At 42.6% G+C, this 64,184-nt stretch overlaps 2 protein-coding genes across 4 annotated transcripts; one reads left to right on the top strand and one right to left on the bottom strand.

The window, feature by feature from the left end:
* The first annotated feature begins 16,384 nt into the window (after positions 1 to 16,384).
* On the top strand, positions 16,385 to 24,149 carry commd9 (COMM domain containing 9). 2 transcript variants are annotated; one of them, XM_071326862.1, is made up of 6 exons: positions 16,385 to 16,620; positions 22,191 to 22,316; positions 22,682 to 22,821; positions 22,956 to 22,990; positions 23,117 to 23,220; positions 23,575 to 24,149. In XM_071326862.1, exons 1-6 carry the CDS (start codon positions 16,570 to 16,572, stop codon positions 23,710 to 23,712), a joined length of 594 nt encoding a protein of 197 aa, XP_071182963.1. In that variant the 5' UTR covers positions 16,385 to 16,569; the 3' UTR covers positions 23,713 to 24,149. The 2 variants fall into 2 exon arrangements, with proteins under 2 accessions (XP_071182963.1, XP_071182962.1); XM_071326861.1 differs by lacking the exon at positions 16,385 to 16,620 and having other exon boundaries at positions 22,146 to 22,316.
* A 1,577-nt stretch (positions 24,150 to 25,726) lies between these two features.
* On the bottom strand, positions 25,727 to 61,696 carry LOC139530440 (L-fucose kinase). 2 transcript variants are annotated; one of them, XM_071326858.1, is made up of 23 exons: positions 61,296 to 61,696; positions 50,500 to 50,654; positions 50,165 to 50,215; positions 49,881 to 50,006; positions 46,955 to 47,027; positions 46,749 to 46,846; positions 42,742 to 42,822; positions 42,306 to 42,425; positions 41,889 to 42,060; positions 41,693 to 41,799; positions 39,222 to 39,323; positions 38,946 to 39,119; positions 38,739 to 38,812; positions 38,280 to 38,635; positions 37,748 to 37,964; positions 37,384 to 37,550; positions 36,274 to 36,501; positions 34,609 to 34,752; positions 34,076 to 34,195; positions 30,255 to 30,442; positions 29,542 to 29,641; positions 27,137 to 27,360; positions 25,727 to 26,945 (listed from the first exon to the last, which is right to left on the bottom strand). In XM_071326858.1, exons 1-23 carry the CDS (start codon positions 61,375 to 61,377, stop codon positions 26,874 to 26,876), a joined length of 3,231 nt encoding a protein of 1,076 aa, XP_071182959.1. In that variant the 5' UTR covers positions 61,378 to 61,696; the 3' UTR covers positions 25,727 to 26,873. The 2 variants fall into 2 exon arrangements, with proteins under 2 accessions (XP_071182959.1, XP_071182960.1); XM_071326859.1 differs by lacking the exons at positions 46,955 to 47,027; positions 49,881 to 50,006; positions 50,165 to 50,215; positions 50,500 to 50,654; positions 61,296 to 61,696 and having other exon boundaries at positions 42,306 to 42,399; positions 46,749 to 46,757.
* Positions 61,697 to 64,184: the final 2,488 nt, after the last annotated feature.

Below are 64,184 nucleotides of genomic sequence, written 5' to 3'. Positions count from 1 at the left end.
GAAACTATTGCACACTGCACAGGATACTATTTTGTACCTAACTACTAGCATTGTAATTTGTATAATATGTTATATCAAATTATACTATTCATTACACAAGCCAACTGCAGGCGTCGTCTAGGATTAATGAAGTGAAGTACTGACTTGTCACACATTTAGTGTGAAGAAATGCAATTTCACCTACCAATATAATTTCAATTTGTAGGCCTACAAAAACCACATTTCTAAACCCTCCACTATCACCATACATGTTGATGCAACTAGGCCTGCACATATCGTATTTTTTTCAATCCATTATTATTGTGCAATCCTAAAAGGTAAACATTTCAACTTCAAAGTGTTGTGATTTTGATAAGAGTAAAATGAAACAGGGCGATAGAAGTCCAATCCATTTTTCCACCCTGACCAAACAATAAATCCTTTGATTCTCTCAAAATAACTTTCTACCTGACATCTACTTGACAGTCTACCATGTCAACGTGAAGTTCGAGACTCTTGAACGTGCTCAAGAAAGTCAAAACCCCCACTGAGGGAATCATCATGTTGATTGTCAGTCAAGAAAAAGGATCAGGCTAAAATGAATTGGACAGTGCTGATCCTTTATAATCACTTAAGCAAGAGCCTTATTTGGTCTACAGAGGGTCAAACCAGTGCCACCTTTGAATAGTTAAGCTACAGCACATAAATGGTGAACACAACATCAAATCAAATTTGATTTGTCACATGCGCGGAATATAAACAGGTGTAGACCTTACAGTGAAAAGTAACCAATATTTAAAGAGCAGCAGAAAAATACCTATAGCGAGGCTATATACAGGGGATACGGGTACAGGGTCAATGTGCGGGGGCACTGGTTAGTTGAGGTAGTATGCACATGTACAGTCATAGCCAAAAGTTTTGAGAATGACACAAATTTTAATTTCCACAAAGTTTGCTGCTTCAGTGTCTTTAGATATTTTTGTCAGATGTTACTATAGAATACTGAAGTATAATTATAAGCATTTCATAAGTGTCAAAGGCTTTTATTGACAATTACATGAAGTTGATGCAAAGAGTCCATATTTGCAGTGTTGACCCTTCTTTTTCAAGACCTCTGCAATCCGCCCTGGCATGCTGTCAATTAACTTCTGGGCCACATGCTGACTGATGGCAGCCCATTCTTGCATAATCAATGCTTGGAGTTGTCAGAATTTGTGGGTTTTTGTTTGTCCACCCACCTCTTGAGGATTGACCACAAGTTCTCAATGGGATTAAGGTCTGGGGAGTTTCCTGGCCATGGACCCAAAATATCGATGTTTTGTTCCCCGAGCCACTTAGTTATCACTTTTGCCTTATGGCAAGGTGCTCCATCATGCTGGAAAAGGTATTGTTTGTCACCAAACTGTTCCTTGATGGTTGGGAGAAGTTGCTCTCAGAGGATGTGTTGGTACCATTCTTTATTCATGGCTGTGTTCTTAGGAAAAATTGTGAGTGAGCCCACTCCCTTGGCTGAGAAGCAACCCCACACATGAATGGTCTCAGGATGCTTTACTGTTGGCATGACACAGGACCAATGGTAGTGCTCACCTTTTTTCCGGATGCCCCAAACAATCGGAAAGGGGATTCATCAGAGAAAATGACTTTACCCCAGTCCTCAGCAGTCCAGTCCCTGTACCTTTTGCAGAATATCAGTCTGTCCCTGATGTTTTTCCTGGAGAGAAGTGGCTTCTTTGCTGCCGTTTTTGACACCAGGCCATCCTCCAAAAGTCTTCACCTCACTGTGCGTGCAAATGCACTCACACCTGCCTGCTGCCATTCCTGAGCAAGCTCTGTACTGGTGGTGCCCCGATCCCGCAGCTGAATCAACTTTAGGAGACGGTCCTGGCGCTTGCTGGACTTTCTTGGACGCCCTGAAGCCTTCTACACAACAATTGAACCGCTCTCCTTGAAGTTCTTGATGATCCGATAAATGGTTGATTTAGGTGCAATCTTACTGGCAGCAATATCCTTGCCTGTGAAGCCCTTTTTGTGCAAAGCAATGATGACGGCACGTGTTTCCTTGCAGTTAACCATGATTGACAGAGGAAGAACAATGATTCCAAGAACCACGCTCCTTTTGAAGCTTCCAGTCTGTTATTCGAACTCAATCAGCATGACAGAGTGATCTCCAGCCTTGTCATCGTCAACACTCACACCTGTGTTAACGAGAGAATCACTGACATGATGTCAGCTGGTCCTTTTGTGGCAGGGCTGAAATGCTTTGTTTTTTTGGAATGTTTTTGGGGATTCAGTTCATTTGCATGGCAAAGAGGGACTTTGCAATTAATTGCAATTCATCTGATCACTCTTCATAACATTCTGGAGTATATGCAAATTGCATCTCATACAAACTGAGGCAGCAGACTTTGTGAAAATTAATATTTGTGTCATTCTCAAAACTTTTGGCCATGACTGTAGGTAGAGTTATTAAAGTGACTATGCATAGATAATAGAGTTGTGGCAGCGTAAGGGGGGGGAGCAGTGCAAGTAGTCCGGGTAGCCATTTGATTAGATATTCAGGAGTCTTATGGCTTGGGGCTAGAAGCTGTTTAGAAGCCTCTTGGACCTAGACATGGCGCTCCAGTACCACTTGCCGTGCGGTAGCCAAGAGAACAGTCTATGACTAGGGTGGCTGGAGTCTTTGACAATTTTTAGGGCCTTCCTCTGACACCGCCTGGTATAGAGGTCCTGGATGGAAGGAAGTTTGGCCCCAGTGATGTACTGGGCCGTACGCACTACCCTCTGTAGTGCCTTGCGGTCGGCGGCCGAGCAGTTGCCATACCAGGCAGTGATGCAACCCGCCAGGATGCTCTCAATGGTGCAGCTGTAGAACCTTTTGAGGATCTGAGGTTGGTATTCATTTAGGCAGGTTACCTTAGTGGTGTTCTTGGACACAGGGACTATGGTGGTCTCCTTGAAACATGTTGTTATTACAGACTCAGACAGGGAGATGTTGAAAATGTCAGTGAAGACACTTGCCAATAGGTCAGCGCATGCTCGGAGTACACGCCCTGGTAATCCGTCTGGCCTTCTGAATGTTGACCTGTTTAAAGGTCTTACTCACATCGGCTGCGGAGAGCGTGATCATACAGTCGTCCGGAACAGCTGAAGCTCTCATGCATGTTTCAGTGTTACTTGCCTCGAAGAGGGCATAGAAGTAATTTAGCTCGTCTGGTAGGCTCGTGTCACTGGGCAGCTCTCGGTTGTGCTTCCCTTTGTAGTCTGTAATAGTTTGCAAGTCCGGTCACATCCGACGAGCGTTGGAGCGGTGTAGTACGATTCAATCTTAGTCCTGTATTGACGCTTTGCCTGTTTGATGGTTCATTGGAGGGCATAGCGGGATTTCTTATAAGCTTCTGGGTTAGAGTCCCGCTCCTTGAAAGCGGGGCAGCTCTACCCTTTTGCTCAGTGCGGATATAGCCTGTAATCCATTGCTTCTGGTTGGGATATGTACGTACAGTCACTGCGCATTAGCGCACAATGACACTCACCAGGACTCCATCAACTCCTTGATTACCTGCCCAATATGTCACTCCCCTTGGTTCCTTCCCCAGGCGTCATTGTTTCTGTTCTTGTGTATCGGCGTACTGCCTTGTGCTAGTGTCGTGTTCTTGGTTTTGTTATTTTATTCAAACGTTTCACCTGCACCTGCTTCCGACTCACCGCCCAGTCATCGCAGTATCTAAGCCTTTATACACTTTTCCCAAATGTATCATAACTGTAGTCATTTTCTAAATATTTATCTGTATAAGAAACAAAACATAATTTCAATAGATATCCTTACATGGTATGTTATATACATCCTCCTATGTCTGATCGAAAATGGGCTAAATCTGACTCTTGAAAGGTCCAGCTGCCAAATTATTTGACCTGTTCAGATGACGAAAATCATTGTGCTTCTTCACATGAAGGTGACATATCTGAGCATACATTTGCACCATATTCAGTAGTAGGCTATACAAGGCACAGAAATCTAAACATTGTCATATTTAATCCAAGTTGCTATTTCCAAAGCACATCTCTGCAATTTCTGTTTTAAAAATTCAGAATAGCAAATCCAGAGCTCCAATCACAATACGTTTTCTGTAAAGATGCAAACGTAGGCCAATCCTGGTAATTTTTTAAATTTTATTTCATTAACAGAACATAAAAGTTGCACACCCTCAATATCCCTGCCTGTCCTGTTTGTTAAGGTGGATGGGTGTCGATTGGCTCTTTAGCGGCGGTCCCTCGCAGTCCAGACCCAACGTGGTCTGTGAGCCCCTCCAAACTGTCAATGCATGAATTAAGAATCAAAAATTGTGTAGATATTGCAAGAAAATATTGTAATTTCACCTAACCATACCACAAGGTAGCTACTCTAACTGCTTCAGTCATGATGAGAAAACTAACTGGAACAAGCTAGCTAGATAGCTAGCTAACTTGCAACTTAGCTATCTTATATCAACCAGTAATTCAAAACACACCTAAACTTTTTAAAACTGTATTTCATACTTGGCAAATTATTGAGCATGTGCTGAAAACATATCAAGATCTGGATTTGGACCTCAGCCAAGAGAAGCATTTCTGGAATCAATATAGCTTATCTTGAATGTACTGAGAAAACACATATATGCAATGAATACAGTCAGTATTTATCAACGTGAAGAGAGAAAATAGGATGTCGCATATCTCAAGTCCATATCCAGCCATAGGAAATGTCTATGTGTGATATTCGGACTAATCCCAATTGAAATCAAATAATGGCAGGGGAAAAATGCCCACGTTAGCTACCCCCTGCAAAACTGTGATACAGCTGCCCAGTGGGAAGCACCCATAGAGAATGATAGAGGCCTCTAGTTGCCAAAAGTCAGTTTTAGCATGGGCAGCTCTATTGAGGGTGTCACGTTCTGACCTTTATTTCCTTTGTTTTTGTCTTTATTTAGTATGGTCAGGGCGTGAGTTGGGGTGGGCAGTCTATGTTTGTTTATCTATGTTTTTCTATTTCTGTGTTTGGCCTGATATGGTTCTCAATCAGAGGCAGGTGTTAGTCATTGTCTCTGATTGGGAACCATATTTAGGAAGCCTGTTTTGTGTTGGGTTTTGTGGGTGATTGTTCCTGTTTGTGTGTTCCTGGTTTGTCTGTGTTCACTAGTTCGGGACTGTAGCTTCGTTGGTTTTCGTCTGTTTATTGTTTTGTTCAATATTGAAAAGTATTCAAATAAATATGGATACGTACCACGCTGCGCATTGGTCCTCCACTCCTTCCACCGATGAAAGCCATTACAGAGGGCTTCCACCACGCTTCCATGCTGTCACAGACGCTATAATGGCACAGACACACCTACAGCACCCGATGTCACAGGAATGCCAAAAAGGACAACAACCACCCGAGCCACTGACTGTTTACCCCGCTATCATCCAGAAGGCGAGATCAGTACAGGTGCATCAAAGCTGGGACAGAGATACTGAAAAAACAGCCATCACTAGCACCTTACAGGCTGCTGCCCTATATACATAGACTTGAAATCACTGGCCACTTTAATAAATGGAACACTAGTCACTTTAATAACGTCCATATTTTGCATTACTCATGTCATATGTAAATACTGTATTCTATTCTACTGTATTTTAGTCTATGTGGCACCGGCATTGCTCGTCCAAATATTTATACATTCTTAATTCCATTCCTTTACTTTAGATGTGTGTATTGTTGTGAAATTGTTAGATATTACTTGTTAGGCACTGTTGGAGCTAGAAACAAGCACTTCGTTACACTCGCAATAACATCTGCTAAACATGTTGATGTGACCAATACAATTTTATTTTATATAAAGTTGAGCTTTCTATCTATCTCTCCAGTCGGCACCCAGCTCCATACAACACCAGTAGTCATTCGCACTCATTGAGCAGCCCAATCAGCCACGCAAAACGGTCCTGAGTGGCAGCAAATCTGCCCAATTAGCGGATTTTCTTTCCGTACACCCACTCCTTTCAACACACCGACTCGCCAAAACTCTGATCGCCATATTGGGCAGTTACCCATACCAAAGATGGTGAATAAATGAAGATAGTTCACTCATGCGTTTTACCATTTAAAAAAATGGTCACTTCCAGTCTACATATACAGCAATGCAATAGCAGCTGTGTCTGGTCTTCTTCGACTTTCATTGAACCAGAAAAAAACTGAGTAGGGTGTCTCGTTTCCTTTTCCATCTCTGATAGCAGGTATCACTGAATATGTAATTTCCCTGAATAATGTAGGTTATGTTCCATTGCTCAGGCAGTGGATCGCATAGTCGCAATTGCTCCTGTTTTTCTTCAGTCAAAAGACTACAATAGCCACAAGTCTGTTGACAACCAAAGCAGCCATGACTGCAGTTATTTAACATAGAAGTCAACCCATTTCCTGTAGTTTCAAAATAATTAAACGTTTTGTTTCATACAATAAAGTTTATTTTCATAAACGCAACCAGTCATAATCTTCCCTTTCAGTCAGTCAACTTCAGTACAACATACTATGGGGAGACGCACTGTTGTGCCTTCGGTTGAAGGATGTACAATCAGGCCAATGAAATCTGTGCCTCGCTCGAAGTCCAGCCTTCCATGGGTGATAAGGGTGAGGCTCTGATTCAACCCTTCAATTATTCCACTCTTCACCATGGCGTGAACAGGAACGATTCACGCTTCTAAAACAAACTGTTGTAAAACAGGACTGCCAGCTAAACTGCTCACCCCCTGGACGGTGTGCTGAAGTTTGTACTTTTTCTCATACGTTTTCACATTTTTTATTCATTTAATTTTTTATTTCACCTTTATTTAACCGGGTAGGCCAGTTGAGAACAAGTTCTCATTTACAACTGCGACCTGTCCAAGATAAAGCAAAGCAGTGTGACACAAACAACAACACAGAGTTACACATGGAATAAACAAGCGTACAGTCAATAACACAATAGAAAAAATATATATAAGTCTATATACCGTACAGTGTGTGCAAATGGCGTGAGGAGGTAAGACAATAAATAGGCCATAGTAGCGAAGTAATTACAGATAGCTCAGATAGCTGATGTTTAAAGTTAGAGGGAATTATAAGTCTCCAACTTCAGCGATTTTTGCAATTCGTTCCAGTCATTGGCAGCAGAGAACTGGAAGGCGGCCAAAGGAGGTGTTGGTATTGAAGATGACCAGTGAGATATACCTGCTGGAGCACGTACTATGGGTGGGTGTTGTTATCGTGACCAGTGAGCTGAGATAAGGCGGAGCTTTACCTAGCAAAGACTTATAGATGACCTGGAGCCAGTGGGTCTGGTGACGAATATGAAGCGAGGGCCAGCCGGCGAGAGCATACAGGTAGCAGTGGTGTGTGGTATATGTTTCTGCCTGGCCTGTTCCCCTCTCTCCACTGAGATTCTCTGCCTCCAACCCTGTTGCAGGGGCTGAGTCACTGGCTTACTGGTGCTCTTCCATGCTGTTCCTGGGAAGGAGTGCGTCACTTGAGTGGAATGAGTCATTGACGTGACATTCCTGTCTGGGTTGGCGCCCCCCCTTGGGTTGTGCCGTGGCGGAGATCTTTGTGGGCTATACTCGGCCTTGTCTCAGGATGGTAAGTTGGTGGTTGAAGATATCCCTTTAGTGGTGTGGGGGCTGTGCTTTGGCAAAGTGGGTGGGGTTATATCCTGCCTGTTTGGCCCTGTCCGGGGGTATCGTTGGATGGGGCCACAGTGTCTCCCGACCACTCCTGTCTCAGCCTCCAGTATTTATGCTGCAGTAGTTTGTGTCGGGGGGCAAGGGCCAGTCTGTTATATCTGGAGTATTTCTCCTGTCTTATCCGGTGTCCTGTGTGAATTTAAGTATGCTCTCTCTAATTCTCTCTTTCTCTCTTTCGGAGGACCTGAGCCCTAGGACCATGCCTCAGGACTACCTGGCATGAAAACTCCTTGCTGTCCCCAGTCCACCTGGCCATGCTGCTGCTCCAGTTTCAACTGTTCTGCCTGCGGCTATGGAACCCTGACCTGTTCACCAGACGTGCTACCTGTCCCAGACCTGCTGTTTTCAACTCTCTAGAGATAGCAGGAGCGGTAGAGATACTCTTAATGATCGGCTATGAAAAGCCAACTGACATTTACTCCTGAGGTGCTGACTTGTTGCACCCTCGACAACTACTGTGATTATTATTATTTGACCATGCTGGTCATTTATGAACATTTGGACATCTTGGCCATGTTCTGTCGTAATCTCCACCCGGCACAGCCAGAAAAGGACTGGCCACCCCTCATAGCCTGGTTCCTCTCTAGGTTTCTTCCTAGGTTCTGGCCTTTCTAGGGAGTTTTTCCTAGCCACCGTGCTTCTACACCTGCATTGCTTGCTGTTTGGGGTTTTAGGCTGGGTTTCTGTACAGCACTTTGAGATATCAGCTGATGGGTGGGTTCATTGAAGGGCTTTATAAATAAATTTGATTTTGGTATATGGGGCTTTGGTGACAAAACAATTAATTTGTTTGCTGGTGCAATGAGTCAGCTGGCTTAGAAAACGACCGAGACGATGATGGCTAAGCCGAGTTCAGGGTCAAGTTCATGCCCCCAGTCATGCGGTTATAGCAGTTCTCTGAAAGATACTCACGAGTTATGTGTAGTTTGTCTCGGATTGGAACAGAAGTTACCTAAGGCAACTTCCTTTTCTCGGATGCCGGTACCTCGGTTGGGACCGAGGGGGAGGAAGCGGAGAGAGACTTGGGGCTGTGGTCGGAACAGGTGGAACTAGCATCCCAACAGGGGGAGACTTCTGGTTACATATATGGCCCAAGTTCGGATGACGACTAGGGCTGCATTTCAAACTCAAAGTAGATAGCCTTCGGCCCTAAACCCTCAGCCCTTGAATGACATTTCACATCGTCACATTCAATTGTACCTTAAAATGTCCCTTGCCCAAGCGAGGGAGAGTGATGATCGGAGAGGCAACATCCTTAGTGGAAATCTTGAAGTTGAGCTTAAAAACAACCAACCTAAAGCTATTAATGTACCTAGTAAGCTAATGTATCTATGCAGCACTCCTCTCAGGTAGCTAGCTACAGTTACCCATAGCTGGCTAGCTAGTTTTATAGTTTGGTCATTTTTTCCAATAAACTTCAGAATCCCCCAAAATATGTTTATGAATCTAGCTACGTTTTATAGTCTCCTCATTACAAGACTAAGGCAATTTGCCAACACTTAAACCAATGTTTAAATCTATTTTTTAGCAAGCTAGCTCCATACTTTTTTTCTGACGAAAATGCCGAAAATGCAGCATTGTTGTTGATTAAATTTGGCACTTCGCGGCCAGCAGAGTTTGACATATGACTGCAGTTTGCATTGAATTGTGGGTCATATCAACCCCGCAAGTCAAAGTTGTTCACTCACTCCCTCAAGCTAATTCGAGGGGGCAACGTTAGTGTATTGGACCTCCACTTAAGATGGCAATCAAACTGCATCCGGTTTCGACAGGGATTCCGCAGAGAGAAAGTGGCTAGCGCAAGGGGGTAAAAATAACGTGTTTGGACTGCAGCCTTGGTGTCTCTGGATGGTTTCAGGGGTTTCTCGGGTGACGAAGAGGACTTAGTTCCGGGTCAGCCCTTTCCTCACGCTACGGGAGTAGCAGGGGAAAACCTAGTATCAAATGCATCGTTCATTGAACTGTGCCACAGTTTGGAGTTGAAGTGGCAGTGTTCACCCCCGCGGCATAAGTCATCAAGGTTCGGTGAGAAGTACCTGGCACCTGTGGCTGCCACAGTCAAGCACCACTTAACCCTGTTTCCAGACTAGAGGAATTGACAACCTGGTCCAACCCACATTCTGCTAAGCTGATGCTGCATGTGTGTTCCCCCCTTCATGGATCTGGAAGGGATGGAGTGGATGAAAAGTTAGGTCAGGTCAGGGTTCCATAGCCACAGGCAGAGCAATTGAAACTAGAGCAGCAGCACAATCAGGTGGAAATGGGGGCAGCAAGGAGTCATCAGGCCAGATAGTTCTAGGGCTCAGGTCCTCCGGGAGGGAGAGAGGGAGAATTAGAGGGAAATTGTGTCTTCTGCTTTTCCCAACACCCTGCAGTGCAGCACCCATGGTCAATTGCAGGAGATGGTACATAGGAGCCTTCCAGCTACCAGTTTAGCTGCATAGGTTGATACGTTGATCATTTGAATCAGCTGTGTAGTGTTAGGAAAAAATAAGGCTTGATTGAGAAACAGGATTAAGAAACAGAGGTTGGAGAGGCAGACCAGCAGCTGGAGCAACATAAAAATGGGAACTGAACTTAACTGGCAGCTGGAACACTGCTGGTCATTGATCCCATGGACCATCTCCAGCCATTGAGCAAGGCACCTAACCCCCCACAACTGCTCTCAATCCAGGGGCTCTGCACTGCTGCTGATCCTGTGTCAACTTGTGTGTATTTATTGGTGTTGGGAAAGGGAGAAGACACATTTTCAATTCTAACCAATGGATTATAATGTTGTATTAAATTCCTATTTGGAGTCACCCACGTCTTTATGTAGCCAGGTGGTAAAAGGGACGTTTTTTTTTGTTGCTGAGTTTATATGGACGGGCAATGTCAAAGCGGCATAGACTGAGATACAGTATATAGTATAGAACACAGTAAACTTCCCTTTTAGGACCCTGTCTTTGAAAGATAATTAGAAAAAATCTAAATAGCTTCAGAGATCTTCATTGTAAAGGGTTTAAACACATTTCCAATGCTTGTTCAATGAACCATAAACAATGAATGAACATGCACCTGTGGAGCGGTCATTAAGACACTAACAACTTACAGACGGTAGGCAATTAAGGTCACACTTATGAAAACTTAGGACACTAAAGAGGCCTTTCTACTGACTCTGAAAAACACCAAAAGAAAGATGCCCAGGGTCCCTGCTCATCTGCATGAACGTGCCTTAGGCATGCTGCAAGGAGGCATGAGGACTGCAGATGTGGTCAGGGCAGTAAATTGCAATGTCCGTACTGTGAGACGCCTAAGACAGCGCTACAGGGAGACAGGACGGACAGCTGATCATCCTCGCAGTGGCAGACCACGTGTAACACCTGCACAGGATCGCTACATCTGAACATCACACCTGCGGGACAGGTACAGGATGGCAACAACAACTGCCTGAGTTACACCAGGAACGCAAAATCCCTCCATCAGTGCTCAGACTGTCCGCAATAGGCTGAGAGAGGCTGGACTGAGTGCTTGTAGGCCTGTTGTAAGGCAGGTCCTCACCAGACATCACCGGCAACAACGTCGCCTATGGGCACAAGCCCACCGTTGCTGGACCAGACAGGACTGGCAAAAAGTGCTCTTCTCTGACGAGTCGCGGTTTTGTCTCACCAGGGGTGATGGTTGGATTCACATTTATCGTCGATGCAATGAGCGTTACACCGAGGCCTGTACTCTGGAGCGGGATCGATTTGGAGGTGGAGGGTCCGTCATGGTCTGGGGCGGTGTCACAGCATTACATGAAGACATCCTCCTCCCTCATGTGGTACCCTTCCTGCAGGCTCATCCTGACATGAACCTCCAGCATGACAATGCCACCAACCATTCTGCTCGTTCTGTGTGTGATTTCCTGCAAGACAGGAATGTCAGTGTTCTGCCATGGCCAGCGAAGAGCCCGGATCTCAATCCCATTGAACACGTCTGGGACCTGTTGGATCGAAGGGTGAGTGCTAGGGCCAATCTACCAGAAATGTCCGGGAACTTGCAGGTGCCTTGGTGGAAGAGTGGGGTAACATCTCACAGCAAGAACTGGCAAATCTGGTACAGTCCATGAGGAGATGATGCACTGCAGTACTTAATGCAGCTGGTGGCTACACCAGATACTGACTGTTTCTTTTGATTTTTACCCCCCCCCCCCCCCCCTTCAGGGACACATTATTAAATTTCTGTTAGGCACATGTCTGTGGAACTTGTTCAGTTTATGTCTCAGTTGTTGAATATTTACACATGTTAAGTTTGCTGAAAATAAACGCAGTTGACAGTGAGGACATTTCTTTTTTTGCTGAGTTTATATACATACAAGTGACATTATTTAAAGTGACTAGTGTTCCATTTATTAAAGTGGCCTGCAGATGCCTTCAACCACCCTACATACAGTTGAAGTCAGAAGTTTACATGCACCTTAGCCAAATACATTTAAACTCAGTTTTTCACAATTCCTGACATTTAATCCAATAAAAAAATTCCTGTCTTAGAATGTGAAATGTCAGAATAATAGTAGAGAGAATTATTTATTTCAGCGTTTATTTCTTTCATCACATTCCCAGTGGGTCAGAAGTTTGCATACACTCAATTCGTATTTGGTAGCATTGCCTTTAAATTGTTTAACTTGGGTCAAACGTTTTGGGTAGCCTTCCACAAGCTTCCCACAATAAGTTGGGTGAATTTTGGCCCATTCCTCCTGACAGAGCTGGTGTAACTGAGTCAGGTTTGTAGGCCTCCTTGCTCGTACATGCTTTTTCAGTTCTGATGACAGATTTTCTATAGGATTGAGGTCCTATTGAGGTCCAGGGCTTTGTGATGGCCACTCCAATACCTTGACTTTGTTGTCCTTAAGCCATTTTGCCACAACTTTGGAAGTATGCTTGGGGTCATTGTCCATTTGGAAGACCCATTTGCGACCAAGCTTTAACTTCCTGACTGATGTCTTGAGATGTTGCTTCAATATATCCACAAAAATTTTCCTCCCTCATAATGCCATCTATTTTGTGAAGTGCACCAGTCCCTCCTGCAGCAAAGCACCCCCACAACATTATGCTGCCACCCCCGTGCTTCACGGTTAGGATGTTGTTCTTCGGCTTGCAAGCCTCCGCCTTTTTCCTCCAAACATAACGATGGTCATTATGGCCAAACAGTTATATTTTTGTTTCATCAGACCAGAGGACATTTCTCCAAAAAGTACGAGCTTTGTCCCCATGTGCAGTTGCAAACCGTAGTCTGGCTTTTTTAATGGCGGTTTTGGAGCAGTGGCTTCTTCCTTGCTGAGCGGCCTTTCAGGTTATGTCGATATTGGACTTGTTTTAATGTGGATATAGACACTTCTGCAGGTGTTCTGGGATTGATTTGCACTTTTCGCACTAAAGTACGTTCATCTCTAGGAGATAGAAGGCGTCTCCTTCCTGAGCGATATGATGGCTGCGTGGTCCCATGGTGTTTATACTTGCGACCTATTGTTTGTACAGATGAACGTGATACCTTCAGGCGTTTGGAAATTGCTCCCAAGGATGAACCAGACTTATGGAGGTCTACAATTTTTTTTCTGAGGTCTTGGCTGATTTATTTTGATTTTCCCATGATGTCAAGCAGAGGCACTGAGTTTGAAGGTAGGCCTTGAAATACATCCACAGGTACACCTCCAATTGACTCAAATGACGTCAATTAGCCTATCAGAAGCTTATAAAGCCATGACATAATTTTCTGGAATTTTCCAAGCTGTTTAAAGGCACAGCCAAATTAGTGTATGTAAACTTCTGACCCACTGGAATTGTGATACAGTGAATTATAAGTGAAATAATCTGTCTGTAAACAATTGTTGGAAAGATTACTTGTGTCATGCACAAAGTAGATGTCCTAAGTGACTTGCCAAAACTATAGTTTGGTAACAAGAAATGTGTGGAGGGGTTGAAAAACGAGTTTTAATGACTCCAACCTAAGTGTATGTAAACTTCCCGACTTCAACTGTACATCTGAGTGAGTGAACTGTGAGGATGAGAGATCAATGTTGGCCATTCCATTTAAAAACAGTGTAATACTGTTCAGGAGTCAGATTGTCTCAGCACGGTAGTGTACAGGAGGGTTAGAGAGATATGCCAACTTACAGTCATGGGTACAGGCGTTTCATCAAGGTGTTGTAGGAGGAAGTAGTGTAGGACCTTGAGAGCTTCTGGATAGGGCTGAGTGGCTGGACTGTGTGAATGGTACTTTGAATGAGAGAGTGTAGGGGGAATCAGTAGTCAAGTCATATCAGACTGCCTCTGTATCAATGATCATCAGCCCCCCTGACAGGTGTTAGGTATACATTCAGAAAATTGTCATAGTATTTCATTTAGTAGCCGCACACATTTTTACACTTTGTCAATTAGCAGACGCTCTTATCCAGAACAACTTACACTAGTGAGTGCATACATATGTGCTGGTCCCCCGTGGGAATTGAACCCACAACTCTGGCATTGCAAGCGCCATGCTCTACCAACTGAGCCACATAGAAAAGGCATATGTGTGCAGTCCTAAGCATCTGCCTTTCAATAAGCAGTAAAATAAGGTTTGTGAAATATACCCACATTAATAGAAGGCTGATTTTAACTTAATGCACTGGATCAAGTGCATGTTGCGGGCACATTCCGACCCCCCCCCCACACACAAAGTTGAATGTGTTAGAAATTGCTATGCAAAGGGACAGTTAGCTATTTTATTTAACTAGGCAAGACAGTTAAGAGCAAATTCTTATTTACAATGACTGCCTACCCCGGCCAAACCCGGACGACGCTGGGCCAATTGTGCGACGCCCTATGGGGCTCCCAATCACGGCCGGATGTGAAGCAGCTTGGATAGTTAACCATTTATAGTAACTGCAGTTCATTATTACTCAGTTAATAAGCATCAGCATCAGCCAGGCAGAAGATCTAGCTAAGATAGCTACAGAAAGTAATGGAGAAATTAAAAAATGTATGCAGCAGGTACTTCCGGCCGGGCAGCTTCATCTTGTAGCAGTTTGAGGGACTAACTTACTTCCACTAGCAGCTAGCATGTGTATAGCCAGTAGACAGTTTGGTCTAGCTAGCCAGCCTGCTAGCTAGTCAGTTAGCCAGCAGTAATGTTAGACAGCTAACCAGGCAGTGCAAGCCAACTTCGTTTAGTTGTTGTTGAGTTTGTTCTATTGGCATGCTAACGGCATGATAAGTTAAGCATCTCAGCTAACATGACAATTTTTATCTTCCTGACACACAAATATCTAATCCTTTCTCTGTGCTGCAGACACTGCAGCTCAACCCAGACTGTAACAAACACCCGCTATGCACAGTGAATATTATATTAGGGGGCGTGTACTTCCAGGTATGAAGAAAATGAAAAAATGGGATATAAATGTTATCATTTATTTTCTATTACTCAATGCCATTAACGAGAAAAACTAGTTGACATCTGATTTTCGTTCATAAAATGATGAAACCAAATCCAATAAAATTAGTCATTTCAGGTTTTTCCACAATTTGATTTGAATGAAAATCAAACTGCCAAAACATACACGGACCGATGAGTTATCCTGTTAGAGCTTTTTGTGAATCCACTTCTGTCTTTCTGATGCCATGATGTAAAGTCATGTAACAGGAGGGAGATTCCAAGATGTGGGAAGTGTGCAGGAGGGCATGGGACAGAGGATTGTGTAGTTTTGGTGGAAAAACATAGGGATTCCCATGTGCCTGGGTTCGGAAGTGTCTGGTGCGAGAGAGACATGTTGAGGTGGCCAGAGTAATGCAGAAGATGTCATATACTGAGGCAGTGAAGATAGTAGGAGGAGGATGGGTCAAGGGTGAGGGATCCTGAGAGGATCCCTGTCAGTAGTAGATCTGTGCCAGCAAAGAGGGATAGGCCAATGAGTGATATATGCTTCAGTAAGGTTGGCTTCTTAGCAATGGTTATGAACTGTACCGCAGAAATGGAACAAAAATCACAGAAAATCGATATTGTTGTGGCAGCTGCAGAGAAGTACTTGGGTGTACAAGATTTGACTTCAGAAGAGTTACATGGTGTGTTGAGTGGTGATCTTCTGTCCTCCCAGGTCGTTGGCATGGTGTAGGAGCAGGTAGAGTCAAAGAAGTGGAATGGGGTAGTGGGTTTTTAATGAGTGTAGGGTGAAAACACAGATGGAAGGGTGTTTTTTTATGTACTTTGTAAAAATAAAAAGTGTAATGATTTACACTCCAGTCCAGTTGGTGGGTGTAAAGCACCTTGGGATTGCCAACCGCCATTTAAAAACCAAAGAAGAAAAATAAGAACCTGTACCTCCTGGTCGTTGTTGAGCACATGACTCCATGTTTTCAGATATTTCCACAAAGATTTTTTATAACTAACCCAAGATAGACCAGAGCCTGTCGTTTCCAATGGTAGCGCATTAATCCTAATGGGCAGAACAAGCAAGGAGGTGGGCATGGCCAATGACGAGCTAGTGAGATCCTATTTACGCGTTCTAGCATTTATTTGTATATTTCCGTAAGGAATGCCTACTCAGTGAAATTCGCAATAACTTAAACGCAAAAAAAAAAAAGGTTAAAGTCTACAAAATGCAGTCCACTCTTACATATTTTATGTTTGAAAACATAAAACTATACGAGATCAAATGTTTAATCGATGAGAACATTTGCAAAATGTCGGCCAAAATCCATCTCGCTCCATCTTCTCCCTCTGCTGGCCACTTGGCTTCCTCTCCTCAACATATTTGGTAGTAAGTGGAATCGCCAACCGGATAGTTCACATTTATACATCCGGTAAAATATCTTGTACATTTTTCTAGCTGCGATTGCCATCTGTGTTTTCATTGCATCACGTTTCAAGATGGCTGCCATTTCAGATGAACATTTTTCTTCCTTGCAAATTCTTTTAAAGGTAAGCTATCTACTGTTTGTCGGCTTTGCTGTATTTATTAGTGTGATAATCTTTGTGTTATCGGTTTGTTATATCAGTCGATGTATCGGTCGCTTTTGTTCATTTCGTAACGTTAGCTAGTTACGTTAACTAGTTTGATTATTATGGCTGGCTTGCTGTATGGAATAGGCTCTGATAAGTTTACAGTACTATAGCGGTGCGTAAAATCACTCGGGAAGAGTGGCGTGTATTCATGGGTGCCAAGGGAAGACAGGCTAACCCCAAAAACTGGACCAAGAAAAAAACGTTTTTCCTTCAATTCCCAATAAGCTGAATGCATATCACCGGGAAAGCATCCGAGCGAGCGAGACGGTGCCCCTCTGAAAGATTAGTGGAATCTGTGTGGGTAGCTTGACAGGTAGGATGACTGACAGTGGAGGTGAACAGGTAGTCACGGGTCAGGTGACAGGAATGGATGAGACTGAGGCAGGAATTCCTTTAACCATAAAGTGGTATATTTACTGGGTAGTCTGTGCTGCATAACAAAGGAAACAGAATAACATGTATCCAATCAAATTCATAATCACAAAGATCAAATCATTCTCATTAACATAATTAGGTAATTCAGTTCAATAAGAAGTCAATAGGTATCCTCATTGAGTCATTTAGGCTCGGAACTATTCATCATAATCATGAAGAATAATACAAATAATTCAATCAGTTATTCAGTCTATAATCTCCATCAATTTCATATCAGAATTGATCAGTTCAGCAAACAATGACGTTTCATATTTCATCCTTTCAGGTTTGTCTTCATATGTACTTGTCATTTCATTACATATTAACCATATCAATGGCATAATTGGCCTGTGATGATCTGTAGGGCTGTGATCATTGCCCATTTACATTACACAATAGGTCTGAGTAGGCACTTCAAGGTAATAACTATAAACAATAACTGATGGCCCGCTCCCCCGATCGCAACAGAATGTTACCTTTCATCTGAACTGATTCGGTGGATTCGTGGACGCACAGAACGTCTGGATTAGACGGAGTTAAGGAAGAGAAAGCAGCGAGCTTGGGCGATGGCGATTTCCTCGTTTTAATGAGTTGATCTTTCAGACATTTCCACCTTAAAAAGAGTTGTTGCCGCCCATAGACCTTTGTGTTTGCAAACATTGCCGCACGAGGGGCAATGCGCACAAGTTGGTTGCAGAACAAGGGAGTTCTTATAGAACGCCATCAAAAAGAGCCTCTAAACATGTTGCTTATGAGTGCATTTTTGTCTTATAATTGGATGTTAAGGCTCGTATGAGTGTCCTGCTTAATGTTTGTGTCATTATCGTAAATCAACTGCGTTGTACTGTAACGTAGGGCTGTAACGTAACAAAATGTGGAAAAAGGCAAGGGGTCTTTGTGTTTGCGTGTCCAAGTTGGAAGAAAAAAAACATGACTCACCCTACTTGTAGAGAAAAGCCAAACTGCTCTTTCGTCTATGACTCTGTCATACAGTAGGCTACATGCTTTTACTTTTTGTTGTCCTAACTAAAATGCTTGTTCACTAGCCTTACAACGAGGAGCCAGCTAGTTAATATTAGCCTATATCTAGCTATATATTGAACTTGCATCCTCTCAGGCCTGTTGCATTATGTATGAATTTATGGTTGGATCAGAATTGCCATTATAATCATTGGCCAGTATGGAGAATTAAGTAAAACCACAAGTCAAAATCCCTATCTCCATCCATGGCCAATTTTAGTTACAGTGCATTCAGAAAGTATTGAGACCTAACTTTTTCCACATTGTTACATTACAGCCTAAGTCTGAAATTGATTAGTTTTCCCCCTCAATCTACGCACAATACCAAAGAAAAAGCAGGCTCAGAAATGTTTGCAAATGTATAAAAAAAGAACTTACAGAAGTATTCCGAACTTTGTTGAAGCACCTTTGGCAGCAATTACAGCCGAGTCTTTCTGGGTATGATGCTACAAACTTGCCACACCTGTATTTGGGGAGTTTCTTCCATCCTTCTCTGTAGATCCTCTCAAGCGCTGTCAGGTTGGACGGGGAGCGTCGCTGCACATCTATTTTCAGGTCTCTCCCGAGATGTTCGATCAGGTTCAAGTCCGGGCTCTTCCTGGGCCATTCAAGGACATTCATAGACTTGTCCCGAAGCCACTCCTGTGTTGTCTTGGCTGTGTACTTAGGGTCATTGTCCTTTTGGAAGGTAAACCTTCACCCCAGTTGGAGTTCCTGAGCGCTCTGGAGTAGGTCTTTGTCAAGGATCTCTCTGTACTTTGCTCCGTTCATCTTTCCCTCAATCCTCACTAGTCTCCCAGTCCCTGCGGCTGAAAAACGTCCCCACAGCATGATGCTGCCACCACCATGCTTCACCATAGGGAAGGTGCCAGGTTTCCTCCTGACGTGACGCTTGGCATTCAGGCCAAAAATGGTTCAATCTTGGTTTCCTCAGACCAGAGAACCTTGTTTCTCATGGTCTGAGAGTCCTTCAGCTGCCTTTTGGCAAACTCCAAGCAGGCTGTCATGTGCCCTTTACTGAGGAGTGGTTTCAGTCTGGCCACTCTACCATAAATGCCTGATTGTTGGAGTGCTGCATAGATGGTTGTCCTTCTGGTAGGTTCTCTCATCTCCAGAGGAACTCTGAAGCTATGTCAGAGTGACCATCGGATTCTTGGTAACTTCACTGACCAAGGCCATTTACGCCCCAATTGCTCAGTTTGACATGGGCGGCATGTTCTAGGAAGAGTCTTGGTGGTTCCGAACTTCTTCCATTTGAGAATGAGTGAGACCACTGTGTTCTTGGGGAATATTCATGCTGCATACATTTTTTGGTACCCTTCCCAGATCTGTGCCTCAACACAATCCTGTCTTGGAGCTCTATGGACAATTCCTTCGACCTCATGGCTTGGTTTTTGCTCTGACATGCACTGTCAACTGTGGGACCTTTATATAGACAGGTGTGTGCCTTTCCAAATCATGTTCAATCAATTGAATTTTGAATTTACCACAGGTGAACTCCAATAAAGTTGTAGAAACTTCAAGGATGATCAATGGAAACAGGATGCACCTGAACTCAATTTCAAGTCTCATAGCATAGGATCTGAATACTTATGTAAATAAGGCCTTTATTTGTAATACATTTGCAAAAATGTCTAAAAACATGTTTTCGCTTTGTCATTATGGGGTATTGTGTGTAGATTGAGGGAAACAATTTATTTAATACATTCTAGAATAAGGCTGTAACTAGTGATGTACTGATATGACATTTTTGGCCGATACCTAATATTTTCCTTGCCAAAAAAAGCAATATCGATAACCGATATTTAAAAAATGTGCGTCGTTTTAAGCATTCTAGTACAGTTAAATAGTTAATGGACGCAGCGGTCTCAGTGCAAGAGGCGTCACTACAGTCCCTGGTTTGAATCCAGGCTGTATCACATCCGGCCGTGATTGGGAGTCCCACAGGGCGGCGCACAATTGGCCCAGCGCCGTCCTTTTTTTGGCCGTCATTGTAAATAAGAATTTGTTCTTAACTGACTTGCCTAGTTAAAAGGTTACACACACACACACCAATAAGTTATTTTGTTGGCATTTACCCATGTCCCCATTACCAGTAAAACATCATCAAAACCTATTTCTTTCACTTACTTGCTGTGCTGTGTTGGTGTTCAGTCGTTTCATTCTCAACCAGGATTTCTATGGAACGCCGTGGAACGCTTGCCGTGCGGTAGCAGAGAGAACAGTCTATGACTAGGGTGACTGGAGTCTAACAATTTTATGGGCTTTCCTGACACCGCATATTATATAGGTCCTGGATTGCGGGAAGCTTGGCCCCAGTGATGTACTGGGCCGTATGTACTACCCTCTGTAGTGCCTTACGGTCAGATACCAGGCGGTGATGCAAACGGGCAGGATGCTCTCGATGGTGCAGCTGTAGAACTTTGAGGATCTGGGGACCCATGCCAAATCTTGTGGCAATTGTAACCTTCTGCATCACTTTGAGGTACTTTTATTCCGTAGGCAAACTGCAAATTCCACTATTGTCCCTAATCCTTATTGTGGCTAGCTTCTCAAAACACATAACCCGGTTCGGTCGAGTCTCACTAGCCAGATGAAGCTAGCTGGCTGCTTATAACCTTAGCTTTGGGCAACAGGGCTAGCTAGCTATTTATTTTCATGAACATGAAGTTCAATTTCAATAGGCGATCAAGTGGCTACCTAGCTAATACTTACAAGGATTCCTAACTCATTGCTAAGAATAATGGAAAGGACTGCAGTTTCTACTGGTCATTGTTTTCAGGCTGGTTGTATTGGTGCTATCTAGCTACCCCTGAAGTTGCGGTTGAACAAATAAGGCTTAATTACCAACGCGGTATTGTAAACACATTGTTTGTGGCCGGGGTTTGCTTGCTTGTAGACTTTTGTACACCTTTGACAGTGCTACTTATAGTGGTGGCGCTTGGTTTGCACATGCAATTTCACAACACACAACATTCTATAATATAACTGTTGTAAAAGTGAAAGCTTATTTAACACGCAAAGACCCAAACGGCGTTCCATAGTATGTCATGAAGCTAATAGCAGTGACGCTATTTGTGTAACTCCGGTAGGGCAACATCTGAAAAATAGCACACTTGGTGGTGTGTACCGGTGCTCGACCAGTTGGCGAAAGCCAACATCACCCACAACAGAGAACAATTTTACAATTTGATTGGGCAATGAATTCCATTATCTTGGCGTTTAATGGATTTTGCCTTTGAGTTGTCTCGCTGAAATTTTATTACTCTTTCAAATGACTGCTTAACTTGTTGACTGCTCGATCCACACAGCAGACATTGTGGGCTAGGTTAGGAATGTTGTGGCGTCATTGTCATGTACCTACGCACGTCAGCTTTGACATCGGTTTTGCACATCAGTGTGTAACTGGACAGACATCGGGCGGATACCGATGTTGGCATTTTTAGTTAATGTCGTCCGATTCCAATATGTTCACCGATATATCATGCATCCCTAGCTGTAACATAACAAAATGTGGAAAAGGTCAGGGTTCTGAATATTTTCTGAATGCACTGTAGCTAGCCACTGGAGAACAATACAACAATTCAAATGTTTTCTGTCAACGACATCTGGCTTTTGTTGTGATTGGTGTGAAGCCAAATCCAAACTGGCTTCCCTTGACTTTTTTTGGTGTTGGCCAGGACCATTTATAGTTGAGCTGGTTCAGTTAGCTCAATGCTGATTGGCTTATTTGATAAAAAGCTCAATGCTGATTGGCTTATTTGATAAAGCTCGCTGGCTTCCCTTGCATTCAATGATAGATGGGCTACACATACAGACGGGCACTTATTCGCTTGCTCGGATGCTTCCTCCGGTAAAATACATTCAGCCTCTTGTGAATTGAAGGAAAATTATGGCTTCCCTTGGCACCCATGAATACACGCCACTGTAAGGCTAGTCTTACCTATCCCATAATGTGCCTCTGTAGTCTATAGATGTTCACTGTGAGATCATTCAGGGCTCTTCTGTCTCTAATCCCTTTCATGTCGACTCACTACCATGAATGGGAGAAGGCTCCATCGAAGGATGCAGTGCGGCAGCTGTGTGCTGACAGCTTCCCTTCTGGAGCCCCTGAGTCATGGCGACTCGCGGAAAGTACAGCAGGGACCCTGTCTGTATCTGCCATCGAGGCAAAGGAGGTGAGTGTGAGAAAGTGAAGTGATTGCAATATCAGTCATCAACCAAGGAGAGAAACAGGGTGCACTGCACACAGACGGCAGCTTTCTAATTCTAACTGCCATTCACTAATTCTCATCAGATTCCAAGAAGCGTTTACATGTCAGGGACATAGTAAAGCATGGCGACCCGGGTTCAAAATCTGCGAAGGGCATTGTGCTGTCGCCGTTTCCTACAATATTACTACAGAATGCAGGCCTACTGTATAGAACCACCAACATGACTCTGTACACATATGCTCTAAACCAGTGTCTCTCAAACCACCAGTGTTTGTCAAACTGATCATCTGGGAGAGGACACCAATTGATCCAGTGCTCTTCTCTTCCAGCTTATTGCAGCCCTGCACACCCTTTCTCACCACATCCTATTCCATAACCTGACAGCGCCCGAGCAGATCCTTGTGCTATTCCCCAAGTCATTCCACCCCAGCCTCAAGAACCTCATTACCAAGATTATGCTTGAGCACAGGTCTGTAGCCATTCCTCCCATGCTTACCACGGACCACTTTCTCATGGTTCTACAACGTACATGTCCAATTTTGGGAACTGAAATGGTGTCAAATGTTTGAAATATGGTTACTGATTTTTCTTTTGTTTTTGTAGCCCCACATGGAGAAATGAGGCTCTGTCTAATCAAAGTAAGCATGTTCTTTCATATTCCAGCCCTATTCTATGAACTATCAGTTACGGAATGAGTGTGAATGTGTGCGAGAGAGTGGTACCAACCCTGACACTGCCCCAACTGTTGGTTGAATGTTCTCCAGTTTCGCTGCCCCATCTAGTGGAGATGGACTGGAGAGTCGACATGAAGACGGCATCTGACTCGGTCAGTCGCATGGCTGTGCCCACCTGCCTGGTGCACATGAAGGTATGCCAATGTGCGCCATGCACTGGTCTCCACAAACATGTGTTCTCCTCACCATAATATTACAATTTTCTGCACTTTGTCACATACATCCAGTGCTTGACATGGGCAGGAGCTCACCGGAGCAGAGTACCGGCACCTCAAATGTTCTACTGCTTGAGTTCCTGCACCTCAGAATATTAGCTAAAAAGTATTGTACTGGTACCCATTTCAGTCAGTCAAGCACTGCTTTACATCCATGCACCGTAACACCTTTAAGAGCAATAACATTTATAAATGCTTAGATGCTACACCAAGGGCTGGTTGAATTAGGTCTGGGTATAAGTGACTGTCACTAACATTGTGTTGCCATTGCAGGTGGAGGACTCCAGCTGTCTAAGGGGCAGTGGCGCTCTCTCATCGGTCACGGTGGAGTTGAGCAAGGAGACTCTGGACACCATGCTGGACGGCCTGGGCCGGATCCGTGACCAATTGTCAGTGGTGGCCGGAAAATGAGACCCCCTCACCGGAATGGCCACACCAGAGGCCTTGGGTGCATCATTCTCGTCGATACTCTAAAGTGACTTTTACTCCTCATCTCCTCTCATTTACCTGTACAAATCTGAAAACTGAGAAATCAATTATGGGGGCCCATTTTCTACTAATCGACATGTCTCCAATGTAAACACTTGATAAGGTGGCTCACACGACGTCAGGGTATCAGCCACAAAAGTTTTGCGTCAGTGCCGTTTTAAGGAAAGTGGGAAAGAAGAGGTATCAATTTTAGACATGGGCTAAAAGATGGAAAATGAGAAGAGACTCTTTACTCTAGTCCTGGGGAGGGGAGAAACAAACAAGTACACACACACAATCCCATCATTAGCACTGATCTGGAGTGCCAGAGGGTCTTTTGAATTCAATCTTTGTCAATAAATTAAGAGATTAATGCTGAAGTTTGTCTTTTCACTGCTCTAGTACTAGGACCATCAAATCAGTCAATACACAGGACCAAAATATTGCAGAGCTGGATTACATGTATCAAATGTATTTTAGTCACTAAACGGTTCATCTTCATTCAAATACAAAATTGCTTCAAGTAGTATGTTAATGCCTCATTTCCCTTACAATTATATTGTACACTGCAAATACATCAAGGCAGGCTACAGTCTCTTATTACAGCCTTTTTGTTACCAGGAGGCCCCTACATTTAACATGCAACTTAACAGGCCAAATCTTTGGTGTTGGGAGGATTTTTCAAAGATTTCTATAAACAAATATTCCCATATCAAAACACCATATTAAACATTTTGATCAAGTGTGTTGATCTTGTTGCGTGGGAAAGTAGCAGTTAGTAGTGTGACGAAACACATAACTAGCCTGCAGATATTGTTGCACGCGCTTTGTCTAGGGGTCCTGTAACACGAATGTGTGCATTTGTGAGAAATCAACGTATGTGCTTAGATGTTGCAAAGGGATACCGCAAACTTACATTGGTCCAGGGCCGACTCTTGACCTCTTGGTTGGCCGTCCAAGCGGATTTTTATTTGTTCAGATGGTGACGAAACACATGTACAAAAAGGAAACCACCAACAGGCATGTCCAAACGAAAGGCCTCATGGCTACCAAACGTACCAGCAGCCTCACAGCTTGCAAGCTGAGACACTGACGATCACCCTAATTGGCAGCACTAATCAAATGTATTTATATAGCCCTTCTTACATCAGCTGATATCTCAAAGTGCTGTACAGAAGCCCAGCCTAAAACCCCAAACAGGTGTGCTTATCAACCAAGCTCAGCACCTGGACCCGGTCGCTGCCATCTGGGGGATTGAGTGTGAAAGGGTATCCTGGACTGTGTCCATTAGTGGTAGAATTTTTTTATTTACCTAGGCAAGTCAGTTAAGAATTTGTTCTTATTAACAATGACGGCCTAACCAAAACGACTCTAGGCCAATTATGGGACTCCCAATCACGGCCGGTTGCGATTCAGCCTGAAAGTCATTTCAAATTCGCTACATTAAGCAAAGACTGCACCATTTTCTTTTTTTACAGATAGTGTTGGAGTGTGCACCTGGCTAACACTGTTTAGTGAGTCCGCCAGATCGGAGGTAGGGATGACCAGGGATGTTCTCTTGATAAGTGTGTGAATTTGACCATTTTCCTGTCCTGCTAAGCATTCAAAATAAAAATTACATAATTTTCTTTAGGAATGTAGTGTAGTAAAAGTTGTCAAAAATGTAAATAGTAAAAGTACAGATATCCCAAAAACTACACTGTTACTGCATTCACACAGTATTTTGCCTGGTAAATTGTTTTCTCCCAATGTTTATATGACGCCCATTTTTACCACATTCTTGCCCGCATACGCCTTTTATACCTCCCGTGGACGAGTGGTTGTAGTGGTGTGCAGATGTGGGTGGTTGTCTATTTTCATAATTCCATTGAATATACACCATAACAAAAATCCATTATTAATTTGTTTAGGCAGATCCTAAGAAACATAAGACTAATAAAAACGATTTTCAAAAGGATAGAATTTCACATTTTGTTTAATTGTGTTACTGATCTGTGCAGCCTCTATGGTTGTAGCATGCACATGAAATAGATATTTATTTTGTTTATTAAACAGAAAAGACAGTCACACATTTTACAGTAGGCTCAGAATAAAATACAAAGAATATCCCACACAACTTGCAACATAAAAAAAATATTTAACAGAGCCCAAATTAAACCCGATTATAAATTTTTTAAATCTCCGTGTCACCTCTTTCCAACCCTCACTTTGCGAGGCATGTCACTTCACCCATCTCTTCGCATAGCCCACCACATGCACTATTTTCTTAACCACAACTGTGGAAACAAATATCACTGAATGATGAAAATATTGGAATAAAGTAGGCTAATTCAATTGAAGGCATCAAATTATTGTTTACTTAAACTCGCAAAGTCATCCAATTGTTATAATAGGCCTACATTTGAGGTGAGTGCTGCTCATGATCGTCTTGTCTAGTTGGCTCATGTATTAGCACTGATCACACACAGTAGGAACACGAGACTCCAATGCTTTTGAAAATACAGGTTGCTATTGTTCTCTATCGGTGTCATGATGAAGATACTCTCAATGTAAAATCCTACGCCTGCTCCCTAACAAAGCAAAGTTTCTAACTGCCAGGATGATAGTAGTAATGGCAGCTGTCTAGCAACCATCAAGAGCTTAAGAGCGTAGTGCGTGCCAATTCCGCCTCAGGATTTTATGGCTACATTTCCTACTAAGCCGTAGGCAGAACTTTACCGTAGGTCGGTTGGCAGAAATAAACATATAGGCTTTATCCCAGGCAATACCTTTCTTATATAGAGAGAAGTCTGCATAAAGTTGGTGGAAAAATGTCTCGGTTTGAAAGGTGTATATGTCCCAGTGGAGGCTGCTGAGGAGAGAACGGTTCATAATAATGGCTGGAAGGGAGCAAATGGAATGGCATCAAGCACCTGGAAACCATGTGTCTGATATTTAATACCATTCATTCTGCTCCAACCATTAGCACGAGCCCGCCCTCCACAATTATGGTGCCACCAACCTCCTGTGATATGTCCTAACAGTAACCGTCCCCCAATAGATCATAAAAGTAGTTAGAAATGTGTATAAAAATGGCTTAGGGTCCAGACGTCCATCTGTCTGTCTCAGGAAGACTTCAGCAGTGTGATGCCGTCCATGTCCAGCTCAACTAGATGGACACTGAAATCTCGGAGGCCCTGGGACACAAAAACAGTCAATGTCAGCTGAAACGCTGAGCATAGCTGAATTCTGCTTTTAAATGGTTTATTTTTAAATTCAAGTTTTAAACACATAGGACTGATATAACTTTTCCCTGTTCATTCCCTGCCATCTTCATTTGAACTATTCCAGATCCTTTCAGTATATCGCCATCTGTCTATATACTCACTTGTGTGTTGTTGAGGACCTGACGCACTGCCTCCCCCTGCTGCGGCTGGCGGGTCAGCAGGTAGAGGAAGCCCCCTCCGCCCGCCCCAGCCAGAGTCTGTCCCAGGGCCAGCGGGCGCAGGGCATCCATCATGGTCCGCACAGCTGCCGGCTCACACCCCGGAGCCATCACCTTCTTCTGGCCCCAGTAACGCTCCAGACAAGCCCCCAGCCTGGGGAGAGAGCCTAAAAGGGAGACGGAGGGGAGAGGGGTTAACTTATATCATTCATTGAAAAGACTGACTTAAGAAAAACTTTGTATTTTCAAAAAAGAATTGTAACTTATAAAATCAGGCCTTTTAGTCTGTATTGAGTTTAAATGTCCACTGTAATAAATCCAACACGTTCTGACTGTGTGCTAGAACACCTTGTTAGGTGCTTTTAGTCAAGTTTAGGGTTCAAAAGATCGTTTTAGGATTTAATGAGGTTCTGTAAAGTTCCTTTAATATATTTACAACAAGCAGACTAGGGCTGTGGCGGTCATGACATTTTGTCAGCCGGTGATCATCAAGCAAATAACTGCCGGTCTCACGGTAATTGACCGTTAATTAACATAAAACACATTTAGCATCTCCTGGCTTCCACGCATAGCCTACAAGCCACTGATGCAGACCTTTGGAACGTCTACCTTTTGAAAAGTCTAACAAATCCATGTAATATATATATTAGGCACCTTGTATCATCGACTGGAGGAATGTGCTGAGATACAAACGTTTTGGAGCCCAGTACTGCGCTATATCTCTGAGATGACCACTAATCCCTAAACTATGCCACCTACAATAAAAATTATGCCTGTTACTATCACAATACAATCCATTATGTATTTTAGACAGGTCTAAAGAAACATGATATGAAGAAAATTTATATTTCAGAAGAACAGAATAGCATACTCGGAGTTGTCCTTATGTTAGGCCCTGATCTGGCTATGGGCTACACTAGTTCATTTAGCAAACAAGATTTGTTTACAATTCTGTGGCCTTATTTAATAGTATGTAGAATACAATTGAACAAAGCTGAATAAAATAGAAAGTATATTTTCTCCAAACAATTTGAGGGAGTGCGCACCTGCAGCTATTCTGTATTGAGCGGTTAACAAAGAAACAGGTACTCCTATACGCTTAATTTAGAGTTATTTATGTAACTTTAGTTGTGATACAAATGTTGGGCTATATGTTTTGATTTTAATATAGTCTAAGGATGTATGATGCGAACAATGATGATTTGAAAAAAGTTACATGAAAGGCTTGAGCTCTGCTTTCTTTTTTGCGCAGGCTGTACACACTTAATCAGTCTCTCACTCACAATTTGACAAGCACTTGATAATGCCTTGAATTTCCCGGCTTCATCCCCTTTGTGTGGATGTAATGCACCCCAAAAAAATCCATGCCTTTTGCAGATAGTGACCAGCTTGCCGAAGCACCCCTCATTCACATGGCTCCCCGTCAGGTGATCGGGTCTTTCTCACAGGCTACAAGTGAAGACAGACATCTGGGACACAACTGTGCACGTTTTTAACCAATTCCGAGGCGCATATTGAAGATATTGGAAGAACTGTCCACATTTACTTTTCGTCAGCCAACAAGATGAGTAGGCCTAACGAACAGCAAAAGCACTAGCCTATGTCAATCTACTATCCCGCATAGTACAAAAGTTGACCTACTCTATTCTGTGCGAGAAATATAAATTCCATACATAGTCTGGGATAGTTGCGGGATGTGATAGATCCCAAATTAATACAACCTCTAGCATCAAAATAACTGTTAAGCGATGAGCCTGACGCAACAAATGAGAATGTTTAGCTTAAAATGTTGATAAACTATTAGGCTATTTCTTCACATTATAAGCCTAGCAATGTGCACACAGCATTAGGCTAAAAGAGTGAATGTTCCATTAGCAGGAAAACGCCATTCACAAAAAAGTGACCACAAATGCGATTATTCATGTATTGCTTTTATTATCAAGGTGCATTTTTGAAACACACCTGTTGTAAAGCGGATGAATGTGCTTTACTTGGCCACTTTAGTTGAAATACAAACCTTATCAAAACATATAGGCCTATGGGCTAGGCTACAGGAGGTGTGTGACTGAGTTAAAAATGTCACCAAAAAAAGAATGCACTGTTTGCCTTAAGCAGGGCGTCATTCACAAGTGATAGGCTAATATTGTCACCCATCACACTATCCTTGATTTAATCTTGTCTTTACATATACTAAATAATATATATGTGTGTGTGTGTGTGAAATTTGTTTTCATTTAGAAGGGACCATTATCATGCACCCGTCTTGAAACAGGTGCAGCAAGATCAAAAATCTGCCAATTAAAATGTAGCCCCACTTAGGTATGAGTTTGAAAGACCATTCCTCTCACCTTCTGTACAGGCGCGGGCACACTCTTCTGCGTTGTCCACTAGCTGCCCGGCGTTCTCCACGATGGAGGGCACACGGCTGTACCAGCGCCGCACCGTGTCCTGCACAACAACATGGCAGCCATTTTAGAGACGAGACACCCAACATCCTTCAAACTGCACCAGGGGTACTTCTCAGTAGTCTGAAGTTGCTTCCTCTCCTTGGCTATTCTCCTCTAAGTAGCTGTAGCAGTTGATGTACTGTTTTGATCATGTAGTTTTGAAAGGTTTGTGCTCGTAAATACATAGTACATGTGAAATGACAAAATGCCTGCAGCACTGAGAGGAAGTGTTCTACCACAACTGTACACTGTAAACAGGAAGTGATCAGAAATATTTTTGTGGAAACAGGAAGTGTGGATGCTTGGTGCAAATATATTAAGAGGAACTTTACAGAACCTCATTAAATCCTAAAACGATATTTTGAACCCTAAACTTGACTAAAAGCACTAACAAGGTGTTCTAGCACACAGTCAGAAAGTGTTGGATTTATTACAGTGGAGATTTAAACTCAATACAGACTAAAAGGCCTGATTTATAAGTTACAATTATTTTTTGAAAGTACAAAAAGTCAGTCTTTTCAATGAATGGTATAAAGTTAAAGGGTTAACATTGTGACTTTGAATAAGTGGATGGTGGAAGGCTGGATGGCTAAGTGGAAAGCTGGATGGCTAACCTGCAGCAAGTTTCGCGCAAGCCGAGTCTTGCCGGTGTAGACCAGCAGGAGGTGCTGTTGCAGTGAGAGCAGAAAGTCGTCGGAGAGAGGGAGACGTTCCACTTCCACCCGGAGGGGGAGACAGGCTTTGGAGCGCGCCACCTTTACTCCCCCCACCAAGCCTCCGACCTGGTCCTGCCAACCACCACCTCAGGAGGGAGACCGGGAGAGAGAAGGAAACAGAATGAGTGCATCATAACAAATAACATATCATATAATATTCTATTAATATAATGCCATTTAGCAGACGCTTTTATCCAAAGCGATTTAAAACCCTTTGACACGGGTGGTCCCTGCTGTGTACGCTCAAACCGGTGTGATTAGAACACTTCATTAGAATGTCTAGTTACGATTGACGTGTTTGAGCTGGCCACACTGTTTTATCACAAAAAAAAAGTGCAATTATTATTGTGTTATATAGGCTACATTGGTCCTAGCGCTAACTGAGAAAAGAGTGAGCTAACACAAGCTGTCATATTTAGCCAACTCTCGGCTGATAGAAACCATAATATGAATTAACAATTACTATTCACACTATCACATCACGGGTTAGCTCACCAGTGATCAAAATAATTGAGTAAAACCCTTTCTAAAAGTCTAAAGTAGTCCGATGGTCGGTAGTTGTGTGCGCCGCCATGGTTGTTTTTCTCCATCAACCAAAGATAAGAGGTAACAAGATGAGTTGGGTCTGTTTGCAGTATGCATGTTGAAGACGAAGGGGGTGTGTCGTCTACCATCATTCACTTCCAGAAGTTCGAGTGAACCATCCCTTCACCTTGCTATAACATCTTTTGTCTGACAGACGTTTTCGTGACTCAGAATGCATTGAATGATGTCAACAAACATGGCTCCACACATAGCCGGCAAACAGCTTAGCAAAATATATTTATAACTGACCCAAGCTGGTTTATCTGTGTCGTTTACAGTGGGAGCAAATGAAGCATAGTGGGCAGAACAAGGAAGAAGGTGAGCAAAGCCAAGCATGAGCTAGTGAGATCCTATTGGCGCATTGTAGAGTTTATTTGCATTTTCAGTCAGGGAACGGCTCCTCTGTGAAGAGTGCGTGTGCACAAACTCAATTCGAACTTGCATTCTTAAACAACGCCATTTTTTTTATACTTTGGAAAAGTGTAAAATCTATAAAACGTAGTGCACTGTGTTTGTAGCGGATTCTAGTTTTGGGAACAGAAAAATGTATTGAGATCAGATCTTTCATAGATGAGAAAATGACCAGAATCTCAGCCCAGTTTCACTACTAACGACTGGACTTCCTCTCACTTCTATATTTGGTGGTGAGAAAACGTTCTAAACTGATGCTTCAGCTTTTTAGCCCCTGTGGCTTAGCATTAGCTCATCATAAATCAGTACAACCTTCAAAAAAGTATTTTACACACGTGTCCATTACAATCTATGCAAGAATCCAAAGTTATTATAAGTAAGGAAAACAACAATGAAGGCAACACGGGCGCCAGGGTTACGGCTAGAAGGGATCCCAGCTTTTGTCAGATTTGACTTTTCGTACCAGGTTAGGAAAATTAACGTAGCACGTTAAGAGAATTAGGTTAAGGTTAGGAAAAGGGTTAGGATTAGCTAAAATGGATCCCTTCTAGCCATGTCCGGACGCCAGTCGGAAAATGCGCCAGGGGGAAAAAAGTTAGTGCAGGTTCTGTTCTCATTGGAGATGCACAAATGTCTGGATACTTGATCCTAAGAAACACTGGGGAAGTGCTTGGGCTCTCATCTAAGAGACAAGTTTGAGGCATTACAATGAGCCGGACAAATGTAAATTGTTCGCCACAGTGAAATGGGCTGCTTCTATGTGAATTATTGAGGAGGGCGAAACACCCCTCAATTCAAACTGTTAAATAAACCTTGTTTGAAAATAATTAGAGATTGACAAGTTGAAACATAGCCTATAGATAATTAGCACGCATCACGCCATGGTTTAAGGGCAGAGTGGGTTAACTGTCCTGATGCGTAACAATCACATTTTGCCACAGTGAGGGCATTCTTCACAAGCATAAAAACATCTCATGCTTTGGGGACAGTTACAGATATTTGGAACTCACTTGTGGGTGAATAGATTTTCGTATCGGTGGCCCCAGCGGTAATTGATCCCTCTATCCTAACGTTGCAAGCACCATGCCTTACCTGAGCCACACAGCATAGGATGTGAATGGTATCCTGTGTACAGTGCATTCGGAAGGTATTCAGACCCCTTGTCTTTTTCCACATTTTGTTACGCTACAGCCCCATTATAAAATGTATTAAATAGTTTTTTTTGGTCATCAATCTACACACAACACCCCATAATGACAAAGCAAAAACTGTTTATTTTTACATTTTTGCGAATGTATTAAAAAAATATATATATATATATATTACATTTACACAAATATTCACACCCTTTACTCAATACTTTGATGAAGCACCTTTGGCAGCAATTACAGCCTCGAGTCTTCTCGGGTATGACGCTACAAGTTTGGCGCACCTGTATTATATTCTCACGCTCTGTCAGGTTGGATGGGGAGCGTCGCTGCACAGCTATTTTCAGGTCTCTCCAGAGATGTTTGATCGGGTTCAAGTCCGGGCTCTGGCTAGGCCACTCCAGGACAGTCATAGACTTGTCACGAAGCCACTCCTGCGTTGTCTTGGCTGTGTGCTTAGGGCTGTTGCCCTGTTGGAAGGTTAACTTAAGCCCCAGTCTGAGGTACTGAGCACTCTGGAGCATGTTTTCATCAAGGATCTCTCTGTACTTTGCTTCGTTCATCTTTCCCTCAATCCTGACTAGTCTCCCAGTCCCTCCTGCTGAAAAACATCCCCACATCATGATGCTGCCACCACCATGCTTCACTGTAAGGATGGTGCCAGGTTTCATTAAGACGTGAAGCTTTGCATTCAAGCCAAAGAGTTCAATCTTGGTTTCATCAGTCCAGAGAATCTTGTTTTTCATGGTCTGAGAGTCTCCCAACAGGCTGTCATGTGCCTTTAACTGAGGAGTGGCTTCCTTCTGGTCACTCTACCATAAAGGCCTGATTGGTGGAGTGCTGCAGAGATGGTTGTCCTTATGGAAGGTTCTCCCATCAACACAGAGGAACTCTAGAGCTCTGTCAGAGTGACCATGGGGTTCTTGGTCACCTCCCTGACCAAGGCTTTTCTCCCCCGATTGGTCAGTTTGGCCGGGCGGCCAGCTCTAGAAAGTATTGGTGGTTCCAAACTTCTTCCATTTAAGAATGATGGAGGCCACTGTGTTCTTGGAGACCTTCAATACTGCAGAAAGATTTTGGTACCCTTCCCCAGATCTGTGACTCGACACAATCCTGTCTCGGAGCTCTACGGACAATTCGTTCAACCTCAAGGCTTGGTTTTTGCTCTGACGTGCACTGTCAACTGTGGGACCTTTCATAGACAGGTGTGTGCATTTCCAAATCATGCCCAATCAATTGAATTTACCACAGGTGGACTCCAATCAAGTTGTAGAAACATCTCAAGGATGATCATTGGAAACAGGATGCACCTGAGCTCAATTTTGAGTCTCATATCAAAAGTTCTGAATACTTAAGTAAATAAGGTATCCGTTTTTTTTATTTTGAATACATTTGCAAAATATTCAAAAAATCTGTTTTCACTTTATCATTCTGGAGTATTGTGTGTAGATTGACGAGGAATTTTAGAATAAGGCTGTAACAAACAAAATGTGGAAGAAGTCAAGGGGTCTGAATACTTTCTGAATGCACTGTATGTGTTCTTGTGAGCGAGTGAATGAGTGCGTGTTATCTCACCAGTGGTCAGCATCTGCTCCAGGTGGAGAACAGCGTGAATGAGGGAGTCTGTGTCGTAGGTTCGCCCCGTGCATCTGTATACGGCTGCCAGCACCGCTCCCGCCAAGATACTACTGGTACCTGCAGGTGCAACATCACGCAGTGAGAGAGATAAACGGGGAGAAAGATGGAGAAAGAGTGAGAGAGGGGATGTGAGGGAAAGGGGAGAGAAGGATGAAGGAGTGAGTAAGAAATGTGTGCGGGACTAGCCCAATTCTTGTCATTGATGACCAAGTAGTGTTTTTTGCTTTTTCTGCAGCACCACAAGAGACAATGTGGTGGTTTATGTGTTATGAGACGCTGACAGTGCCCCGTGGTCATGTGCATTAGGCACCAAATGGAAGAAAACAGACTGAAACAGGGAGGGACTACTTAGACTCGCTAATAAAAATGCATATACCATTGCAAAAACATTCTCCGTTTTGCAAGACCAATGTCTTGCTAAATGTTTTCTGTTGCATGCCCTATTGAGCACAACCCATTGATCTTCTTACCCAGTCCTGAACCGTGCGGAAGGAGGGACCAGGTGTGGATCTCCACCCCTCCGCCCCAGCGCTGCAGGAGCTGCTCATCCAGGGACTGCCGAGAGGGATAGGTAACCAGGCCACTGCATACACACACGGCCTTCAACAGGGCAGCTGGGACACACGCACACGGGAGCAGATGACCAGATATGACCAACAGGGATGTAGTGTAGCGTAAAGACACATCAATTCTGTTTATGCACCCTTTTAATTGGTGAGCATTTAGTGTTCACAGTGACAGCTGCCAGTTTTACCACAACATTATTGATCACAAAGCATGACCTGGACTATGATCAAAGACAAAATGATCAAACATGACAACTAGAAATGTGCCTTTATGAAAAACTGCATCACGCAATAGCAGTCAGACAGCACAAGGATATAGAATTATTATTAAGATCATTTCAACAACAAAAAAATACATGGAAATGCCACACAAGACTCCACACACACACGCTTACTGATCAGCACGGTCCACATACACTACCGTTCAAAAGTTTGGGGTCACTTAGAAATGTCCTTGTTTTCCATGAAAACATGCATGAAATGAGTTGCAAAATGAATAGGAAATATAGTCAAGACGTTAACGAGGTTATAAATAATGATTTTTAATTGAAATAGTAAATTGTGTCCTACATTGCTTTCGTCAAAGAATCCTCCATTTGCAGCAATGACAGCCTTGCAGACCTTTGGCATTCTAGTTATCAATTTGTTGAGGTAATCTGAAGAGATTTCAACCCATGCTTCCTGAAGAACCTCCCACAAGTTGGATTGATGGGCACTTCTTACGTACATTACGATTCGTCTGTCCATAGCACTTTTTTCCAATCTTCCTCTGTCCAGTGTGTGTTATTTTTCCCACCTTAATCTTTTATTTTTATTGGCCAGTCTAAGATATGGCTTTTTCTTTGCAACTCTGCCTAGAAGGCCAGCATCCCGGAGTCGCCTCTTCACTGTTGACGTTGAGACTGGTGTTTTGCAGGTACTATTTAATGAAGCTGCCATTTGAGGACTTCTGAGGAGTCTGTTTCTCAAACTAGACACTAATGTACTTGTCTTCTTGCTCAGTTGTGCACCCACACCTCTTTCTATTCTGGTTAGAGCCAGTTCTGTTCTGTGAAGGGAGTATTACACAGTGTTCTACGAGATCTTCAGTTTCTTGGCTGTTTCTTGCATGGAATGGCCTTAATTTCTCAGAACAAGAATAAACTGTCGAGTTTCAGAAGAAAGTTACTTGTTTCTGGCCATTTTGAGCCTGGAATCGAACCCACAAATGCTGATGCTCCAGATACTCAACTAGTCTAAAGGCCAGTTTTATTGCTTCTTTAAAATCAGGACAACAGTTTTCAGCTGTGCTAACATAATTGCAAAAGGGTTTTCTAATGATCAATTAGCCTTTTAAAAATGATAAACTTAGATTAGCTAACAACGTGCCATTGGAACACAGGAGCGATGGTTGCTGATAATGAGCCTCTGTACGCCTATGTAGATATTCCATAGGAAAAAAAAATCTGCCGTTTCCAGCTACAATAGTCATTTACAACATTAACAATGTCTACACTGTATTTCTGATCAATTTGATGTTTTTTTAAATGGACAAAAAAATGTACATAAAAATGCCCATTTAAGTCTTACCAGGTGCATATGGCACACAGTGGTCTTTCAGATCCTCCAGCCTCTCGCAAACTGTCGCCATGGCGATAGCATCATCCTGTACTCCGCTGGAACTGACCAATAGCAGACAGGGCTCTTTGATGCGACGAGCTCGGGCACCAATGGGCCGTCTCCCGTCGACCTTCACCGCCACGTTGACCACTGCGCCGCCATGTTCAAAGGCAATGGGCGGAGTGTCGCTCCAGCCACCTGTGGGATAGAGCCTATTGTGAGAAGTACTCCTACGGGCTTTGTGGCAAGAGAACACAAACTGATATAGGACCAGGCTAATGACTTTCCATTCAATTATATGTTAAACTAAGCATCCCATAGCATTGTTGGGTTCCAGTTTGAAATACTTGCTATATAAGACGTTAATGGGTACATGTATGAGGAATGTATATGGTGGGGTCAATCGAGGGCGGATAAGAGCCATGTGCCTGTGAAGTTACTAAGTAAGGGAAAGGCAATCACATGGTTGCGATCACTAATAAGGGTGGATAGCTGTGGATTAGTGAGGAATGGGGGCTGAGGTCAGGTCACATGAAGGGAGAAGGAACAGTTTATTACCCACATCACTTAACTTCCTGCCTAGCAACAAAGATGTAGTGTTTATAGAAAAGGAGGAGACCACCTAAAGGGGGGTTTAAATACTTGTGCTGGTGAAAACACGTCTTTGCAGCTGTTTGACACAGTGGGTGAATAAACTTGGTTTGAGCTTTGACTAGACGTCCGTTAGGTTCTAAATAAACAGAGTAAAAACTAACGGCATGTTTTTAGGGGTATTGTCCCGGTTTAAAAGAGTAGGGAAAACTCCTCAAAAGAGCTTTGCTATTAGAGTTTGGCTAAGGGAAAGGTCTAGGGCAGAGTTTCCCAAACTCGGTCCCCGGGACCCCAAGGGCTACACATTTGGGTTTTTGCCCTAGTGCTACACAGCTTATTTAAATAATCAACTAATCATCAAGCTTTGATCATTTGAATCAGCTGTGTAACGTTAAGGGAAAAAACTAAAAGCGTACCCCTTCAGGTCCCGAAGACAGAGTTTTAGAAACGCTGTTCTAGGGGTGAAATAGAACAGGGTCGTTGACTCACCTGAGAGGTCCAGTCTGGCAGGACACTCCACATCTTGCCATTCCCCAAGGGGCGGGACCTCACCTTGACCAATGGAGATAAATCTCTGTGATAACATCACAGCCTGTCGTAGCAGCACCTGCCCGGCCGCCTCATAGTGCCGTGCAGCACGCACCAGCAGGTCTGGCCTGCAGGGGCCAGTCATATACTGTCACTTCTGACTTAATTGAAATGTATTATAATAATTAATGGTTTCCTTTCCTCCTTGACCACAGACTTCAGGAATTGATATTGCAGAGAGCAAGCATTATGGTGCAAACATGCAGATGTTAGCGGTCCCTACTAATGGAGGGTTAGTAGTTAATAGTATCAGTATGGGTCTGACCTGCTGAGCCATTTGGCTCTCTCGGTGGCCAGGGCCTGGACTCCACCCAGCAGGTCTCCCTGCTCCAGGATGGAGAAGGCATGGCTCCAGGTGGGGTTAGCAGCCGGCCCGCTCCTCAGCCCCCCTCGGCCCTCCCCGGCCAGGCAGGCCAACACGTCAGCTATACAGGCCAGGCAGCGGGCCGCCACTCCCAGGTTCTCCCTGCTGCCCGCTGCAACTGGAGCACACAAGATTACTATTGTCATTGAGGGCGTGCCAAGTAGACCAAGTAGGTCTACTTGGTCTCCACCAGCCTTTTTTCCATTCTTATGGCTGTCTGACAGCAAGAGTGCAAAATGAGCCTGTATAATGCATTCAGGCACCTGCACCCCCAGGAATTCACACAAACACACATTTAGAGAACATAAACGTCAAGTGTTGAAAAGGTGATAGAAATAAGATGGTGCCTGAGACACTAACTCCTCCGCACTGCAACTCCTTGTGTAATTGCCCATGTGTTCTCACGGTCAAATAAAGGGACATCAATACTCACTGGAGTCTAGTGTGCAGAGGAGCTCCTCATGCTGGCCTCCAAGCACGGCAGCCCTGAAGCTGGGCAACAACCCACGATCGCTCTGGCTCTTCAAGTTGTCCATCACTCTCCTCCTCCCCACCTGGAAGAACAGCGCCTCCCTCCAGCGCAGCTCCCCCTCCTGGTCAGTAAGGGAAAGGACCTCTCGGAGAGAGAGCCTCCACGCGGCCCTCCACTGCTCCAGTGCCCCCGGCCCACCCAACAGCCAGCACACCCCCACCTCCAGCCCCACCGCACCCCCCCGCGGCTGGAAGACTGGGAACAGGCGGGCCTCCATGAGGGACTGGCACCTCCCGGACCCCCACAGATCCTCAGGCCTAGGGAGAGAAAGAGCAGAGGGACCCCGCAAATATAACATTCATCATTCCAAGGGTCCAAATCATGAGCAGAGTAGGTTAGCAGTCAAGCTAACACGCTTACTGTATTCCAGTGCGGCTGTAGAGGTCACTCCATCTGTGATTCAGAAAGGTGGCACCATCATCATCGCAGGAAACCTATGGGAGGGCAAAGTCTGTAAGAGACCAACAGACATTCTAAACAGCCTCTGTCCACAGTCCAATCATTCAGATGGTGAAATCTCTAAAGAAGGTGGAAGGGAGGAGGAGAGAGAAGACAGCGCCTTGCTACCTTAAGATCATCATAAGCCCCCAGCACTGTATAAACAGTAATCTTCATCTCTCCCAGTTGTATGTGGTGCCCTTGGATGATGTGGTCATTGGTTAAGGCCAGCTGCTGGATGTGCAAAGATGAGGTCACTTCCAGGCCTGATAGTAAACAACCTGAAAGCACCTCCACTGGTCCCTGGGAGAAGAGGTCAAAGGTCATACAACATCCCAGCATACGGGGAAACAGTGAAATTAATGTTAAGTACACATTTCATTCTACGTTTGAGTTCCTCCAGACCTGAAGGTGGCAGTGCTGGATTACTGCTCCTGACGCAACACTGACGTCCCCCTCCAGAACACTGTTGATCACCCTGCCTCCAGCACTCACACACTGAGTATTCTGAGGACAACACAGACAGAAATACATGGACAGATATTAAAAACACACACATTGCTTGGTCCAGGGTTGGGTCCAGGGTTGTGACCAAGGTTGGGATCAATTCAATTTATTTTTCCTGACACGTTTATGGCAGCTTTATGTAGACCTTACGAGTGAAGGGTTACCTAGTACGTAGTGGAAGATCCTAAGAGGAGGACCATCCTCAGTGAATTTCATAAAAATAAAATAGTGAAACAATAAAACAGTGGTCCTTTTTAGTTAAAACTATTCTAAATATATTCACAAGTCACCAAATAATTGATTTTTTAAAAACACTATTTTGCAATGAAGGTCTACAGTAGCTTTAGCAGCACTCTGTAGGGTAGCACGTGGTGGAGCCGGAGGACAGCTAGCTTCTGTCCTCCTCTGGGTACATCGACTTCAATACAAAACCTAGGAGGCTCTTGGTTTTCACCCCCTTCCATATACTTACACAGTAATTACTTCAGGGGATGTCTTCCAACCTATCAGAGCTCTTGCAGCATGAACTGACATGTTGTTCACCAAATCAAAGGATCGGAGAATGAATCTAGTACTGAAAGTATACTAGTACTGAAAGCATAAGCTTCAGCTAGCTAGCACTGCAGCGCATAAAATGTGGTGAGTAGTTGACTCAAAGAGAGAGAAAGACAACAGTTGAACAGATGAACAAATTAATTTCTTCCAGAATAAAGGAGAAGCAAGAGAGAAAGAGCTAGCTGAATGCAACTAGCTAGTTTAGCCTACTCAAACAGAGAAGGATGCTACAGTATGTTAGCTAGCTGGCTATGGCTATCCAACACTGGAACTCTTCCAAGTCAAGGTAAGCTTCAGGTTTTATTAATTTATTGCCAAAGGGGCCTGCCGATGTAACTGCTGAGCTGCTTTGACTGTACTGCATGATTGTAGTGGGTTTACAAATGCATTAGTATAGTAGCTACATTATATGACCAAAAGTATGTGGACACCTGCTCGTTGAACATCTCATTCCAAAATCATGGATATTAATATGGAGTTGGTCCCCCCTTTGCTGCTATAACAGTCTCCACTCTTCTGGGAAGGCTTTTCACTAGATGTTGGAACATTTTTGTGGGGACCATTTTTTGCTTCCATTCAGCCACAAGCGCAATCGTGAGGTCGGCAATGATGTCGGGTGATTAGGCCTGGCTTGCAGTCGGCGTTCCAATTTCTCCCCAAGGTGTTCGATGGGGTTGAGGTCAGGGCTTTGTGCAGGCCAGTCAGGTTCTTCCACATCGATCTTAGGCTTGTGTGCATCTGCCCGGCCATGGAAGCCCATTTCATGAAGCTTCCGACAAACAGTTATTGTGCTGACATTGCTTCCAGAGGCAGTTTGGAAATCGGTAGTGAGTGTTGCAACCGAGAACAGGCGATTTTTTACACGCTTTACACGTCCCGTCCTGTGAGCTTGTTACCTACCACTTTGCTGTTGTTGCTCCTAGACGTTTCCACTTCACAATAACAGCACTTACAGTTGACCAGGGAAGCTGTAGCAGGGCAGAAATCTGATGAACTGACTTGTTGAAAAGGTGGCATACTATGACAGTGTGCCACCTTTGAAAGTTACTGAGCTCTTCAGTAAGGCCATTCTACTGCCAATGTTTGTCTATGGAGATTGCATGGCGGTGTGCTCGATTTTATCCACCCGTCAGCAACAGGTGTGGCTGAAATAGTCGAATCCACTAATTTGAAGGGGTGTCCACATACTTTTGTATATATAGTGTATGTTGACTATGAGGTGACAACGATGTAGGCTGTGTGTAGTGGTTGGTAGTCATTATATGGCTTCTATTGGCTTGGAAAGCTTTTTTCGCCTGGTCACAGAAAGTTGAAAGCTGAAGCCCACAAGCGAACGTAAAAGGTGCGAGAAGGAATTATATATATACACAAGGAGGAAAGTGATCTATGTTTGTGTGTGAGATCAGGGGCGTCTTCATTCCGCCGAATCTGTTGAAAAACTTTTCTTAAAAACGGCAGCAAACGGAACATACCTGAATTTGTCCAATAGAAACCCTCATTCGCAACGGATGGACTAACGATTACATCCTAGATCAGTGTCACTGTCTGTCACCTTGATCACTTAAAATTGTCTCGACCTGTGCACCTACGTTGTAAACATTCATTCATAGGCTAGGTTGTAGCAACCTCATGATGGGCACAGGGAAAATGAGTATCATGTAGTAGCCTAAACCTATCGCTGTTACATTGAGCTGGGTGAATGGAATATGAATGACAGTCATCCAATATGCTGTAATAGACATAAGGCCATGCTCATTAACAAGGAAAATACTCCATCTTAAAAACGGCACCGACCGCCACTGCCAGTACGGTACCTGTATGTGTGACAGAGTGTTGCTTTCTGTCCCCTTCTTTGTCAGGCGGCCAATGTGCTCTCTACCAGACAGAGTCAGGTAGTCGTAGCAACCGCCAGGAACGTAAACTGCAAGGAGAAAACCAAACACACTTATGAACCACTTGTAATAGGATGGCACATTTGGCATGTACAGAGAGGCATAGAAAGAGACGTACCCATATGGAGAGTGGTGCCTCTCAGTATCCTCCATAGCAAGGCCCGTGCGCTCTTCACTACTGCTCCCTGTTGACTGATGGGGGAACTGCAGCCCGTCCTCTCCCCATTCACAAACTCTGACTCGCTCAGGTCTGAGCAAAGACACATCAACAAATCCAGGAAGAGGGAGATCTGCAGATAATAAATAACCATGGGAAAGAAAGACAATAAAGGGATGTAACAGAGGATAAGGCTGTATCAGAATAAAACCAGCTTTGTGTAAACCTAGAAAAAAACTGAACCGTGTTTGAGGGGGGAGGGTGCAAAGCTTTGGAAGAGTGAAATCGATACAGAAGATGAAATGGAGCGTGACAGGCACAAAGAGAGGTAAAGAAAATGAGAATTAGAAATGAGAGGTAAAGATGAAGACTGCATACCCGAAGGGGTGGTGCCCCAGAGTCCATACCCATGTACGTGCAGCCGTCAAGGGGAGGGGTAACATGGGCCTTCAGCAATCGCTCTAGTACCCTCCTGCAGAAGAACACAGGCCCTGACACCTGAATGGAGTTACATCATTACATGTGCTGCAGGCTCATAAAAATAAAACAAGGTTGTTTTATCACATACAGTACACGCAATAGGTGCAGTGAAATTGGTTGTTTCACAGGGTCAGCTAGCGCCCCTGGAGCAAATTAGGGTTAATTGCCTTGCTCAAGGGCACAATTTTTCACCTTGTCATCTCGGGTATTCGAACCAGTAACCTTCGAATTACTGACCCAACGCTCTAACCGCTAGCCTACCTGCCGTCTAGGTATTCCCATGACTTTTTATACGTTTCTGGATATTTTCCTATATTCACTATCTTTGACTTACCAGTGGCACCATCCCATCAGGCTGTGCGGCTCGGCGAATCCGCTCCTCTGACCCCTTGTAGATGATGTCACGTACTCTACCCTATGAGCAGAGAGAAATCACCATTTGGCACTACTTATGAATGATCACCTTCATGCAGCCATTGTTCATAAACTGTCAAAAGAATGTGTACAGGGCCTTCAGAAAGTATTCATATCCCTTGGCTTATTCCACTTTGTTGTGTTACAGCCTGAATTCAACATAGATTTTTTTTCTCACCCATCTACACACAAGACCCAATACGAGAAAGTAAAAATATGTTTTTAGTAATGTTTCCAAATGTATTGAAAATTAAATACAGAAATCTCACTCACATAACTTTTCACTCCCGAGTCAATACTTTTGTAGAAGCACCTTTGGCGGTGATTACAGCTGTGAGTCTTTCTGGGTAAGTCTCTAAGAGCTTTCTACACCTGGACTGTGCAACATTTGCCCATTATTCTTTTAAAAATTCTTCAAGCTCTGTCAAATTGGTTGTTGATCATTGCTAGACAACCATTTTAAGGTCTTGCCGTAGATTTTTAAGTAGATTAATTCAAAACTGTACAGTCAGCCACTCAGGAACATTCACTGTCTTGGTATTGGTAAGCAACTCCCGTGTAGATTTGGCCTTGTGTTTAAGGTTATTGTCCTGCTGAAAGGTGAATTTATCTCCCAGTGTCTGGTGGAAAGCAGACTGAACCAGGTTTTCATCTAGGATTTTCCCTGTGCTTAGCTCCATTACATTTATTTTTTATCCTGAAAAACTCCCCCGTCCTTAATGATTACAAACATACTCATAACATGATGCAGCCACCACTATGCTTGAAAATATGGAGTGGTACTCAGTAATGTGTGTATTGGATTTGCCACAAACATAACACTTCGTATTCAGTACAAAAAGTGAATTCTCTTCGCCACATTTTTTGCTGTAGTGCCTTGTTGCACAGGCTTACTTCTTTTCTCTGCCGGTTAGGCTAGTATTGTGGAGTAACTACAATGTTGTTGATCCATCCTCAGTTTTCTCCTATCACAGCTATGAAACTAACTGTTTTAGTCAACATTGGCCTCGTACTAATCTACCAATAGGTGCCCTTCTTTGCGAGGCACTGGAAATCCTCCCTGGTCTTTGTGGTTCGAATGTGTGTATGAAATTCACTGCTCGACTGAAGGACTTTACTAGGGATTAACACAGGTAACCGGGATCACTCTTCACATTTCCCGAAAAAATTTAAACTACAAAACAGGAAAATTACTAAAATATTCCCTCAATGTCGCAATAATGCAATACCACAAAATACACAACATGTACAGCAGCAGATTGGATAATTTGCCAAACAGGTAGTTGGATAGAAGCCTTTAGCCTAGCGTATTTACTTCACACAAAGTCGCCATTAATTCAAAGCACACGCATAATTGACACTGCAAACGAGACCAGAATGCAGTTTAGAGTGTTAGGTTCTAATTCTCAGAGTAAAACACTCAACAGACTTTATGAAAGCTTAACCAAGTTTATTCTTCCCAGAGGGTCAATATAGCTGCATTCAGACAAAAACATTTTTCACACAAGCACTGATATTTAACCGTTCCTCATAGGCTGAGTCCCCTCCTACTCATCTGTACAAACGTCATTGTTTACTGCTAGGCAGGACACTAGTGATACAGACAATAAACTTCTATTTCTCCCTTAAGGTGACCTGACCTCAACCCCCTCCATCACTAATCCATGGCTCTCTCCCCTTATCAATGCCTGCCACATGTAATCACTTCCCTGCACTCAACACATTCCAAACTTAGTTGCACACGCTATATACCTTCCTCCTATAACCATTAACTTCTGGTGTAGACCCTCCACTATATACATTCCTCCTATAACCATTACCTTCTGGTGTAGACCCTCCACTATATACCTTCCTCCTATAACCATTACCTTCTGGTGTAGACCCTCCACTATATACCTTCCTCCTATAACCCTAAACTTCTGGTGTAGACCCTCTAAACCTAAGCACTCCATCAGTGACATGAGTAAGTCTATTTCATATTCTCAGAACCCAACAAGAGTTTATCAGAGTGGAAAATTCAATCCAGGTCCGATCCAAGCCCGGTGAGTTGAAGCCCGAGCCCAGGCCTGGGCCGACGTCACAGAAATTAAATGAGCCCAAACCCCCCAAAATGCCAGATTTCTAGAAAATAGTTGGCTATATTGACTTAAACTGGTTTTGAGAACAACGCGGTATAGGCGAGCGGCAGCAGAGTAAGGAGATGAGAAAACAGCCATTGGGCCTATAAAAAGCACAGAGAGAGAAACTCACCTTAGTTATGATCAACTGAATGATGAAAATATTGGAATGAAGTAGGCTAATGCAATTGAAATCATGTACTAAATTATTTCTTAAACTGAAACTCCCAAAGTCATATACAAACTGTTGTACTAATTTAAAGCAATGGTTGAGTGTTGTCACCTAGATGAAAATTTCAGCACCTTTTTGATTGGGACAGCGCCATCGGGCTGATTTGAGACAAGTTTGGGGTGCCCGTGTAGATAAATCTTCACTGAATCTCAGTTTGGATATTTGGTAACAATTAGGCTGGGAAATGTTAGCTAAGTTGAGGTGAGTGCTAATTATCACCTTAATTCTAGTTTAGTCATACATTATATTACCTGTTCAGGACATTTTGCTAGCATATAATACAAGTGGATTTTGCATTTCACTCGTGTAGTAGCCAGTCCTACTCCCGACCAAAAGCCTGTGACTTGTCTGATAATCAAACAACAACAAAAAATCCTTACATTATCCTGTAATCCATAGACTGCATTATCAAAGCATGTCTCGCCTACGCATGTCAAAATACCACTAGAACATTTCCCCTGCTTCTCTGTGCTGTCTCATATCGCTGCCCATATGAGAGCGTCGTTTGAGAATGTGTGATCAACAAACGGTATGAGAGTAGATATGGATATTTTTTTAAACAGAATTGGTCCCCGTTAAGATACCTTAACATTTAAAACAACTTCCTCTCTTCATCTCCCACGTTATTCATGAGCTGATCTGCTATCTGTATAATCGTCAACTCGATTTTAACAAATAGTAGATATTCTGCCATTCATGGGAGGTTATCTAGCAAACTTAGTGACTTTGGTCATGTGACTTTTATTTAACTGGCATTGCAAAGTTTGTATGATTCGACAACGCTATGGCCTACTCGGGGTGCGCTCTGTGCGTCCTGAGCACCCTCTGTGTCAAGATAGCCTAGGCCTACTGCTGAAATGCGCTGAAATAATTAAGGAACATGATAATGCTCTGAATTTATGAAAGGCCTGTTCACAATTAACACCAATGTCAGTGACAATCAAAGCTACTCCATCATTACGAAATATCAGTTTCACTTGCTGTGAAATCTTTACATAGTGGTACAGCTAAGGCAAAGTGGCGCAGCAACAATCTTATTTTGGGAGAACTCTGACCATATCTTGGTTTTAAACACTTTAAATTGGCACTTACAGTTTTTGTGGTATTTCCCGGGACTCTCGGGATGAATTATTCCCGGTATTGAAACTTGGTAGATTTCCGGAAAAATATTACAGATCCCTTACAGATAATTGTACGTGTGGAGTATAGAGATGAAGCAGTCATTCAAAGATCCTGTCTATTATTGCACTTAAGCAACTTAATATGTGACTTGTTAAGCAAATGTTTACTCCTGAACCTATTTAGGCTTGCCATAACAAAGGGGTTGAATACTTGACTCAAGACATTTGTAAAAAAAAAAAAAAAAATGTTTTTACAAATTCCAATCCACTTTGACATTATCAGGTATTGTATGTAGGCCAGTGACAAAATAAAATCTTAATTTTATACATTTTAAATTCAGGCTGTAACACAACAATATGTGGGAAAAAGTCAATGGGTGTGAATAGTTTCTGAAGGCACTGTATCTAGAGTTTGTCCTTCCATTCAGTAAGAGACATATCCTTAAAAGTTATGTACCTGCTCATCAGCAAAGTAGACTCCATGATTGGCGGCGTAAGAGACATCACCAGGTAGTGCCAACACACGGACCCCAGAAAAACCCTCCCATGACATTTCTGAAAGACAGAAGAGAAAGAATATTAAGGGACAGTGGGGGAGACAGGTTTAAAATAAATATATATGGTTTAAATATAATCTGAATGGAATTGTAGAAAAGATCTAACTGAAGGTAGTCGGCATGGTCAGGATCATGTCAGTGCTGCACACCCAAACGCCCGGGGGAGAACCAGGGCACACCTACAGATGGACCAAACAAGACAGAGACAAAAAAAATACTGTGTGAGGCAGACAACACAAGTGAGTTAGTTCGGCCATTGACCCCCAAAAAATGGAGGTAGATAGTTTGTTCTTGACCTGGGCCCAGATTCACAAAACACTTCTTATAAAAAAACTTCAGAAGTTCATAAGTTAAATTCCTCAACAATATCTTAAGATTTAACAATGTTCTTATGAACTTCTCAAATATATTATTGTTGCTAGGCAACCGTTTTAGCTAGCTATCTGGCAATCATGTTAGCATATTTCTTACTGAGATTACTGTTCTTAAACATGTTCTTGGGTTTAAAATAATCAATACTGAAACTTTCAGATGAAGTTTGTGAGTGAATTAAACATGTTCAATAGCTTTCATGAGTTTCCAAGAACTTTATTTTCAATCATTTTCTTCCTTTTTGCTTAAGAGAAACATAAGAAATAGCACGAGAACATTTCCAACAACCTTTTTAGGAATAGCAACTTTGCTTAATGTTCTTCTTAAGTTTATAGTTCAGGAAAAAGTGTCAGTTAAAAAGAAATTTCTTAAGAAGGTTTAGTGAATCTGGGCCCTGGTTACATTAAATGTATTCGAAAAGCACTGACCCCAAACATAGAGCATTGTGGCCCACCATATTCAAAGCAATTGATTAATCAGTTTATTATGTACATCATTTTAAAAATCAGAAGTACTAACCAAAGTGGGGCTAATAGAGAATGGTATAGTCAATGTTGTAACCAGTTTATCATACCCAAAATCACAGCTAATACAGACAAAATTCCATGGACATGACACACAAAACAAACAACAAATGAACTAATTATCAATAAAAGACCATAGCCCTACTAAAAACACAAACAATTCACTGTGGGCTAATTAATTGTTTTAAGAAAAAACAGAAAGCATTTGGTTTCAAGATTCAGAACCTGCTATTACTGTAATTACATTGGTAGCAATTATTTATTTCAGGAAGCACCGCCCCAACGCATTATATTTCACAGCGAAGGTTGCAGCAGAAGTTAACCTCTTTGTCAGAGACTCTTTCATCCGCACCCGCGTGTGCATGATTGGCTGGGGAACGATGTGGTAATCTCGTTTAAACCGGTCTGAAGGCTCTCATATTGGGTCCCTAATGCCCTAAAATACATTGTTCATACGGGAAGAATATTGTATATACACATTTGTTGATATGGGCAGAATACTGTTTAAAATAAATAAATATGTGCTGCATTTGTTGTCTTCCTTTTCAGATGGAATAAATACAACAGGGTTGGGCAAATAACTTAAAATGTCATCCATAAGCCTACTAATTAATTAAAAACATGCACATAAAGAAAATAAATTTCAGGCCTCCCGATTGGCGCAGCGGTCTAAGGCACTGCATCGCAGTGCTTAAGGCGTCACAACAGACACTGGTTCGATCGGGCTGTGCCGGAGACGGGCCTAGCGTCATCCGGGTTAGGGGAGGGTTTGGCCGGCATGTCCTTGTCCCATCGCGCTCTAGCAACTCAGTGTGGTGGGCCGGCTGTGAGCAGTGTGTCAAGAAGCAGTGCGGCTTGGTCATGTTTCGGGAAACTCATGACCTTCGCCTCTCCCGAGTCCGTCCGAGAGTTGCAGCGATGGGACAAGCCTGTAACTACCAATTGGAAATCACGAAATTGGGAAGTAAAAAGTACCCCAAAAAATTCATAAAATACATTTCAACCTTGTAATAATTAATTTTCTTTCAATTTGCTCTATAGAATCTAATTATCAATATAACAAAACTAGGCCTATGATATTTCCTCCTGACCCCGTATGGGCCATCAGCAGGGCAAAAGTCTTACTGCGTCTATGAGATAGTTCCCTATTAATGGCAGCACCGCTTTATCAAATGTTCATATTGATATTTTAGGCTACGCCGTGAAACCAGTTTTCATGGGCACACAAATCCAAAATGATGCATGCAACTGCTAAATCAAATGCTTCTAGACCGAAAGTCACCTAACTTGCGTGGTTCTTCTATAGGCTATGCGTAGGCTAATAAACCTACTTGTTGAATGCGCATTTGGTATCCAGCTGTTTAGTTCACATCACCGTCAACAACGTCCCCTATGGGCACAAACCCACCGTCGCTGGACCAGACAGGACTGGCAAAAAGTGCTCTTCACTGACAAGTCGCGGTTTTGTCTCACCAGGGATGAAGGTCGGATTTGCGTTTATCGTCGAAGAAATGAGCGTTACACCGAGGCCTGTATTCTGGAGCGGGATTGATTTGGAGGTGGAGGGTCCGTCATGATCTGGGGCGGTGTGTCACAGCATCATCGGACTGAGCTTGTTGTCCTTGCAGGCAATCTCAACGCTGTGTGCATTACAGGGAAGACATCCTCCTCCCTCATGTGGTACCCTTCCTGCAGGCTCATCCTGACATGACCCTCCAGCATGACAATGCCACCAGTCATACTGCTCGTTATGCCAACAAAGGGTATAAAACAAAGTATTGAGATAAAAATTTGTTATTGACCAAATACTTATTTTCCACCATAATTTGCAAATAAATTCATTAAAAATCCTACAATGTGATTTTCTGGATTTTTCTTCTCATTTTGTCTGTCATAGTTGAAGTGTACCTATGATGAAAATTACAGGCCTCTCTCATCTTTTTAAGTGGGAGAACTTGCACAATTGGTGGCTGACTTGAAAACCTGAGAAAATATTACAGAGCAGCTTGTATTAGTGGATGACACCAAGCCACTTGTACCAACCGCCCCATTAATGGAGAAGTAATCCCACTCCAGGACCAGAGTAGGAGACCCTTAGTCTAGATGGTGTCTCCGACAAACAGGATTATGGCTAACCTGATTGGAAAGGCAGTCAAGCAGCATATCCAGGCAGCAGACAGGTCCCTGCACAGTCTGAGCTGGCTTTTCCACAGGCAGCCAGCAGAAGGCCCTGCCACAGCTATCCCAGGGAAAGTCACGTCCCTGCAGAAAGACCGGAGAGTTGGGGAGATAGAAAAATACAGGGGGAAAAAAAGAGAGATTACTCCCATGTCCGTGTGAATAGTAATAAATCTCACAATTTAAAAGCTCATCCCAAATCCATTCGGTCTCCCCGTCCTCTGCTACCCATCCAGTCTTACCGTGTGCAAGATCAGGATACGGGCATCATCAAGGACATCCGTGGTCACAACCTGATAACAACATTGGATAAGTGCATTGTTCTGCTCCACAATTAATATACCCCCAAACAAGAGGTTTACACCATAATACAGTAACAGTCCAGACAGTAATATTTGTATATTTCAGTTACAGGAATATATTCCATCTGTAAAGTATACAAAAATGTAATCACTACACAAAGACTTTATGGTCTGATAAACTAAAATGCACAAACTGACTCACAATACTTGCAGTCATTTGTCTCTAACGTCTCTCTTTATGATATTTTATGGACCTATTGTGTGGAGTCACTTACAGTGTATCCAGCTCTGGCACTCAGGTGCTCGGCTGCAACCAGCAGTGCATTGAGAGTGGCTCCCCCACTGCCCAGTCCAGGCTCCTGGGGGTCTGACACAGTGAGCAGTAACGTCCCCTGTAAGAGATCTCCACGCTGCTGCCGGACCTCCAGCTCTGAGACACAAACACACAAAAACACCCTTTCTTTAGACAGTGAAGCTAAAACTTTTAATTTGGCTCTATAGTTCAGCATTTTGGATTTGAGATCAAATGTTTCAAATGAGGAGACAGTACTGAATGTAACCTTTTATTTGAGGATCTTTTCATATAAACAGTGCCTTTGAAAAGTATTCAGACCCCTTTACTTTTTCCACAGTTACATTTCAGGTGCATCTTGTTTCCATTGATCATTTTTGAGAAATTTCTACAACAACTGTAGTAAACTAAATTGATTGGACATGATTTGGAAAGGCACACACCTGTCTACATAAGGTCCCACAGTTGACAGTGCATATCAGAGCAAAAACCAAGCCATGAGGTAGAAGTAATTCTCCGTAGAGCTCCGAGAAAGGATTGTGTCGAGCACAGATCTGGGGAAAGGTACCAAAACATTTCTGCAGCATTGAAGATCCCCAAGAACACAGTGGCCTCCATCATCCTTAAATGGAAGACGTTTGGAATCACCAATCAGGACTTTATGGTAGAGTGGCCAGACGGAAGCCACTCCTCAGTAAAAAGGCATATGACAGCCCGCTTGGAGTTTGACAAAAGGCACCTAAAGGACTCTCAGACCATGAGAAACAAGGTTCTCTGGTCTGAGGAAACCAAGATTGAACTCTTTGGCCTGAATGCTAAGCGTCACGTCTGGAGGAAACCTGGCACCATCCCTACGGTGATACATGGTGATGGCAGGGACTGGGAGACTAGTCAGGATGGAGGGAAAGATGAACGGAGCAAAGTAGAGAGATCCTTGATGAAAACCCTGCTCCATAGCACTCAGGACCTCAGACTGGGGCAAAGGTTCACCTTCCAACAGGTCAACGACACTATGACAATGCAAGAGTGGCTTCAGGACAAGCCTCAATGTCCTTGAGTGGCCCAGCCAGAGCCCAGACTTGAACCCGATCGAACACCTCTGGAGAGACCTGAAAATAGTTGTGCAGGGACGCTCCCCATCCAACCTGATAGAGCTTGAGAGGATCTGCAAAGAAGAATGGGAGAAACTCCCCAAATACAGGTGTGCCAAGCTTGTAGCATCATACCCAAGAAGACTCAAGGCTGTAATCGCTGCAAAAGGTGCTTCAAGAAAGTACTGAGTAAAGGGTCTGAATACTTATGTAAATGTAAGATCAGTTTATTTTTAATAAATGTGTAAAAAAAAATCTAAAACGCTGGTTTTGCTTTGTCATTATGGGGTATTGTGTGTAGATTGATGAGGGGGAAAAAACAATTTAATACATTTTAGAATAAGGCTGTAACGTAACAGGCTGACTACACTGCTCGCGTCGCTTGCCTGAGCATTGCAAAATAAATTTCGAAATCTATATTATTCAATCATTGCGCCAACGAGCATCTGCGTTGCCAAGGGCTAAAATAGAAGTCAGTTTTATTTGTGACGCAGATTGCGCTGCAAGTCCTGCCTCTCCCATCTCCTCATTGGTTTATAGAAGCAGGTACCCACGTGCTATCTCCTCATTGGTTATACCCACGTGGGTGACTGAAAGACGAACGAGGTCAGTGGCAGTAATGCACCTAATTTATGACTGTTGCAAATCGCAATATAAAGTCAAGAGAAAAAAAAGCCTAGGAGGAGAGATGACTAGATACGATTCGGTTGACCGTTTTATGTGTGGATGAATTGTCGAAGTAGAGGACCTTGTGCATTTCAGGTAAAATAACAACTCAATGTTTATATCCCAGGACAAATTAGCTAGCAACAGCAAGCTAGCTAGCTAAATTGCCATAAATGTTTAAAGCTTTTCGACCTGTCCCCAAATTAATATAATTGGTTCAGAGTTTGTTTTGATATTTTAACCTGCGTGTCGTGATCGCATTTGGTGTGGGGGGACAAAATACATTTATGCACAATGGTGCGCGGCCGGTTTGGGTTCCGTGTAACATTTCTTTTTGAAAAAGTCAAGGGGACTGAATACTTTCCTAAGGCACTGTACACTACATTAACAAAGTATGTGGACACCTGCTCGAATGTCTCATTCCAAAACGGGCAATAATATGTAGTTGGTCTCCCTTTTGCTGCTATAACAGCCTCCACTCTTCTGGGAAGGCTTTCCACTAGATGTTGGAACATTGCTGCAGGGAATGGCTTCCATTCAGCCACAAGAGCATTAGTGAAGTTGGCACTGATGATGGGTGATTAGGCCTGGTTCGTAATCGGCGTTCCAATTCATCAATGGTGTTCGATAGGGTTGAGGTTAGGGCTCTGTGCAATCAAGTTCTTACACACCAATCTCGACAAACCATTTCTGTATGGACCTCGCTTTGTGCACGGGGGCATTGTCATGCTGAAACAGGAAAGGGCCTTCCCCAAACTTTTGCCACAAACTTGGAACCACAGAATCGTCGAGAATATCATTGTATGCTGTAGAGATAAGATTTCCCTTCACTGGAACTAAGGGGTCGGAACCATGAAAAACAGCCCCAGAGCAATAATCCTACTGCACCAAACTGTACAATTGGCAAAATGCATTGGGGCAGGTAGCATTCTCCTTGCATACACCAAACCCAGATTTGTCCGTCGCACTGTCAGATGGTGAAGTGTGATTCATCTAGGGTTGCAAAAGGGTCGGAAATTTTCCATGAGAAGTTAAGCCCGAGAATTTAGGTAATTATGCTTAAATTCATCCAAAACATTAGCTTATAACAGTGAACCATTTTTTTGGGATACACATAAGGCAAATCTAGGTCTTGTGGCATATTTTGGTTAAACTACCCCCAATTCAATGGAATTGCAACCCTCAGCATGCACAGTGCATTCTTCCATCACATGTACAGCTGATTCTCAAGATCTTGCACACTAATGAGATAATATTGAGCCCACACTACCTGAACCAAGGACTACATGCTTTCTGTTAAGTTTTGATTACAATACTGGGTGGGGTGAATATATTTTATATGACATACATTATTTCTTTGTTAACTAGTAAACAGTAGCCTACAGAAATTATTTAAACACACTTTTCTAACTTAACAATTTAACAATTTCTGCTAGTTAGTTTTTGCTACCGTGTGGGTTTTAGCTTGCTTGAGCCTAACTGAGGAGTGTTAATTCACCTGTTTCCATACAGGTTTCATTTTAAAACAGTTATCTTACAAAGGAGGTGTATAATCTAACTGCTTAATTATTTATCTGTACATGGAATTGTATTTAATTTTTTTACACATATTTTCTAATCTTTACAGGAAAATGCCACGGGTACTATCTGATGTGTGGAGACATTTCACTGCAGCTAATGCTGAAGGAAAAGCTCTGTACATTTGCAAATACTGTGCCAAATCATATGTGAAGATTGCAACAATGATGCAGAATCATCTGACCAAGTGCATAAATGGTTAGGTATGTGAAGGGTCATCAAGTTATAGCAGCAATCTACTTCACCAAGCAAAGTGAGAAGAACAAGACCACCACATTGAAGCTGCCCAGCAACACCCGTTGGAGTGGTGTTGTCATCCTGTTTGACAGTCTCCTGGAGGGGAAGGAGTCTCTCCAAGAAATGGCCATATCACAGTCTGCCGATATGGACAGCCCCATCAAGAGGATCCTCCTGGATATTTTGGGAGAGTGGTAAGCAGCCTGAAACCTATAGCAGTAGCCATTGCATGGATTGAGGGAGACAATGCCATCCTGTCTGATGTTCAGACTCTGCTTGCAGATGTAAGAAAATCTGTACTGCCCTGCCCACTTCACTGTTGCTCCAATCAGAGGAAACTGCAGTTCTGAAATACATCAAAAAGCATGAAGACCTCTGCCTGAAGCCCATACACACTGTTGGACCACAAGTATGCTGGCAAGAGCATCCTGTCTGGTGCAGAGATCAACAAGGCCTATGGTGTCATCACTACCATGTCTCGCCACCTTGGTTCTTGGCAGTCTGGCAAAGTACACTTCCAAGCAAGGGCTTTGGGATGGAGATGCAATATGGCAATCGTGCCAACATATCTCATGAGCTACAGTGGGGCAAAAAAGTATTTAGTCAGCCACCAATTGTGCAAGTTCTCCCACTTAAAAAGATGAGAGAGGCCTGTAATTTTCATCATAGGTACACTTCAACTATGACAGACAAAATGAGAAAAGAAATCCAGAAAATCACATTGTAGGATTTTTAATGAATTTATTTGCAAATTATGGTGGAAAATAAGTATTTGGTCACCTACAAACAAGCAAGGTTTCTGGCTCTCACAGACCTGTAACTTCTTCTTTAAGAGGCTCCTCTGTCCTCCACTCGTTACCTGTATTAATGGCACCTGTTTGAACTTGTTATCAGTATAAAAGACACCTGTCCACAACCTCAAACAGTCACACTCCAAACTCCACTATGGCCAAGACCAAAGAGCTGTCAAAGGACACCAGAAACAAAATTGTAGACCTGCACCAGGCTGGGAAGACTGAATCTGCAATAGGTAAGCAGCTTGGTTTGAAGAAATCAACTGTGGGAGCAATTATTAGGAAATGGAAGACATACAAGACCACTGATAATCTCCCTCGATCTGGGGCTCCACGCAAGATCTCACCCCGTGGGGTCAAAGTGATCACAAGAACGGTGAGCAAAAATCCCAGAACCACACAGGGGGACCTAGTGAATGACCTGCAGAGAGCTGGGACCAAAGTAACAAAGCCTACCATCAGTAACACACTACGCCGCCAGGGACTCAAATCCTGCAGTGCCAGACGTGTCCCCCTGCTTAAGCCAGTACATGTCCAGGCCCGTCTGAAGTTTGCTAGAGAGCATTTGGATGATCCAGAAGAAGATTGGGAGAATGTCATATGGTCAGATGAAACCAAAATATAACTTTTTGGTAAAAACTCAACTCGTCGTGTTTGGAGGACAAAGAATGCTGATTTGCATCCAAAGAACACCATACCTACTGTGAAGCATGGGGGTGGAAACATCATGCTTTGGGGCTGTTTTTCTGCAAAGGGACCAGGACGACTGATCCGTGTAAAGGAAAGAATGAATGGGGCCATGTATCGTGAGATTTTGAGTGAAAACCTCTTTACATCAGCAAGGGCATTGAAGATGAAACGTGGCTGGGTCTTTCAGCATGACAATGATCCCAAACACACCGCCCGGGCAACGAAGGAGTGGCTTCGTAAGAAGCATTTCAAGGTCCTGGAGTGGCCTAGCCAGTCTCCAGATCTCAACCCCATAGAAAATCTTTGGAGGGAGTTGAAAGTCCGTGTTGCCCAGCAACAGCCCCAAAACATCACTGCTCTAGAGGAGATCTGCATGGAGGAATGGGCCAAAATACCAGCAACAGTGTGTGAAAACCTTGTGAAGACTTACAGAAAACGTTTGACCTCTGTCATTGCCAACAAAGGGTATATAACAAAGTATTGAGATAAACTTTTGTTATTGACCAAATACTTATTTTCCACCATAATTTGCAAATAAATTCAGTAAAAATCCTACAATGTGATTTTCTGGATTTTTTTCTTCTCATTTTGTCTGTCATAGTTGAAGTGTACCTATGATGAAAATTACAGGCCTCTCTCATCTTTTTATCTTTTTAAGTGGGAGAACTTGCACAATTGGTGGCTGACTAAATACTTTTTTGCCCCACTGTACCTGGTGGAAGGGAATTTGTGGATCTGAGGCTCTTTCCCCTGTTGCCTCAATCATCCTCCAAATCCCACCAACATCAGCCGCCTCAGAGCGCAACTGGTCCTTGTTTAGGAACACACACACACACCAAAGAACACAACAGGCTGACCAATACAAGGGTTGAAAAATTGGTGGCCATCCGGGCAAATTTGAGGCTTTTTGAGCCTGACAATGAGCCATCCTCAACAAGGTTGGAAAGTGACAGTGAAGCTGAGGCCTCTGAGTCTGATGTTCAAGAGGTGGACATTGAGGCGGTCCAGGGAGAAGACATGGAAGCCTAAGAGGAAGACAACCAAAGCTTTCGTTTCTAGACTATCATTTTACAAATGCATGTTGAAAATGTGTTTGGGAGATGCGATGGATCATTGGGGATCATTCAATATTCCCTTTTTTTGTTGTTCAGTGAAATCATGTGAAGTCAACTCATTTAAAAGTTCAACTCGTAACTAAATTGTTTTTATTTCTATTTGAAGGATTTAAATAATTTGCAATGTCTACTTATAAGGTAAAAGGTTTATGTTTCTGTCTCCATATGATATGGTAAATATATCCAATGCAAAAAACATCTACATTTAAATGGTATTAATATTAATTTGCACATTTCTGTTAATTCCCATATATTCCCACGTTAAGTTTCCACCTCTGAATATTCCCCAAAATGTGCATCCTTAGATTCATCACCCCAGAGAAAGCGTTTCCACTGCTCCAGAGTCCAATAGCGACAAGTTTTACACCACTTCAGCCGACGCTTGGCATTGCGCATTGTGATTTTAGGCTTGTGTGCAACTGTTTGGCCATGGACAACCATTTCATGAAGCTCCCGACGAACAGTTATTGTGCCGACGTTGCTTCCAGAGGCAGTTTGGAACTCGGTAGCGAGTGTTGCAACTGAGAACAGACAATTTTTACGCGCAACGCTCTACAGCACTCTGCGGTCCCATTCTGTGAGCTTATGTGGCCTACCACTGTGCGGCTGAGCCGTTGTTGCTCCTAGACGCTTCCACTTCACAATAACAGCACTTACAGTTGACTGGGGCAGCTCTAGCAGGGCAGAAATTTGACTAACTGACTTGTTGGAAAGGTAGCAAAGACAAATAAAGACAAATACACAACGCAGAGAACTAAAGATGAACGGAACTAGTCGTTTTTCTGTCATGTGGAACTGAAGATTAATTGGTCAATGGAACGGGTTGTTTTTCAGTTCATCGTCTGTGTAGGGGTTCCAGTCCGGGACTCATAGCTACATGTGGCAAGATCTCATTGGTTCAAATTGTCTCTACATTGAGCCTAAATCGGGATACTTGATAGCTGGCCACCGGACAAATTTCATTGCAAGGAATTCTAATTGGTCAACCACAGACTATGTTTTGGTATAAACTACATCCTGTCTCTTTCTTCAGTATAGAAAACAACGAGAACAGGGAAGAATGAACATCTACCATCCACTTTACAGCATAACTATGATCTGTTCTCTTGGGAAAAAATGTATTTTCTCTTCCTGATTTGCTTTGGAGTCTGTGTAATTGAAGAATAACATCAACTGCTAACATGTATGAAAATACCCTCAAATAAAAAAGGTGACATTCTGTACTGTCACCTCATAAGACAAATTAAAACTTTTAGCTTTATTGTCCAAATAAATAGGTAGTGAAGTGTATATGTTTTCTAATGAAAAATAACTACATTTAAAGTAATTTGACAAAGTCACTAGTACAGGGTTAACATAAAAAATAATTCTGACAGGTATATATCATTTGATATACTGAAGAATGTACTTAACTGTCTTATGATTTATATTATCTTGTTTGATATTGTACATTTAATTGTACTAGGATTATTATGAGTCTGTTTACTCTCATATTTTAATTATCCTATATATGTCTATTGAAGAGCAGCCTTCTGGAGTGTGTGTGTTTGTGTGTTGATGTTGTAACCAGGGGTTTACCTTGTCAGGATTACCCAGATTGCCTCACCTGTCATGGACTTTGACGAGGACAAAGATATCAAATAAAACAATGAGCCTTAAATGGAAATAAGGCTCATAGTAGACTGTGTGAAGTTAGCCACAATAAGAATTAGCCACAATACTGGAATTTGCGGTTCAAAATCTAAATGTATTAGTTGAGTACACATATTTTGCATTTGTTATTGCGGGTGTAGCAAAAATGCTATGTTCCTAGCTCAAACAGTGCAGTAATATCTAACAACAAAAAAACATTACACGCAAATCCCAAAAATTTAAAAAAAAAGTATTTAACAAATGTAGAAATATTAGAACGAGCAATGTCAGAGTCTGGAATATAAATATATGATTGTCCATAATGTCAGTACAAACAGTATACGAATAGAAAAGGTGTACATAGGATGAGCCTTGACCAGAATACGTTATCAGTCAAAAGTTTGGACACACCTACACATTCAAGGGTTTTTCTTTATTTTTACTATTTTCTACATCGTAGAATAATAATTAAGACATCAAAACTACAAAAACAACATATGGAATCATGTAGTAACCAGCAAAAAAAATAAAGTGTTAAACAGATTCTTCATATTAACCACCCTTTGCCTTGATTACAGCTTTGCACTCTTGGCATTCTCTCAACCAGCTTCATGTGGTAGTCACCTGGAATGCATTTCAGTTAACAGGTGTGCCTTGTTAAAAGTTAAGTTGTGGAATTTCTTTCCTTCTTAATGCGTTTGAGCCAATCAGTTGTGTTGTGACAAGGTAGGGGTGGTATACAGAAGATAGCCCTATTTGGTAAAAGTCCAAGTCCATATTATGGCAAGAACAACTCAAATAAGCAAAGAGAAACGACAGTCCATCATTACTTTAAGACATGAAGGTCAGTCAATACGGAACATTTCAAGAACTTTGAAAGTTTCTTCAAGTGCAGTCACAAAAACCATCAAGCGCTATGATGATACTGGCTCTCATGAGGACCGCCACAGGAAAGGAAGACCCAGTGTTACCTCTGCTGCAGAGGATAAGTTCATTAGAGTTAGCAGCCTGATAAATTGCAGCCCAAATAAATGCAAAAGTAACAGACATCTCAACATCAACTGTTCAGAGGAAACTGCGTGAATCATGCCCTCATGGTCAAATTGCTGTAAAGAAACCACTACTAAAAGGACAACAATAAGAAGAAATAACTTGCTTGGACCAAGAAACACGAGCAATGAACATTAGACCGGTGGAAATCTGTCCTTTGGTCTGATGAGTCTAAATTTGAGATTTTTGGTTCCAACTGTTAAGTCTTTGTGAGATGCAGGGTAGGTGAACGGATGATCTCTCCATGTGTGGTTCCCACCGTGAAGCATGGAGGAGGTCTGATGGTGCTTTGCTGGTGACACTGATTTATTTAGAATTCAAGGCACCCTTAACCAGCAGGGCTACCACAGCATTCTGCAGCGATATTCCATCCCATCTGGTTTGTGCTTAGTGGGACTATCATTTGTTTTTCAACAGGACAATGACCCAACACACCTCCAGGCTGTGTAAGGGTTATTTGACCAAGAAGGAGAGTGATGGAGTGCTGCATCAGATGACCTGGCCTCCACAATCACCAGACCTCAACCAAATTGAGATGGTTTGGGATGAGTTGGACCGCAGCGTGAAGGAAAAGCAGCCAACAAGTGCTCAGCAAATGTGGGAACTCCTTCAAGACTGTTGGAAAAGCATTCCAGGTGAAGCTGGTTGAGAGAATGCCAAGAGTGTGCAGAGCTGTCAAGGCAAAAGGTGGCTACTTTGAAGAATATAAAATATTTGAATTTGTTTAACACTTTTTTGGTTACTACATGATTCCATGTGTGTTGTTTTGTAGTTTTGAGGCGGTCAGTCACATTTGGTGATGTTTTTTTCTCCCCTGTTCAGAGAAATTAGTATTTAGAATTTAGAATTAGAATTTGTTAGCTTTATGTCCCATCCTACATCCTGATATTACCAAGTTCTGACCACTAGGTGGTGTTGTTGCTACTATGAAGTGATTATTTGTTTTTAAAGAATCACCCCATATTAAAGGGATAGTTCACCCAAATGACATATTGGTTTCCTTACTATGTAAGCAGTATATGGAGAAGGTATGACAACAACCCATTTTGTTTACCTGGCCACTGTTTAAAAATGATAACTTTGCAAGACAATGGTACCTATATTAGCATGTCTGGGCTTCATACCCAAATCTATAAGTAACATCATTGAGTTACACAATCAATTGTAATATACTTCCAGATGATTTGGACATGAAGCATGAAGCATGAAAATGCTAATATACTGTAGGTACCATTGATTTGAGCCACAAATACTAAATAGTTCGAATTTGAAACAGTGGACAACAAAACAAAATGGTTAACATGTAATTTGGGTGAATTATCCCTTTAACATGGGGGAAGGGTTTATCAGCTTCTTTTCAGAAATAATAAGGAATAACTCATCTGAAACTGGATCAGTCAAATGATTTGCGCACAGGAGCAAGCACCAACAAGCTTCACATGTGCATTGAACGTGGGAAATGCGCTTTACAAATTAATTATTATACCAATGCAATTATGCAGACTAATAGATCCACAGTGGGATTTTAAATGTTTTTTAACTATTCTGTTTTATCAAATTAATAAAGAATTTATTTTTAAGTTATATAACATGGCAAAATTGTTTAGCATTATCTAGTCCAAATATGGTATTATTCCACTATTTGTATTTGTTTGGATCTGTTTCAAATAGAGGACTTTTATTTTAATAGGGGACTTTTAGGGGACTTTTATTTTGACAGCTCATTCCCAATCCTGCTTCAATAGTTTCAGATTGGTAAACACGAGAGTAAAATTAAGTTGAGTAACTTATTCTTCAGTAAGCTTAGTAGACTTAGGCCTACAGATGGCTATGCATGCATCTGGTCTATTCCTCATCTTTTGCATTATTAGACTACACTGGGCAACTGTACATTACTGTAAACAAGAAAAGGAATACGAGACTCACCTCTTTGAAAGGCGTAAACGCTATCTTTATGTTGACAGGTCAGGACTACTACCGTCCAGCTGAACACCTGCTCGCTTGACATGTTGACGTATTTATGAAAACAATATATCTTCCAATTGAGCGACGAAAGTTGTCTGCTGTCTTCATACACGGAACATTTAGCCTAATTTTACCAATATAAACTAAAAAGCCATTGGCGGATAGTAACAGGAAGCAAACATTACGTCCAAGCAAACAATGCTAAAACCGTTCAACCAAGGATATAGCTAAAGAGACTATACTGTGCTGTGCTATTCTTGCAACAATGTAGCTCCCGAATGAGTGGAGACGACAAAATCAATCTTTGCTCGACCAGTTCTTCTTCTTTGATGTGGTTTAAAGGCGGTTGGCATCCAATAAATGTTGATTACCGCCATCTACTAGACTGGAGTATAACTCCCTTATACTTTGCATATTTTTTCCCCCGCTCCCCCAAAAATAAATACATAATAATATTAATAAAATAAATACCCTACCATCTAACACTACACTCACAAATAATAATAATAAATACCATACTCCACTATTTAAATATATTTAGTCCAAATTAAGGCCAACAGCATGAGAGGATGGGACACCACCACTCAACACACACTGTAACTGTTCTGATGTCAAGTCTCGCACACCCAAACACCTCTCTGCAGTTTCCACCACAACCTCTATTTTCAGCAACTTACATTCCATCCCTGCAGTACAGTTGATGACCATTACCATAAATGCCAAAAATCTAATCTTACTGAAACATACACCACCAGTCAAAAGTTTGGACACACCTACTCATTCAAGGGTTTTTCTTTATTTTTACTATTTTATACATTGTAGAATAATAGTGAAGACATCAAAACTATGAAATAACACATATGGAATCATGTAGTAACCAAAAAAGTTGTTAAAAAGTGTTAGACAAATAAAAAAACATTTTTTATATTTGAGATTATTCAAAGTAGCCACCCTCTGCCTTGATGACAGCTTTGCACACTCTTGGCATTCTCTCAACCAGCTTCACCTGGAGTGGATTTCCCACATGATAAGCAATTGTTGGCTGGTTTTCCTTCACTCTGCGGTCCAACTCATCCCAAATCATCTCAATTGGGTTGAGATCGGGTGATTGTGGAGGCCAGGTCATCTGATGCAGCGCTCCATCACTCTCATTCTAGGTCAAATAGCCCTTACACAGCCCGGAGGTGTGTTGAGTCATTGTCCTGTTGAAAAACAAATGATAATCTCACTAAGTGCAAACCAGATGGGATGGCGTATCGCTGCAGAATGCTGTGGTAGCCATGCTGGTTAAGTAAGCCTTGAATTCTAAATAAATCACAGACAGTGTCACCAGCAAAGCACCCCCATCCCATCACACCTCCTTCTACATGCTTCACGGTGGGAACTACACTTGCGGAGATCATCCGTTCATCTACTCTGCGTCTCACAAAGACATGGCGGTTGGAACCAAAAATCTCAAATTTGGACTCATCATTGCTCATTGCTCGTGTTTTCATAAATTCTTAGACTGTTTGGGAATGACATATACTATAGCATTTGTGACATTTCTAGAGCAATATAGAGTGGGAAAGCGGCCGTGAGTTTGGACAATTAATAGGCACTGAATTAAATAAAACCTAATAAAAACAAAATACACTTGAATGGATTTCTGCAAATATGTAGCTAAATACCACGGGAGCCCTCTTACATTTGGGAACTTTACAGTCCTATTGATAAACAGCAATAAAAAGGTGTGCTATCTTTCCCTATATGCATATCATCAACAACAAGATCAACACAGTCAGACGAGTCCTCTGAAATCGGAGTATATAGCTAGCCAGAGTGAATTTGCGAACGCAAGAGATATGCTAACTGGATAACAGTCGTTCAGCATAGCTAGCTAGCTAGGCGATTTACATTTCTTGCTAGCTTACCAAATTGCTACATGCTTTCTACATAAATAGATAGGCTAGCCTATTACCCACGTTATGACTGACTTGTGATCATTGCCCTTGCTTGTTTGATTGTATTGACATTCCCAGCCTTAGTGACATTCGTCCGTTTTTGTCCAAAATATTGAGTCATTGAAACTAGAACAGTGCATCCCGAATGGAGGCAGCAAACAAGGTACCAGGCCAGCTGTGATTTACAACCTGATGTTTTGGTGAATTGTATTTAACCTTGCATTGAACTGCATCCATCTATTTTGCCAACAATCCCTTACTGTACATCATGGAATGTTGAGTCAAATAGAACCTCTTTTTAAAACCTCTTATAAAGTTGCTTTTGTAGCATAAACTGAGAATTTGATAGTTTTTACGGATAGTGTTTGTCTGTTTCATATCTGCAAAGTAGTTAAAACGCTGTTAGTTCCACTTTAAATAAGGGCTGTGTTTTGTGTAGGCTTACCATGGAGTGAGGTTTTGATAACCGTGTAAATCTCTCTAGGACAAGGTGACTTTTATCAATACATTCACCTGTATTTACCCCCCAAAAATGTTTGCTATCATATAAAACAACAAATGATCTGGACGAGACTGCCGAATCGAGGCAAAGGTAAGACTCTGGATATATCGCTAAAAGACCTTGTCCAAGAGAGATTTACATGGTTATCGAAACATCACACCAGGGTAAGCTTACACAAAACATAGCCCTTATTTTGTTTTTATTTTAAATCCCCTATGGGAAAAATGAATGGGGAAAAAATTATTGGAACCATTTCCCTGTTTGACAGCTAGGTTTTATGGGTATTATGACACCTCCACTGTGGGGCTCTATTAGGCTCTTAGAATTAAGAGTAGGAAAGTGATCTTGTCAGGTGAAAATTATATCAAACGTTTTACCATTGCAACATTTGATGCAGTACATAAT

This window comes from Salvelinus alpinus, chromosome 9, assembly GCF_045679555.1.
Source record: "Salvelinus alpinus chromosome 9, SLU_Salpinus.1, whole genome shotgun sequence".
Taxonomy (NCBI): domain Eukaryota; kingdom Metazoa; phylum Chordata; class Actinopteri; order Salmoniformes; family Salmonidae; genus Salvelinus; species Salvelinus alpinus.
This window is presented reverse-complemented; position numbering and strand designations above follow the sequence as displayed.

Excerpts from the sequence above, each read along its gene's own strand:
- commd9 (XM_071326862.1), top strand. The coding sequence starts at position 16,570 with ATGGCTGCCATTTCAGATGAACATTTTTCTTCCTTGCAAATTCTTTTA. Across the intron at positions 16,621-22,190 it reads CCTTGCAAATTCTTTTAAAG|GCTCCATCGAAGGATGCAGT; the intron begins GTAAGCTATCTA and ends GAATGGGAGAAG. Across the intron at positions 23,221-23,574 it reads CCTGCCTGGTGCACATGAAG|GTGGAGGACTCCAGCTGTCT; the intron begins GTATGCCAATGT and ends TTGCCATTGCAG.
- LOC139530440 (XM_071326858.1), bottom strand. The coding sequence starts at position 61,377 with ATGTCAAGCGAGCAGGTGTTCAGCTGGACGGTAGTAGTCCTGACCTGT. Across the intron at positions 50,655-61,295 it reads CGTTTACGCCTTTCAAAGAG|AGCTGGAGGTCCGGCAGCAG; the intron begins GTGAGTCTCGTA and ends TTTGTGTCTCAG. Across the intron at positions 42,061-42,305 it reads CTGGGGCACCACCCCTTCGG|ATCTCCCTCTTCCTGGATTT; the intron begins GTATGCAGTCTT and ends TATTATCTGCAG.